Source organism: Oryctolagus cuniculus, chromosome Y (assembly GCF_051225735.1).
Source record: "Oryctolagus cuniculus isolate XC-2025 breed Fujian yellow rabbit chromosome Y, ASM5122573v1, whole genome shotgun sequence".
Classification (NCBI taxonomy): domain Eukaryota; kingdom Metazoa; phylum Chordata; class Mammalia; order Lagomorpha; family Leporidae; genus Oryctolagus; species Oryctolagus cuniculus.
The window spans coordinates 15332741-15404829 of record NC_142889.1 but is presented as its reverse complement, the minus strand read 5'-3'; the positions used below and the strand labels follow the sequence as shown (position 1 = coordinate 15404829).

Here is a 72089-nt window from a genome sequence, read left to right as displayed (position 1 = left end):
GCTTTGTTCCCCAGGTGAACTACCACCTACTCTCCAGCCTCAGCCTCTGTAGCATGCCTGCCCTACCCCACAGTGTCTAAGTACAGCTCCAGAGATCTTTGCCCACACTGCTGCCACAGGAAGGGTTGGGAGAATCGGGGGGGTCACTGGAAAAGGCCAGGTCTAGCTTGCCCTTGGGTTGATCCACTACCTATTTCTAGTCCAGCTCTGATTGACAGTCATCATCTTTAGTTTTAGCCATGGCCATGTCTCATGATGGGTCCAGGCTTGCACACTGTTACATGGCTGCTTCACTACCACCCACTCAGAATATATTCCACTCATTCTGGCATTAGCTGGAGGCTCCATTCATGCTCAGGCTCATGCTCTGGCTCCAACTGACTTGAGTAGGAAGCTGTGATACACACTTCTAACACCCCCATGGGACAGGCCCTAGAGTTAGTTTTATAAAAAAATGATTCTGAAACTTTGGACTTTAATTCCTTCATACTATTAAAACCAATTGCAAATACCAATGAGCTTCTTTAACTGAGTTGTTTCATGTATATTTTGTAAATATTATATCTGAATAAGTTAAATACAAGCATACACATTTTTTTTGCATTTCCATACCCATTACAGAAATCATGATTAACCAACTGAGTTAATGGTGTTGTGGTACCCACAAACCTTACCTAGGTTTCAAAATGATCAACCTAAATTGTGATCACACAATTCCTGGAGTTCATGTTACACTGGGGGGGGGGGGGTGAAATACTACCATTGTTAAATGTTCTTTGCATATTTATTATAATTCTCTTGAAAATGCCTGGCAGAGTTTTTTTTTTTTTCTTTTTCTTTTTTTTTTTTTAATTTTTTATTTTTTGACAGGCAGAGTGGACAGTGAGAGAGAGAGACAGAGAGAAAGGTCTTCCTTTTGCCGTTGGTTCACCCTCCAATGGCCGCCGCGGCCGGCGCGCTGCGGCCGGCGCACCGCGCTGATCCAATGGCAGGAGCCAGGAGCCAGGTGCTTTTCCTGGTCTCCCATGGGGTGCAGGGCCCAAGCACCTGGGCCATCCTCCACTGCACTCCCTGGCCACAGCAGAGGGCTGGCCTGGAAGAGGGGCAACCGGGACAGAATCCGGCGCCCCGACCGGGACTAGAACCCGGTGTGCCGGCGCCGCTAGGCGGAGGATTAGCCTAGTGAGCCACGGCACCGGCCTTTTTTTTCTTTTTCGACAGGCAGAGTGGACAGTGAGAGAGAGGAGAGACAGAGAGAAAGGTCTTCCTTTTGCCATTGGTTCACCCTCCAATGGCCGCCGTGGCCGGTGCACCATGCTGATCCGAAGCCAGGAGCCAGGTGCTCATCCTGGTCTCCCATGGGGTGCAGGGCCCAAGCACTTGGGCCATCCTCCACTGCACTCCCAGGCCACAGCAGAGAGCTGGCCTGGAAGAGGGGCAACCAGGACAGAATCTGGCACCCCGACTGGGACTAGAACCCAGTATGCCGGCACCGCAAGGCGGAGGGTTAACCTGAGCTGCAGCACCGGCCGCCTGGTAGAGTTTTAAACAGACATGACATTTCACAACACCATCAAAAGATGTTAAAGATTTCTATGATGAAAGTTATAAAACATTAAAGAAAGAAGTAGAAGACACAAGTAATGGAAAAATCTTCCATGTTCATGACTTGGAAGAATCAATATCATCAAAATGCACATTCTTCCAAAACCAATTTACAGAGTCAGTGAGATACCATTCAAAATACCTAAGGCATTCTCAGATCTAGAAAAAAATGATGCTGATATTCATATGGAGGCACTGGAGACTTAGAATAGTGAAGTGAATCATATACAACAAAAACAAAGCCAGAGGCATCACAATACCAGATTTCAAGACATACTACAGGGCAGTTATAATCAAAACAGCCTGAAACTGGTACAAAAACAAATGATAGACCAATAGAACACAACAGAAACACCAGAAATTAATACAAACATCTATAACCAACTTATATTTGATCAAGAAGCTAAGGCCAATCCCTGGAGCAGGGACAGTCTATTCAACAAATGGTGCTGGGAAAACTGGATTTCGACATGCAGAAGTATGAAATAAAACCCCTACATTACCTCTTACACAATAAGGCACTCAGCATGGATTAAATATCTAAATCTATATCCCTACACAATCGAATTATTAGAGAACATTGGAGAAACCCTGCAGGATATTGGCGGAAGCAAAGATTTCTTGGAAAAAAAACAGAAGCACAGGCAGTCAAAGCCAGAATTAATAATTGGGATTACATCAAATTGAGAAGTTTCTGTACTTTAAAAGAAACAGTCAAGAAAATGAAGAGGCAACCGACAGAATGGGAGAAAATATTTGTAAATTATGCAACTGATGAAGGATAAATAACCATAATCTATAAAGAGATCCAGAAACTCCACAGTAACAAAATAAACAACCCAGTTAAGAGATGGGCCAAGGACTTGAACAGATATTTTTCAAAAGAGGAAATCCAGGGTCCGGCGCTGTGGCTCACTTGGCTAATCCTCCACCTGTGGTTCCAACATTCCATATGGGCACTGGGTTCTAGTCCTGGTTGCTCCTCTCCCAGTCCAGCTCTCTGCTGTGGCCAGGGAAGGCAGTGGAGAATGGCGCACGTACTTGGGCCCCTTCACCTGCATGAGAGACCAGGAGAAAGCAGCTGGCTCCTGGCTTCAGATTGGCACAGCGCACCAGCTGTAGTGACCATTTTGGGGGGTGAACCAACGGAAGGAAGACCTTTCTCTCTGTCTCTCTCTCTCACTGTCAAAAAAAAAAAAAGAGAGAGATTTATTTGTTTATTTGAAAGGCAGAGTTACACAGAGAGAGGAGAGGCAGAAAGAGAGAGGGAGAGAGATCTCCCATCCACTGATTCACTCCCCAATTGGCTGCAATGGACAGAGCTGTGCCAGTCCAAAGCCAGGAGCTTCTTCAAGTTCTCCCACACAAATGCAGAGGCCAAAGGCTTTGGGCCATTTCTACTGCTTTCCCAGGCCATAGCAGCAGAGAGCTGGGTTGGAATAGGAGCAGCGGAGATTAGAATCGGCACACTTATGGGATGCCGATGCTTCAGGCCAGGGCATTAACCCGCTGTGCCACAGCTCTGGCTCCGAACAATTCTTATATAATATCTTCAAAGCTGTATCTACACAGTCTATCACTGTACTTAATTAATAATAGTTCATAAGAAATATTGAAAGTAAAATATTACTTCAAAATAAAAATATAATCCATTTTAGTTCTAGAACTCTCCATTTACCAATTGCACCTTATGTGTTCTGCTTAATGTAGCATCCTTAGTCAATCATATTGTCTTCATCAAAATAATAAACCATAGGATATTTTTCATCTTTCTTATCCCTTCTCTTACTACCTGTGGAATGAATAATTTTATAGGTGTTTTCAATTGCCTTCTAGAATAGTGACTATAAGCCATAAATCTGAAATTATTGAACTATCCAAAGACTGGTTTCTCTTATTTCTTCTTGAGTTTAGGAGATCCAAAAAGCAGGACATTTAAAACCAAAGACACAGAATACTTAAAATCAAGTACCTAAATGCATCTCCTTAACACAGGAGGATGTGAAAAGAAAAATAAAAGCAATCATAAGTAATTTACACAGCTCATGGAGATCATTTCAGTTTTGTTATTGGGAAGATTCATAAAATAATGATCAGATGTTAGTTTTCCAAGGACTCTCATATAGTATTTTTCTTTTCTTAGATTTTTTCTTTTCAAATTTATTTGAAAGACAGAATTACTGAGGGATGTGGAAGAGACACAGATCTTCCATCCACTGGTGCATTCCCCAAGTGGCTCTAATGGCCAGGGATGTACCAGGCCAAAGCCAGGAGACTAGGGCTTTTTCTGGATCTGCTACCTTGGGTCAGGGGTCCAAGCAATTAGTCCATCTTCTGCTGTTTTCTCAGGTGCATGAGCAGGGAGCTGTACTAGAAGTGGATCACTTAGGTCTTGAATTGGCACCCATAAGTGAGGATGGCATTAGCTTGGCTGTTTAATCCTTTTCACTACAACTCTGGCTCCTTCTGCATTTTTCTTTAATATAAATTCATTCTATAGTAGGTACTGACAATTTTTACTCTAAATATTTATGGATATATTTCCTCAATCCAGGTGTGTTTTATCCTTCTTTTCCACTCTAGTCTCTTTTACACATCTCACTCCATATACCATATGCCCTCATTCAGAATTTATACCAACATATTTTCAATGAAAATATGACAATTAGCCCTTATTTAAAACCTTAATTTTGAAGCATCTAGACATTATGTGTTATGCTTTAAAAATCCATCTTAGTCCTTCATCTTAGTCCTTTCCTGTCTGCCTATTGCTTTGACATTACTGATTTGTTTGCTGATGCCCTTCTCAGCAATATCCGTATTTTATTTTATTTCACCCACATGTAAACTTATGTTCCATTTAATATTATACAAACATTTAAACTTAAAGAAGGAAATGAAAATAGGCACCTTTTATAAATGTGAGGTAAAAGAATTCAAATTTAAGAATTTGCTTTTATTTTATTGAATCTAATTTATTTGACTTCTAATATTGAAAAAATGTTTTTCTCTTCTCCAGTTAGTAACCTTTAGAAAATGTGCCTGCTGCTGTGCGGATCAATAGGCTAATCCTCCGCCTGTGGCGCTGGCACACCGGGTTCTAGTCCCGGTCAGGGTGCCGGATTCTGTCCTGGTTGCACTTCTTCCAGTCCAGCTCTCTGCTGTGGCCCAGAAGTGCAGTGGAGGATGGCCCAAGAGCTTGGGCCCTGCACCTGCATGGGAGACCAATAGAAGCACCTGGCTCCTGGCTTTAGATCAGCGTGGTGCGCTGGCCACAGCATGCCAGCAGCAGTGACCATTGGAGGGTGAACCAATGGCAAAGGAAGACCTTTCTCTCTCTCTCTCTCTCTCACTGTCCACTCTACCTGTCAAAATAAAAAAAAAAAAGAAAGAAAATGTGCCCAAGTGAATTGTGAATATTCATTATTTGTGATATGGTGAAGTAAAGTATTTTAAAATGAAGAAACCATTATTTCTATCCTAAAACTTCTACTGATTTAAGCAATAATATTATGTGTGTATATTAGGGAAAAGGAAAATGCAAATAAGCAGAAGAAATAAGGCATTCATAGCCCTACCACTGAGAAACTTTCTATTTTAATCCTTCATGATTCTTACTTCTGTATCTTCTTCTGTGAATATAATTGCTGTGGTGCAGCTTCAGTTTCTTTTCTTTTCTAGATTCAAAACATGAAAATGAAGTTTGAATAAGAGATTAATGTAACAGTAGTAATAGCAACAGGTTAAAAGTACAAAGATGGCAAAGGTTGTCAGAAAAATGTTATTTCAAAAATAATCTAAGCTAAAGCTCAGCATTACAGCCAAAACAGAGCAAAACAATAAATGCCCTATGCAGTTAATATGCCAATACTTGTATCTTTAAACATGTCAGTGCTACAACTAAAGTTGGACATAGATCAAGAAGACATTGTAACTGCAGTTATTTGTTTGATTACATAAATCAAGGAAGAGCATACTGATAGTCCTGTTCCAGGCTCATACTCCCTTGTCCATGAATTCAAATCTAAAAGACCCTGAAAATGTGAGGCTCTGACACAATGGTTAAGATGTCACTTGGGAACCCACAGCCCATACGCAGAATTCCTGAGCTCAATCCTGCCTTCAGTTCCAGCTTCCTACTAACATGTGGCAGGTGATGGATTAAGTGCTTGGCTCCCTGCCATACACTTATGAGACTCAGTGAGTTCCAGTTCCTGGCTTCCTCTTAGCTCAGCCCATTCCCAGCTGTGATGGGTAGTCAGGACTGAAGCAGAACATGGAAGGTCTCTGTAAATCAATCTCTCTCTCTCTCTCTCTCTCTCTTCCTCTCTCAAATAAAATGAAAGTAAATTAATGGTTAAATCCCTGAAAAGCTAGTTTTTCAAATAACTTAGTGATGAAATTGCCCTCCAAATGATCTGATATGAGGATAGATGTAGTTCTATTGATCCCACTTCATATGAATATTATGCATTGATAAAAAAAGACCAGTGTGCTTGGCTGTAGACAAATACCTCTGTCTCCACTTGAGGTTAGACATAATTTATGTTATTCAATTTTTTGCTGCCTTTCCAAATAATAAATAATCATTTTATTATATTTTTAAAGATTTATTTATTTATTTGAAAGGTAGAGTTACAGATAGAGGGAGTTACACACACATACACACACACACACACACACACACATAATGATAGGGAAAAGGAGAGAGGAAGACAGGGAGAAAGGAATAGAAGGAAAGTGGGGAGAAAAAGAGAAAGGGATAGAATCTTCTATCCACTGATTCATTCCCCTAAATGACCATAGATGCCAGAGCTGGGCCAGGCCAAAGCCTGGAACACTATCTGAGTTTCCATGTGAGAGTAATATGGACCCAAATATTTGGTCTATCCTCCAATCTTTTTGCAGATGCCTTATGAAGGAGCTGAGTGGAAATGAAGCAACTGCTCTCAAAATAGATGTCATATATAACCCTGGCATTGTAGGACATGGTTTAACCTGGTGCAATACATCAGCTCAAATTAATAGATTTTAAAAGAACTGTTTGACAATTTTGATGGCTGAAAAAACAAAAAGAATAATATTATTTCATAATCAATGGAAATTATATGAAACAAACTTGAATGATCATAAGGTTTTATTGGTTGAGGCAAGTGCTATGGCACTTTAATCCCATATGGGCCAAAGTTCTAATCTTGGCTGCTCCTCTTCCAATCCAGCTCTCTGCTATGGCCTAGTAGAGCAGCAGAGGATGATCCAAGTACTTGGGCCCATGCACCCATATGGAAGACCCAGAAGAAGCTCCTAGCTCCTGGCTTCAGATTGGCACAGCTCTGGCCATTGCAGTCATTTGGGGAGTGAATCAGTGGAAGGAAGACCTTTCCCTCTATCTCTCCCTGTCTTTTTCTGTAACTCTGCCACTCAAATAAATAAATAAAATATTTAAAAATGTTTAATTGACATATGACCACCCATTCATTGTCTATCATCCCTGAGACCAGAGTTGAAAAGTTGTGATAGACACTAAATTGGCATACATGTCTCAAACATTTGCTTCACTATTTTCCTATCTCTCCAAAATATCATTACCTTTTTAGCATTCCACAGTACTGTTTTGTGTGAAATAAGTTTAATGAAGTACTCTGTGCCTTAATTCTATAACAGGACAAATGAACTCTCACCATTCTTTGGTTGCATCATGGATTTATTTCTCCGTACCCAAGCACTCACACCATCCACTTTCCCTGGAGCACCCCTCTCTTGTGCATTCGGAAACTCCTGGTCATCTTTCAGAATCTCATCCAAATCCCACCTTCCTAGAGTTTCTCTTGAGTCCTCTAGGCAGAATCAGCACCTACACCCTGCTTCCACAGTGCTGCAGATGGGCCTCTAGTGTTTCTGTGAGGAGCCAGGGTGAAGGAAAGGCATTCATATCTTCACATACTGTGTAGTAACCCCTGCCCCTCTGCTCTCTCCATGCATGCACCTTCCTCTCTGGTCTCATCAGCATGTGAAGTCATTGTTTGAGCAAAAAAATGAGTGAGATGGGATGGGAACATTCATTGCAGTGATCTGGTAAGCCTCAGTTTCACTCAGAAAATAAGATGCTCCAGATCCCCCAAAGCACTGGATATGTCCATTATAGAATTTTCACATTTCTTTTTTCATTTCATTGCCTTTGTTAGACCAAGCTCCTAAAACAAGGGAAGAAGTTTTTTCTCTCTTTACAGCTCTCATTTCAAAAGGCAGGCATATTCCATGGACTTTGGGAGAATTGCATTGAATGAGGTACTTTTACTGCCATGGTTCTGAAATCATGCTACTATCTTGGCAATAGGGAAAGACAACCTATGACTTCATATAGATCAATGTTGATAAATAATGAGACAGGGCACGAAAATCTTTAAGGATAGTGATTTTCAAACTTTAGTGCGCTTAGGATCCACACACAGAAATGGTCCAATAGGCAGATTTCAGAACCTCACCCCAAGCATTCTGAATTGTAAAAGCATGACATCCAGAAATACACTTGCTGGTCAGCTTGAATCTTATAACTCAAGTAGTCATAGACTGTACTGTTTGGGGACCCAGAGACATGTTGCCCATTTAGTTTAGGGATTCACATAGACACACTCCTTCCTAGGATATTCTTAGGTACATATAAGGATATCTTGCTTTGGGATAGCTTTAAGTTAAAGGAAACTCATTCAGGAGATGAATTAGATATCACTTATATTGCAAACAGATGTTCACTGTATGAAAAGATCTGCTACAGGTGGCCATTGAAAGATCCAGAAACCCCTGATAGCTTTCAAAATTGTATGTTATTTTAAATATGATTTACACTCAAGTTTTCTGGAACATTGCTGTTGTTATGTTTCTTAAAATTTATGCTCATATGCAAATTCCCCAAAAATGTAACATCACACCCCTGGTAACTTTTTAAAAATTTAAGATATCACAATGGTAGTTTATCACATTTCATTTGATTATTATATCAACAGGGTTTCTAGGTCATCACAATTGATTATGAGAAAACAATGGTAGCATAGGGCATCACAAAGTTTAGAGATTCACAATAGATTTTGATTTCACATTTTTTATAGCATAATTGGTTATAACACCATAATAGTTTTATGGCATCACAGTGGAAGTTTATAACATCACAATGATAGTTTATGATGTCACAATCATTACATCACAATGGCATATTCATGATGTCACAATGGCATTTATGGCTTCAAAGTTCAATTAACAACATTTGCATCTTTATGAAATCACAATTATATATGTATCATGGTATAAATCACAATATTGTCATGACAGTGGCTTTCATGACATCACAATTTAATGTGACATCACAATGGTGGTCTATGGAATCATGGTTATGACATCACAATGCTAGGTTTATGATTTCAATGATATTTTTAACTTCATAGTTGATTATGACATCACAATGGTTGGTTAGTGACATAACAATTGCCAGTTTATTGCATCATAATATTGATTTATAGCAAAACAGTGGTTTTTGTAACATTACAATTGATTATCATATCACAATGACAGTTTACCACATCATACTTGATTATAACTTTTAAAAAGTAGATTTCTGACTTCACAATGGTTTCTATGAGTACAGAATTGACTATGGCATCACAATGGTAGCTTTATAACATCATAATGTTTTATTGACATCAGAATTGATTATAATGTCAGAATGATAGGCTGATAACATCACAGTGGCTTTTAAGACTTCAATATAAATAATTACATCACAATGGTAGTTTATCATATTCTAGTTGAATTTTAGGCATTTTATGACATCACAATTGATTATGACATAACAATGGAACATTTATGACAACACAATGGTACGTTATGCCATTGCAATATTGGTTAACAGGATCACAATAGATTTTATGACATCACAGCTGGATATAACATGATAATGGTGGTTTATAACATCACAATTTATGCAACATCACAATGGTTTATACAGAATAAAATTATGATATCACAAACTGATTATGGCTTCATATTGGTAGATGTATGACATCACAATGGTTTTATGAGTTAACTGATTATGAAAGCAAATTGTAAGTGTATGATATAACAGTGTGGTTGATTAGGAAATTACAAGAATTTTTCTGAAAACAATTTGTTAAGACATAACAATGGTAGCTTTATGTCATTTACAACATGTTGTGATTATTACCTCACAATGGTTGTTTTATGACATCACAATTTTTATTGCTTCAATATTTCATCATGACTATACAATGTTTGACCTATGACATCACTATTACATATTTATTGCAGCACAACATCAGTATCTGACATCAAAATAGTTTTGATAATATCAGAATTGATTATAACATCAATATTGTAGCTTCTGACATCACAATTGTTTGTGTCTTCACAATACTTGCTAATGACATAGTAATTGACTGAGACATCATAATTATAGGTTTACGATATGCCAATGGTTTTTATGAATTCAAAATTGAATATGACATCATAATGGTTAGTTTATGGGATCACAATTATGATGTCATAATGATAAGTGTTTGATGTGCCAATTATTTTAGACTTCACAATTACTTATGCCACCACAGTGGTAGCTTTATGAGATCACATGGTCATCATGACATCACTAGGGTTGTTTATGACATCATAATTGATCATAATGCCACAATGGTAGTTTTATGACATCAGAATAGTTGGTTTGTATCATAAGTATTCTATGACATCACAATTTATTATGACACAACAAATGTAAGTTTGTTACAGCACAATATTTTATGCCATCACAATACTGATCTATGAAATCATAGGTGTTTTATGACATCACTACTGATTATGGTATCACAATGGTAGCTTATGACACCTTAATTGATTAGGATGGCACAACAGTGGATTTATAATTTCACAATGGCTTTTATGACTTGACAGTTGATTATAACATCACAGTGATTGCTTTATGATATCACAATGGTGGTTTATCAAATTCTGATTGATTATAATATCACAAGGGTTTTGATTATGTCACAATTGATTATGTTATAACATTTATAATTTTATAAAATTACAGATTTTACATATCACAATAGAGTTAAGCACAATAATTTTCATGATATCAGTTGACTACAACATGATGGTAGTGGTTAGTGACATGAAAATTTATTATGACATGAGGATATTCATGGCATCACAGTATTGATTTATGACATAATAATAGTTTTTTGGCCTCATAATTGATTGATTCCAATATTGCATGGAGGTTCATAATATAATTTATTATGATGTCACAATGGTCAGTTTATTATAACCCAAATGATTCAATGACTTCTCAGTTGATTATGAGATCACATTGGTAGTTTTATAACATCAAAATGATATTTATGATACAACTATAGTTTTCATGATATCAAAATTCATTATTACAACACAGTGGTAGCTTATGACACCACAATTGTTTTTACAATTCCCTGATCATTATGACATCACCATAGTAAACTTATAGTCATGTTTTTTGTCATCAGAATGGTGGATTATGACATAGTAAGTGATTATGACTCTATAATGGCATGTTTATAATGCCAGTGATTTTTTTTATGATTTCACAATTGATCATGACATTGAAATGATAATTTTATGATATGACAATTATGGTTTATGACATTTCAGTTGATTATGATATCACAAGAGTTTTTCAACCTCACATTTGATTAATAAATAGCAATGGTAGCTTTATTTTATGTCATCTTAACATTGGTCTATGAAATCACAATGGTGTTTTTGATATCAGAATGGAATATAATATAATAGTGGCTTATAACATCACAATTGATTATGACATCCAAATCTACCACAAAATGTAAGATTATGATACACCAAGGGTTTTTTACTAGGCAATTGATTTTGAAATCAACATGATTTCAAATCACAATAGATTTTGACATCACAATGGTGTTTATGACATCATAATTGATAATGACATTGCAATATTAGCCTTATGATATAACAATGGTTGTTTGTTACCTCCCAAAAATTATGACATCAAAGGGTCTTTACATCACAAACTTTTGTGATATAACAATGGTAGCTTTATCATATTACAATGGATTTTTTTAAGATTTATATTATTTATTTGAAAGACAGAGTTGGCCGGTGCCATGGCTCAATAGGCTAATCCTCCACCTGCGGCACCGGCACACCAGGTTCTAGTCCCAGTTGGGGTGCTGGATTCTGTCCCGGTTGCTCCTCTTCCTTTCCAGCTCTCTGCTGTGGCCCAGGAGTGCAGCGGAGGTTGGCCCAAGTCCTTGGGTCCTGCACCCACATAGGACACTAGGAGAAGCACCTGGCTCCTGGCTTTGGATCAGCATGGTGCGCCAGCTGCAGCAGCCATTGGGGGGTGAATCAACAGAAAAAGGAAGACCTTTCTCTCTGTCTCTCTCTCACTGTCCACTCTGCCTGTGGAAAAAAAAAAGAAAGAGTTACACAGAGAGAGACAGAGAGGTCTTCCATGTGCTAGTTCATTTCCCAGATGGCTGCAACAGCCAGAACTGCATCAATCTGAAGTCAGGAGCCAGGAGCTTCCTCCAGGTCTCCTATGTGGGTGTGGGGGCCCCACGACTTGGGCCGTCTTCCACTGCTATCCCAGGCCATAGCAGAGAGCTGTATCAGAAGTGGAGCAGCTGGGACTAGATCCGGTGTCCATATGGGACGCCAGCACTGCAGGTGGTGGCTTTAACCTGCTGTACCACAGTGCCAGCCCCATAAAAACGGATTTTTATGACATTGCAACAGACTTCAAGATAATAGTTATTTAAGGTGATGTCACAATTGATTTAAAAATCCTAATGGTGGTTTATGAGATGAAAACTGATTATCACATAGTTATGGCTGCTTTATGACAACAAAATAGTTTTATGACATCACAATTAACTATGAAATCACAATGGTGGTTGATTACATTATAGATTATGATGTAACAATTTTAATGCATCTGCAATTGATTGTGGCATATATTACATCACAAGTGTGAATTATGATATCACAGTATTGTTTTATGTCATGGCAATCATTATTGTGACATTAAAATTTTGACATCAATGGCATCACCATGGTTTTCATGTCATAACGTTGATTTTTGAAATTGAAAAGATTTTTGTGATAACATAATTGATTATAGCATCCTGTTGGTAGTTTATGACATCACCATTATGACATCATAATGATAGGTTTATGCTGTAACATTTGACTTATAATTTCACAATTGATTATGACAGAACAACTGTAGTTTTTGATAGCACAATTATGGTGTATCACATCTGAATTGATTGTGACATCACATAAATTTTTTAGTCTATCACAATTGATTGTGACATAGTAATGGTAGCTTATGATGTCACCATGTTTTTGTATAGTCACAATTGATTTTGACCTCTCAATGGTTTTTATGCCATCACAGTCCATAACACCATAATGGCAGCTTTATGACATCATAATGGAAGTCTATGACACCACAATTGGGTATGCCATCACAATTGAACTGATAACAGATTTGTAACTTTGGAATTCATTATGACAGCACAATGGTTAATGATGGTTATGACATCATTATAGTACTTCATGGAATCAGAATATTTGGCATCATAATTGTTTCCTGATATCACAATTGATTATTACATCACAGTGCTGGTTAATAAATTCACAATTAATTCTGCCATACAATGTTGATTTATGACATAACCATGTTAATATATGACACTATTTTTGACTATGATGTCTAATGATAACATCATTGCCTCACAGTGGTATAATGAATTCACAATATAGTTTATGACATCATGTCTATATGACAACACAATTTATTATAACATCATAATTATAATTTATGACATAAAAATGATTATGATGACTCAATAGTGTGATTATGATGCCACAATACTTTGGGTGACCTCACAGTGATTATGTATTCACAATGGTTGATTTATATCACAATCATGGTTTATTAAATCACAATTGAGTATAATACCAGAAGGGTATTTGTATAACAATTGATTCAGACTTAACAATGATAGCTTACGACATCACAATGTTTTATGATATCAAAATATTTTTTAAAATCAGTGATTTTTGACATCACAGTCATAATATCATGACAGTTTTATTACTACAGAATTATTGGTTAATGACATCACAATAGTATATTAATTGTACCACAATACTTGTATACGATGTCTCTATGGCTCTCATGGAATCACAACTGGCTATAAATTCATACTGGTGGTTTTATGACATGCCAACTGATTATGCCATCACAAGAGTGGGTTATGCATCACAATTGATTATGATATAACAATTGTGGGTTTATGATGCCGTAGTGCGTTTGTGATTTTAAACTTGATTGTGACATCATAGCAGTAGGTTTATGACATCACCATGTTGGTTAATGGTATCGAAATATCAGTTTATGGACTCAAAATGGATTTTATGCCATAACAGTTGAATATAATATCACAATGGTGTTTTACCTCTTTTTTTTTAAGATTCATTCATTTATTTGAAAGTCAGTTACACAGAGAGAGGAGAGGCAGAGAGCGTGAGAGAGGTCTTCCACCCACTGGTTCACTCCCCAATTGGTCTCAATGGCTGGAGCTGTGCCAATCTGAAGCCAGGAGCCAGGAGCTTCTTCTGGGTCTCCTACATGGGTGCAGGGGCCCAAGGACTTGGACCATCTTCTGCTTTCCCAGGCTATAGCAGAGAGCTGGATCAGAAGTGGAGCAGCCAAGACTCAAACCAGTGCCCATATGAATGCTGGCACTACAGGCAATGGCTTTACCTGCTATGCTACAGCGCTGGCCCCAGTAGTTTATGAAATCACAATTATGACTTCATAATGATAGATTTATGACACCACAAGACTTTTTATGTATTTTCAAGTGATCATGAGATCATAATGGCAGGTTTTCAATATAAAAATGGTGGTTTATCATATCTTTGTTGATTATGATGTCACAAGGATATTTACAACATCACAATTGATTATGAAATGATTATGTCTTAATTGATTATGAGATGGAAGTGATATACTAACAATGGTTTTTACAAGCATCGCAATATTGATTTATGACATCAAAATGGATTTATGATATCACAATCACATCATATTCATCATTTATATCACAATTGATTATGACATGTCACATGCCTTTATTTTATTGCTCTCTTGTACCTACTTTTAGCAGTGTCTGAACATGGCTCATTTGGGTTCTCCATAGTAGATTTGGAGTCACTGTTTGCAAATCTGTTCTTAGAGATCACATTCAGAGCTTGAAATCAGTCTAGGGTGGGAATATTTATAATAAAGAAATGGCCCACTGGTGTATCCCAGGATTCCCCTCCTCCTAAGGATCTGCTTTATCAAAATGACACTGCCCTGGTCCTTGTTCTTGTTTCATTCAAAGAGCAATATTTTTCTTCCCACAAAGAATATATTACATGCTACCTCTGGTTCTTAGTCAAAAGCTGGTTTAAACCTCAATTTCTAAGCGAGGAGTAAGTGCTCATTTTTGCATATCTCCCAGGTTCAGAGCTTGTGCAGATTAAACATTCCCAATAACTTTTCAACTCCTTTCTTCACCCTGCTGCTAGATGCTTTAGCATGATCTTTAGGGAAGAACCTCAGTTGAAAGCAATGAGTTCTCCAAACTCAATGCCCATGGGATGGAGGAAACACTGGTTTTATTTAAAGAAGTAAAGGACTTGTTATAGATGTGTTGGAGGTCCCACTGTACCTGAAACTATGCTGGCTGGGGACAAAGTGATCAGACAGACAGACCCAGCTCCTGCCTTCTAAAAATTTATTGCCCAGCTTGATCTGATATTTCTAAATTACCCCCGCAATTTGAAAAACACCCTCTCTATGTGTCTACATTCCTGAAGAAGTTCTGGGTTCTAAATCAAAAAACAGACTTAGCTCCCTACATTTTAAGTAATTGCCTTCCATCAGGCCCTCCATTTGCAACAGGATTGACCTTGGTTAAGTTGCTTTTCTAGATTTCAGTTTCTTCATCTGTAAAATAGAAATGACAATCATACTAACTACTTAGTAAAATTAGTGTAAGTTATAAATGGAAAGCACTTGCCTCAAGACAATGTCCATCAAATAGCATGTGCTAGAAAAATAGTATTATTATATTTATGTGTTACTCTAAGTGCAATGACATATCTAAAAGCTTTCAGACATATAGTCTCATAATAATAAGCATTAAAAAGTGCTATTTATAGACTTAGAAAAATGCATTGTATTCTTAAGAATGACATCCTACATGTATTTAAACATATACATATATATATATATATATATATATATATATATATATATATATATATATATATATACACACATACATATATGGCCAGCGCCATGGCTCACTAGGGTAATCCTCCACCTGCGGCACCTGTACCCCAGGTTCTAGTCCCAGTTGGGGTGCTGGAGTCTGTCCTGGCTGCTCCTCTTCCAGTCCAGCTCTCTGCTGTGTCCCAGCAAGGCAGTGGAGAATGTTCCGAGTCCTTGGGCCCTGCACCCACATGGGAGAGCAGGAGGAAGCACCTGGCTCCTGGCTTTGGATCAGCACAGCACACCTGCTATGGTGGCCATTTTGGGGGTGAACCAATGAAAGAAGACCTTTCTCTCTGTCTCTCTCTCTCACTATCTTTGCCTATATTATATATAGGCAAAGATATATATATATATCTTATATATATATATCATATATATATATATCATATATATCATATATATATATATGATAGTGTAAAATGAAGAGTTTATAATGTGCCATGGAGTCAGAAAAGCCTGAAGTTAAATCCCCATTCTACAATTACTGGCCATGTGACCTTAGAAAAAGTCTCCCATTTCTCCATCTAGAAAATAAAGGTAAAATTAGCACAATTGTTCCTTGATATGGGGAATTGACTCAAAATCCCCCCACTAGCACCAGACCTATGCATGCTCAAGTCCCTTGTTTGGAAGGGCCTGGAAATTTCACAAATCCTATACATATTCTCTGATATACTTTAAAGCAGTTCTAAGTTACTTATAATACTTCATATAATATAAATGTTTTATAAACAGTTATTATGCTCTACTACTTATGAAACAATGAAGAGAACCATGATGTTTTTATGTTTTTGATCTGTGGTTGGTTGACTCATAGATTGCAGTACTGACTGAACCTTCTTCAGATGTGGGTGATGGGATTCATTTCGAATATGATTTGGGGGGGCTGGTGCTGTGGCACAGTGGGTTAATGCCCTGGCCTGAAGCACCAACATCCCATCTGGGCATTGGTTCTAGACCCGGCTGCTCCTCTTCCAATCCAGCTCACTGCTATGGCCTGGGAAAGCAGTAGAAGATGGCCCAAATGCTTAGGCCCCTGCACCCACGTGGGAGACCCAGAAGAAGGTCCTGGCTCCTGGCTTTGGATCAGTGCAGTTGTAGCCATCTAGGGTGTGAGTCAGCAGATAGAAGACCTCTCTCGCTCTCTCTCTGCCTCTCTTCTCTCTGTGTAACTCTGACTTTCAAATAAATAAATAATTTTAAAAAATTAAAAATAATATGATTTGGGACATGCACCTGGCAAGTAGTCAATAAGAAAACCATTCAATTATACTGCTACTGACTCCACACACCCATCATCAACAATGACTTGTTTCATCCTTACATGTGCCTCTGACGACAGATGGGAAAACATGGCACAGAAGGGGCAGGGCTGATGAGTACTACTCCGTTATTCTTTCTTCAAGACAAGATTTCTGAGAGGGGAGTGGTTGGAGTAGCAGTTAACATGTCCACAGTAGAGAACTTCTGTTGAATTTTCATCTTTACACTAGTAAAAAACCTGGGGGCAGCAGGTGATGGTTTGAGCATTTGGGTTATTTCCATCCTCTTGGAAGACCTGGACTGAATCCCTGGATCTTGCTTCCAGCCAGACACAAGTCCAGCTTCAGCCATTGTGGAATTTGGGGATTGAACCAACTCTAATATGGGAGGTCATGATTGAAAGGGACACCTTAACCCATGGCATCACAACCTGGACCCCAATTTAGAGATTCTTATCTTATAAGTCTAGTCCAAAATTCTCTTTATAGGAAATGGTGAGTTTCCCCAGACTACAAAGCTGGTGTTTTGACTTATGGCCTGTTCATGGTAGCCTTCATTTGAAATGGACATTATGAGAAATGGTGACTTGATCAGCATAGCCCTGACTGCTAATGGTCAACTTAATACATTATCCCTCATAGTATTTTTTTTGTCTGTTCTACTTAATATGACTGGTTTAATTCTGTAATTATCACACAGTTATTCTTAAGTGTTGAAAATTAACTGAAATGTGATCCCTGTTAAACATAAGAGTGGGAATAAGAGAGGGAAGAGATGTATAATTTGGGGCATGCTCGGGCTGACTTGCCCCAATTGGTAGAGTTGGAAACATACCAGGGGATTCCAATTCAATCCCATCAAGGTGGCATGTGCCAATGCCATCTCACTAGTCCAAGTGATCAATTTCAGTTCACAATTGATCATAATGAAAGGACTAAGAGTCAAAGGGAGCACATAAACAAGTATAGTATCTGCTAACACTAACCGATAGAATAAATAAAGGGGAGAGTGATCCAACATGGGAAGTGAGATACTCAGCAGACTCATAGAATGGCGGATGTCCTAAATAGCACTCTGGCCTCAGAATCAGCCCTAAAGGCACTTGGATCTGGCTGAAAAGCCCATGAGAGTATTTCAGGCATGGAAAGCCAAGGCATTCTGGCAAAAAGATCTCTGTGAGTGAGATCCCAGTGGAAAGAACAGGTCTTCAAAGAAGGAGGTACCTTTCTCTGAAGGGAGGAGAGAACCTCCACTTTGACTATGACCTTGTCTAAACAAGATAAGAGTCGGAGAACTCAAGGGGCTTCCATAGCCTTGGAAACTCATGACTGGTGCATAGGGAGATTATTGATGCCATAAACAGGAGTGTCAATTTGTAAAGTCAACAACAGGAGTCACTGTGCACTTACTCCTCATGTAGGATCTCTGTCCTTAATGTGCTGTACACTGAGGTTTAATGCTATAACGAGTACTCAAACAGTATATTTCACTTTGTGTTTCTATGGGGGTGCAAACGATTGAAATCTTTACTTAATGTACACTAAACTGATCTTCTCTAAAAAAAAAAAAAAGAAATTATCAATTCCCAACTTGACTCTCACTGGGATTAAACATGACAATAGGTCTGATCTGATTTCATCATCATTTAAAAAAAAATCATCTATTATTTTTCACTTTATGTTTCTGTGTGGGAACAAACTGTTGAAATCCTTACTTAAGGTATACTAAGCTGATCTTCTGTATATTAAGATAATCGAAAATGAATCTTGATGTGAATGGAAGGGGAGAGGGAGTGGGAAAGGGGAGGGTTGTGGGTGGGAGGGACGGTATGTGGGGGAAAGCCATTGTAACCCATGAGTCGTACTTTGGAAATTTATATTCATTAAATAAAAGATAAAAAAAATAAAATAAAAATAAAAATACACAGCAAAAGATTCTAGGGAAGTGTATTTGGCTCCATCTGTTATTCTGAAGTGGTAACTGAAACCTTGTCCTAAATTAATAATGCAGTAATATCCTGCATTTCATCTTAGTATCTGAAGCATTTAACTTGACATGTGCCTAGTGCCCTACCAGTAATTTCATGTGCTGCATGAATCAATGGTGGCTGCATGTTAAAACAGGAGTAAGATGAACTTCACCAATGGGTATTGAGGTGCCTTAAAGAAAAATGTATATTATGCTCATGGGATTATACATAGATTTGCTTACTTAATCCTCAAAGTAAACCTACTGTATAAGAATTAGTAAGCTAATTCCAAATTAGAACTGCAAATCACAAAGTCCTGTACTCTAACAAAATTCTATAGCTAAAATATGGAATGGTAAGAATTGGAAATTAGGTTTCCCTCTTTCAAAAAGTCTGATTTCTAAACATGTTCACCTTGAGGGGTGCACAATAGATCTACATGTTATCTAGAATGTCACCTCCTAGCTTGTTCACACAGTTCTTGCCCTGACTCAATATTCTCATCACAGGGTTCTACTGAAATGGATCCACTCTCCTTCCATAAACCCAGCCTCTCCTCCTTTATACTTGCTATTTTGTTTCAATTATTCATTTTCCCATATGTTTATCAAGGCTGCATATTTTCATTCAGTGTATCTGCTAATTAAGCACCTGAGCCTCTTGATTTCAAATATATCTGCCCACCCCATGCATGCACCTGACAGAGTATCTATTAAAATGCCAACCCTGATCTAACTAGATTTATTATTCTCTACATGATATTAATGTATACCTATAAACATTATTATACCTAGCAGATGATACTATTTCTTTATGCTCCATAAATATTTCAACCTTTCTTCCACAAATTCGGTTTCATGATATTTCTCCAAGTTAACGAAACAGGTGAATAAATGGGATGAATAAAAAAAAAAAAACTCTGCTGCCATAGAAGTTACAAATATATCAGAATTCATTCTCATTTTTATTCATTTTATTGTTTTCAAAATTAAATTAACCATGAATATATTCTTTTTTCCTTTTACTATTTTGTATTCCTTTTACTTTCTTAACATTTCATGTCACTAATTGCAAATGAAATTTCCATCATCCTTAAGTTCCCCATTGTTTTCCAGCTTTCCCCTCACCATGTAAATGCAGTGTGTGACTTCTTTTTGGGAAGGAAACTACCTATGCACCTAATTTCCAACTCTTCAGTACCATCTCCTTCTTCCCTTCCTAATGATGCAGAAAGAACAGCTGCCCTTTCTTCATACACTCTTCATGCTTTGACTGAAAAGCATCACTAGTCACTCCCCCCACTGGAATGGCTGATCTCTATATTAATAAATCTTAAAAGACCGGCTGTTTCCAAATAAACAGACCTACTGAGCATTCCTATTGTATCTTAATTTTGAAAGATTTATTTGTTTCCAAACTCAGAGTTACAGAGAGAGGGATAGAGCGAGAGAGAGAGAGAGAGAGAGAGAATGAAAGGAGAGAGAGATCCTCAATCTGCTGATTCACTCCCTGGATGGCCATCACAGGATCAGGGCGAAGCCAGAGACCAGGAGATACTTCCAAATCTACAATGTGGGTGGCAAGCATCCAGGTACTTGGGACATCTGCTACTTTCCCAGGTTATTGGCAGGGTGCTGGATTGGCAATGGAGCAGCCAGGATATGAACCAATGTCCATATGGAATACCAGTGTCACATTCAATGGCTTAACCTGCTATGTCACAGCACTTGACTCTGTTTTCTATGAGCAACAGAAAAAACATGATTGTCTTTTTGGATCTTCAGTTTTAAAAAAGTTTTTTTTTTTTGAAACCTCATGCTTTCTGGCTCTTAAACTTAATCTAGCTATTCCTTCCCAGTGTCTTTGTCATGGTCTCCTCAAACAATATTATTGGAACAGAACTAAACTTGTCTCAGCCTTGATTCTCTTTGATTCCTTACCATCTTGTCATTCTCATTCATTGATTCAGTTGTTTCAGTTCCCTTTCTTGCTATGATGTTCTATGTCTAAAAACTCACTGGAAATTTTCATTATAAGGTCTAATCTCAACTTGTGGGTCTTAGAGCCCCCAAAAGTAAGGATAGTGGCACTTAAAATCTTCCTAGAAAATGGAATTAAAAGACAAATTTAGGAGCAGGCATTTGGCCTGGCAGTTAATCATGATTTTGGAAAGCTGCATTCATATTATGTCTAGCTCTGTTCCTAATTTTAGCTTTCTGATAATGTACACCCTAGCAGGCAATAGATGGTAGATTTAAATTCAGCACTGATCAGGCTCAACCCCAGTTATTATGGTGTTTAGAAAGTGAACAAGGAATTGGGAGATTTCTCTCTCTTTCAAAAATATTTCAGTAGTGTAAGTTTTTCTTGGGCTAATTTAAAACCCACTATTTCATAATATACATTTTCATGGAATTTTTGAAGACTCATATTTATAGATTTCAAAGTTATTTGCACAACAATGAAATATTCATTTTTTTGTTATTTGAAAGAATTAGACAGAGAGAGATAGGGGCAGGAAGGAATTCCTCATCCACTAGTTCCATTTCCAAATACCCAAATATAGGCAGGACTGGGTGAGAAAATGTAAGGAATATGAAACTACATCTAGGTCTCTTACTTAGGTAGCTGGACCCAAGCATTTGGTTAATCAACTTTCACCTCTCAGGATGCATTAGCAGGAAATGTTAGAAGCAAAGTAGCTGGAATTGATCTGGCACTCTGATATGGGATGCAGGCATCCAGAGATATAGCTTAATAGTCTGCATCATAATGCACAACTCCTTATTTTCAAAGGTCTTGGACATTTTATCAAAATATATGCAACACTTTATGCCACTGGAAAACGTACAAAAATATTTTTCTTGTATATCTCCAAGAAAACTTCTAAATCAAGTGCTCAATTTAAACAGTACACTCAAACACATCTGCATTGTGAAAATATACTTATTCCAAGTTCCATTAACAGCTAGTTCTCTAAACACACACTGTTTCTTCCTCAGATCCAACTTAAATCCAATCTTTTCTGACAACCCCTCTACATTCCCATGCCCAGCACTCATGCATTAATAATCCTGCTCCATGAATCCACAAAGGTCTTCTGCATACTGTAACTACAAAAATCTATGACAAAAATAGTTCCTAAATGTTTACTCTACTCCTGAGTACAATTACCAGTAACCAACAGCATCAGTGTACCTAAAATTTGTGTTACCTTCATGAGCTAATTTTATGCATGAGTGTGTGCATGTATGTGTTAAAATGGGCATGTGTGGCAATATTTGTACCAAGACTGTGTTAAATGTTTTATTCTTCTTGCTACCTCTGGCTCTCCACCCTCAGGAAGGAAGTCAGCCAATGATAACTGTCACCTAAAGTGGAATAGCCCCAGATGGATTGGTTACTGAGTTTTCTAATCACAATGATTGCTTCTTATTTCCCTTCCATATTTGAACATGTGAATCAGGATTGCAGTGGTTTTCATTCATCTAAGGGTGTTGCTTTACTTATTTTCTCATCCAGAAGCTCCAGTGAATTGGAGTCTTTCATATATAAGTCTCCTTGTACTCTCCTATGTGAATTTTTGCCCTGAGGTCTTATTTCCTTACATAGTGAAACCCTCAGAAACCCTCGCATACTTTCCAATTCTCATCAGGGTGTAAGTAGGGCATAGTCTTATTGGCTTGTGCAGAAGTGCCATACACTGCTACCTTGGCACCTACATTTTGTACCACTTATGGTTTTTAGCATTTGTAAATGCATGTGTAATTTTCAGTGTGCAAGTGAATCAAACATGGGCAAACACAGCAGAAAATGCATTTTCAAGTGACACATTACTCAGCTACAATGTGCATATTTGTATATCAAGATACTAAGGATACTACACATCTTTAGCAATACTGTCATCAAGGAATCAGGCTCATAGAAATGGAACAAGCAGATTTAGCTGTCACCTGCAACACCAGCATCCCATATGGGCTCAAATTCAAGTCATGGCTGATCCACTTCTGATCCAGCTCCCTGCTAACATGCCTGGGAAAGCAGCAGATGACCCACTTTCTTAGGTCCATATAGGAGATACAGATGGAGTTCTTGGCTTCCAGTTTCATTGTAGCCCAGTTCCACCCAATTTAGGGAGTAATCCAATGGATAGAAGATTCTCTTTCTCTCTCTCTCTCTTTCTCTCTCTCTCTCTCTCTCTCTCTCTCTCTCTCTCTCTCTCTCCTCTCTCTCTCTTTCTGCCTCTATGTAACTCTGTATCTCAAATAAATAAAAATAAATCTCTCAAAAACCAGAAATGCCCTCAATGTGTTGAGAGCACACCTCTTCTTTAATCAATGCTAGAATGACAGGAATTTCTACTCTCAACCTGATTTTCCTTAACCAAATTTTCAAAGCTTGGTCCACACTTCATATTGCCTTAGCATCCAGAGTTATGCCTCAAAATGTTACTATTGTCTGAAATTTTATTGCAATGGAAATACTTAATTTGTGATATTAGCAACCTACATATATGTGGCAGAATGGAGTGGTGTCTTTGGAGTGACTCTGTAACTCCTATTCCCAAGAAAACACACTGCCTGGTATACAAGTGAAATCTGTGCACATCTTCCTGCTGAGACTATGGAAGTATCTAGCCAGCAAAGGATGCAATGACACCACAATAATGAAAGGACCCAGCACACTGAGATCTGTTCCTGTGCCCAGCATGAAGAAGGCCTGTCAGCTTTGAGACTGGTCCTTGTGACTGTGAGTACTTGGCAAGGGATGTGCCCACAGTTGCATAACACAAAGGCAGTGTTCCTCATGTTCTGAAACACGGCCTTAGCCCCACAAAGTCTCTTCTCACTCAAATGCAGTTTCCTAGCTGGAACAAATGTTTCCACAGAGCCCATTCATCCTCCAGGTCACAATGGATGCTATGATGACAATTATTTGTCATCTAGAAAAGTGTTCAGCAGACTTCAGTACTGAATGCAGGCAAACCAGAAATTGTAAATTTTGGAAAGTCCTGGAAAAAGGAAACTTCCTCAGAGGAGAGAAGCAGCTACTATTCTTCTGGGAAATATCACAAGATTTGCTACTGCCACCTCAAGTTGCAGAAACATGTTCTCTCCCTTTGTGGTCTCCAAATGACAAGTTTGTGAGCTGTAGTCCCTGTATGCTTCCTATGGTTCTCAAGCCCTTGTGGTCAGGCTCAGGATTGACCAAATGATTTACACTTCACTGAGTTGGGGGTTTTAGTGCATGGTCATTTTCAGTATGCAGAGTCCAATACACACGTTCCAATAATTTCCATTTGTGGAGCACGTGAAGTGTGTTTACTCATTAGAATAAAGCACAAAAGCAGTGAGAGTGGCTCTGGGTTACAGTGTTGGGGAAAAACTGCTCTTGAGCCATTATCCCAAAAGGACAAGAATGAACCCAAGACTGTGTGCAGTTTGTCTGTTTAACTATTTATAAATATTTCCCAAATGCACACATATGAAACATGGTAACATTGTTAAGAGGTAAATTATTACACTTATTTAAAAATATTTCCTGGGGCTGACATTGTGGCACAGTGGGTTAAGTCACGACCTATGGTGATGGCATTTCATATGAGCCCCATTTGGAGTACTGACTGCTCCACTTCTCATCCATGGCCCTGCTAATGCACCTGGGAAAGAAACAGAGGATGGCTTGAGTATTTGGGCCCCAGCCACCTACAAGAGAGAGATGGATGGAAATTCAGGCTCCTGGTTTTGGCCTGACCTAGCCCTGGATATTACAACCTATTGAGTAGTGAACCAACAGATGGAAGATGTGGGGTGTGTGTGTGTGTGTGTCCATCTCTCTCTCTCTCTCTCTCTCTCTCTCTCTGTCTCTCTCTCTCTCTCCCCATCTGTCTCTCCCTCTCTCCCTGAAACACTCTCTTCCATGGGGCTGGTGCTGTGGTGCAGTGCATTAACGCCCTGGCCTGAGGTGCCCCATCCCATATGGGTGCTGGTTCGAAACTCAGATGCTCCACTTCAGATCCAGCTCTCTGCTATGGCCTGGGAAAGCAGTAGAAGATGGCCCAAGTCCTTGGGCCCCTGCACCCACATGGGAGACCCAGAAGCTCCTAGCTCCTGGCTTCGGATTGGCACAGCTTGGCTGTTGCAGCCAATTGGGGAGTGAACCATTGGATGAAAGACCTCTCTCTCTCTCTGCCTCTGTTTCTCTCTGAGACTTTCAAATAAATAAATAAATCTTTTAAAAAACAAAAAGAACACTGTCTTCCAATTAAGTAACTACATCTTTAAGAATAAATTAAACACATCTCCAATTTGGATACTTCCAGAAGATAAAAACTCAAAAACAGTTTTCCACATTTTCTCCTTGTCTTTTCTTATAAATTCTCTTGCAAATTGAATTTTCATGAAGGTAATTGATAGCACTTTACTTAGAAAGAAATGCAATGTAAAACAAATGATTTGATTTCTCATAATTGGAAAAACAGCTTTCCATAAAACAACCTTGTGGAAATTTCTCTATATGAGTACTACTATTTGTGTAATGGCAGAAAATAAAAACAGAGATGACTGTCATGTAGACTTTGTTCTACCATTCTTGATCTTCAATTTCATTCTTCAATAATATGGTTCTTAAGGCAATACTTAGTTTATTTTCATGTTCAAGTGTATGTACAAAACTTAACTACATAAATTCCATGTCTATCCATAGACTATTATATATAAATCAGACCTTAATGTGAATTTATGTCCAGCTCTAGTATGCTAATTTGTTGTATTATACATGCCTGTTTTTCACAATTGTGCCACACAATGTTGAAAGGTAAGACTTCCATATTTCATGGAATGCATTTTTCATTGCCATGCCATCTATGTACAGTTTAGGTTTTCCTTTTTCAAATCTGAAGGGATAATGCACATGCATTTAAATGAAAATTCTGTGGGTCAGTGTCTACCAACTAAATATCAAGCCAGGCAGTCAGTCTAAATGTATTTTTTGAAGACAGTTGTTATATAAACCACCTGCAATCTACACTCCACATTAGAAGAATTTAGCAGTAACTAGGAAAGGAGTGAATGTTCCAAACCAAATATATGCATTCAAGCTACATCACTCAGGAAAGCAGATTAGCACAGCCTCTGCCAGCCATGAGGCACAGAGCAGGACAATAAGACACTTTGTTTAAGGGGTAGTCCTGGGTTCTCATCCCATGTCCTCTCTAAGTCATTAATATACTGATAGTTCAATGTCATTTTAAGGTTTCAAGAAGACGTAGATCACATAATCCCAATCACAATGAGATTTGATGAAGATAATAGGAAATGAATTAACTGTTCATATACAAAATAAACTACTATTGTAAATACCAACAATGAACAACTGGAATTTGAAATGGAATCAATATTTTTTTAGATTTTATTTACAAAATAAACTACTATTGTAAATACCAAAAATGAACAACTGGAAATTGAAATGGAAGCAATATTTTTTTAAGATTTTATTTTTTTTTCTTTTTTTTAACTTTTATTTAATGAATATAAATTTCCAAAGTACAGCTTATGGATTACAATGGCTTCCCCCCCATAACGTCCCTCCCACCCGCTACCCTCCCCTTTCCCACTCCCTCTCCCCTTCCATTCACATCAAGATTCATTTTCAATTCTCTTTATATACAGAAGATCAGTTTAGCATACATTAAGATTTCAACAGTTTGCTCCCACACAGAAACATAAAGTGAAAAATACTGTTTGAGTACTAGTTATAGCATTAAATCTTAATGTACAGCACACTAAGGACAGGGTTCCTACATGAGGAGTAAGTGCACAGTGACTCCTGTTGTTGACTTAACAAATTGACACTCTTGTTTATGGCATCAGTAATCACCCTAGGCTCTTGCCATGAGCTGCCAAGGCTATGGAAGCCCCCTGAGTTCACCGACTCTGATCATATTTAGACAAGGCCATGGTCAAAGTGGAAGTTCTCTCCTCCCTTCAGAGAAAGGTACCTCCTTCTTTGATGACCCGTTCTTTCCACTGGGATCTCACTCACGGAGATCTTTCATTTAGTTTTTTTTTTTTTTCCAGAGTGTCTTGCTTTCCATGCCTGAAATACTCTCATGGGCTTTTCAGCCAGATCTGCATGCCTTAAGGGCTGATTCTGAGGCCAGAGTGCTGTTAGGACATCTGCCATTCTATGGGTCTTCTGTGTATCTCACTTCCCATGTTGGATCATTCTCTCCCTTTTTGATTCTATCAGCTAGTATTTGCAGACACTAGTCTTGTTTATGTGATCCCTTTGGTTCCTAGTCCTATCATTATGATCTATTGTGAACAGAAATTGATCACTGGGACTAGTGAGATGGCACTGATACATGCCATCTTGATGGGATTGAATTGGAATCCTCTGGTATGTTTCTAACTCTACCGTTTGAGGTAAGTCAGCTTGAGCATGTCCTGAATTGCACATCTCTTCCCTCTCTTATTCCCACTCTTATATTTAACAGTGATCACTTTTCAGTTAAGTTTCAGCACTTAAGAAGAATTGTGTATTGATTACAGTATTCAACCAAAAGTATTAAGTAGAACAAACAAGAAAAATACTAAGAGGGATAACATATCAAGTTGTTCATCAACAGTCAGGGTGAGGGCTGATCAAGTCACCGTTTCTCCTAGTGTTCATTTCACTTTAACAGGTTTCATTTTTGGTGCTCAGTTAGTTGTCACCTATCAAGGAGAACAAGGAAAGCATTTGATAAAATACAACACCCTTTCATGATGAAAACTCTAAGCAAACTGGGTATGGAAGGAACATTCCTCACTACAATCAAAGCAATCTATGAAAAACCCACAGCCAACATCCTTTTGAATGGGGAAAAGTTGGAAGAATTTCCACTGAGATCTGGTACCAGACAGGGATGCCCACTCTCACCACTGCTATTCAATATAATTCTGAATTTCTAGCCAGAGCTATTAGGCAAGAAAAAGAAATTAAAGGGATACAAATTGGGAAGGAAGAACTCAAACTATCCCTCTTTGCAGATGATATGATTCTTTATTTAAGGGACCCAAAGAACTTTACTAAGAGACTATTGGAACTCATAGAAGAGTTTGGCAAAGCAGCAGGGTATAAAATCAATGCACAAAAATCAACAGCCTTTGTATACACAGACAATGCCATGGCTGAGGAAGAACTTCTAAGATCAATCCCATTCACATTAGCTACAAAAACAATCAAATACCTTGGAATAAAATTAACCAAGGACTTTCAAGATCTCTATGATGTAAATTACAAAACCTTAAAGAAAGAAATAGAAGAGGATACCAAGAAATGGAAAAATCTTCCATGCTCATGGATTGGAAGAATCAATATCATCCAAATGTCCATTCTCCCAAAAGCAATTTATAGATTCAATGTAATACCAATCAAGATACCAAAGACCTTCTTCTCAGATCTAGAAAAAATGATGCTGAAATTTATATGGAGACACAGGAGACCTCGAATAGCTAAAGCAATCTTGTACAACAAAAACAATGCTGGAGGCATCACAATACCAGATTTCAGGACATACTACAGGGCAGTTGTTATCAAAACAGCATGGTACTGGTACAGAAACAGAAGGATAGACCAATAGAACAGAATTGAAACACCAGAAATCAACCCAAACATCTACAGCCAACTCATATTTGATCAAGGATCCAAAACCAATCCCTGGAGTAAGGACTGTCTATTCAATAAATGGTGCTGGGAAAATTGGATTTCCACATGCAGAATCATGAAGCAAGACCCCTACCTTTCACCTTACACAAAAATCCACTCAACATGGATTAAAGACTTAAATCTACGACCTGACACCATCAAATTATTAGAGAGCATTGGAGAAACCCTGCAAGATATAGGTACCGGCAATGACTTCTTGGAAAACACCCCAGAAGCACAGGCAGTCAAAGCCAAAATTAACATTTGGGATTGTATCACATTGAGAAGTTTCTGTACTGCAAAAGAAACAGTCAGGAAAGTGAAGAGACAACCGACAGAATGGGAAAATATATTTGCAAACTATGCAACTGATAAAGGGTTGATCACCAGAATCTACAAAGAAATCAATAAACTCCACAACATCAAAACAAACAACCCACTTAAGAGATGGGCCAAGGACCTCAACAGACATTTTACAAAAGAGGAAATCCAAATGGCCAACAGGCACATGAAAAAATGTTCAAGATAACTAGCAATCAGGGAAATGCAAATCGAAACCACAATGAGGTTTCATCTCACCCCAGTTGGAATGGCTCACATTCAGAAATCTACCAACAATAGATGCTGGAGAGGAGGTGGGGAAAAAGGGACACTAACCCACTGTTGGTGGGAATGCAAATTGGTTAAGCCGCTATGGAAGTCAGTCTGGAGATTCCTCAGAAACCTGAATATAACCTTACCATTCAACCCAGCCATCCCACTTCTTGGAATTTACCCATAGGAAATGAAATTGGCAAACAAACAAGCTGTCTGCACATTAATGTTTATTGCAGCTCAATTCACAATAGCTAAGACCTGGAACCAACCCAAATGCCCATCAACAGTAGACTGGATAAAGAAATTATGGGACATGTACTCTATAGAATACTATACAGCAGTTAAAAAAAATTTAAACCGGTCATTTGCAACAAGATGGAGGAATTTGGAAAACATCATGCTGAGTGAATTAAGCCAGTCCCAAAGGGACAAATATCATATGTTCTCCTGATCAGCGACAACTAACTGAGCACCAAAGGGGAAACTTGTTGAAATGAAATGGACACTATGAGAAACAGTGACTTGATCAGCTCTAGTCCTGATGGTTGATGTACAATGTAACACTTTATCCATTTTAGTATTTTTTTTTTGTTCTAGTACCGTTGGTTGAACTCTGTAATTAACACACAATTTTTCTTAGGTGTTTAAATTTTAACTGAAAAGCGATCCCTGTTAGGAATTTGGAAAACATTATGCTGAGTGAAATAAGCTAATCCAAGATTTTATTTGTTTTTATTTTAAAATTGGAGTTACTCAGAGAGAGCAAAGGCAGAGAGAGAGAGACGTCTTCCTTCTGATGGTTCACTCCCCACTTGGCCACAATGGCCAGAGCTGTGTCAATCTGAAGCTAGGAGCCAGGAGCTTCCTCTGGGTCTCCCATGGCAGTGCAGGGGCCCAAGGACTTGGGCCATCTTCTACTGCTTTCCAAGGCTATTACAGAGAGCCAGATCAGAAGTGGAGCAGACAGGTCTTGAACCAGCACCCATATGGGATGCCAGTGCTTTAGGCCAGGGTTTTAACCCTCTACACCACAGCACTGGCCCAGAAAGCAATATTATTAACAATACAGAAAAAAGAGTAACAAGGGAAAGGGAAGCTAGATATATAAATAGAAATACAGACATATGATGAGATAGAAAAGAGGAAGCAGAAAAAGCAGAGGCAGAAACTGAATGAGGAGGAAGAGGAGGAGGAAGATGAAAAGAGGAGGAGGAGGAGGAAGAAATGTTATGAAGTATAAATCCATGAAAATACATACAAAATGTATGGGGAAAATTATGAAAAAAACCTAAATCAATGGATTTTATGTCTTAATCTGAAAAACACAATAGTATTAAGGTATTCATTCTTCCCACATGAACCAAAAGATTCAGCATGGTCCAATAAAAATCCAGTAAGCTGTCTTGTAGACAATGATCAACATTTTTCTAAATTTGTAAACTGCAGACATTATTGAATAATAGTAAATCTGAGGAATAAACATTTATTGATTTCATGTTTTATTATAAACATACAGTAATCAAAAGATCATGATGTTGGGTAAAGAAGAAATGTGGCTAAAGGGGATGGCATAAATATATGGAGGTAAGATGGCGGAATAGTGAGGGCGCGCACCGATAGTCCGGGAAAATTTAGTTTAATAAAAGGGGAGTTACGGTAGCCTCAGAAAAAAGAACCAGGAAAATATTGCAGACAAAACTCTTCTGGATCCAGTGGGCGTGAATTGGAGGACCTACTGGGAGAACAAGGTCGCCCACCGCGCGCGAAAGCTGAACCGCAGGACCGAGCCGCGGGACTGAGCTGCGGAAGCCGAGCCACGGGACTGAGCTGCGCAAGCTGCAGGGTCTGCGCGCAAGTGCTCGAAGGGGAGTGCAACAGCGGGGAGACTTGGGAAGTCCAGGGCTCCGAGTCCACACATCAGCACTGGAAGGGGAGCAGACCTGCGTGGAGAGCGTGGGAGCCCACAGTTCGGGACATCAGCGGCAGACTCAACACACCAGTGCTGGAACGCGAGGTGAGCCGAACCTCAATAACCCGAGACACCGGCAGGCAAGCGGAGAGAGGAGACTAGAGGGAATGACCCCCGGGGCGGGGGGGACTTCACCAAGCTAACTGGAAGAGAGAGAGAGGGAAAAAAAAAAGGTGACTGGTATGGACACGGGTTTCTCTCTCTCCGCTCACCTCTCAAGGGCGAGCAAGACAAAGAGCAGGCGCCATCTTGGACATACGTCATAAGCAGAGCGACCTCAGGTCTGCACCGGCCCTGAGCCTAGCAGTAAAACCTGACTCTGGGTGGGGCGAATTAACAGGAGATTAGGACTTAGTAAATTTATGGTGCTACTGAACTGAGACTGTGAAAAAAGAGACGGTGGGGGAGAGAACTCACGGAATTCACGTGAGCACTCTCCAGAGACGCTACAATTCCGTAACTTTGGCAACCCAGTGGGAGACTGAAGGAGAATTTGAGCCCACTCTAAGGGCCGAACAGATTCCCTGTGTGGTCCTTGGGAAAGAGCTTCTGATCTCTGGCTCCTGTGGGTATATCATTTGCCTGCTAACTACCTCCAACTTTGTTCAGCTGTGCAGAATAACTTCCCTGTTGAATCAAAAAAAAAGAGAGAGAGAGAGAGAGAGAGGTTTACCACGCCTAACCTGGGAGTGTCACCTTTGGCACACCAAACAGAGCTCTCAGGCCACACCCATCTCAAGCCCTAAGGCTCCATCAAAAACAGATAGTCCACTTAATCTAGAGTCATAGTATAACAAGAAAAAGCACCACAGTGAAGAAACCAAATATCTCCAATATGCCAAATAACAAACGCAAAAACCAAGGTAATAAAAACAAGGAAGTCACCATGAAGCCCTCAAATGAAAAAGACACCCCAATTCAAGATTATGAGGATGATGACATAGAAGAAATGCAAGAAGCAGATCTCAAAAAATTGATAAGAACATTAAGAAGTTCTCAAAAACAAATTCTTGAACTACAGAAATCCTTAATGGACAAGATAGAAAATCTCTCTCGTGAAAATGAAATATTAAGGAGGAATCAAAATGAAACGAAACAACTAGTACAACAGGAAACTGGGATAGTGACTGAAGTGAAGAATTCAATAGATCAAATGAAAAACACAATAGAGAGCCTTACAAACAGAATGGGAGAAGCAGAAGAGAGAATTTCGGACTTAGAAGACAGAGAACAGGAAAGGATACAGTCAGACCAAAGAAAAGAAGAGGAAATTAGAAATCTGAAACATATTGTCGGGAACCTTCAGGATACTATTAAAAAACCCAACATTCGGGTTCTAGGAGTTCCTGAAGGCATGGAGAGGGAGAAAGGATTAGAAGGCCTTTTTAGTGAGATATTAGCAGAAAATTTCCCAGGTTTGGAGATGGACAGAGAAATCCTAGTACAGGAAGCTCACAGAACCCCTAATAAACACGACCAAAAGAGACCCTCACCACGGCACGTTGTAATTAAACTCTCCACAGTGAAACATAAAGAAAAGATCCTAAAATGTGCAAGAGAGAAATGTCAGATTACTCTCAGAGGATCTCCAATCAGACTCACAGCTGACTTCTCATCAGAAACTCTACAAGCTAGGAGGGAATGGCAAGATATAGCCCAGGTACTAAGAGAGAACAACTGCCAGCCCAGAATATTATATCCTGCAAAGCTATCATTTGTGAATGAAGGTGAAATAAAGACTTTTCATAACAAACAGAAATTGAAAGAATTTGTTGCCACTCGTCCAGCCCTACAAAAGATGCTTAAAGATGTGTTACACACAGAAACAAAGAAACACGGTCATCAATATGAAAGAAGGTAAAGGAAGGAAACCAAGGAAGGAAAGCTCACAGCAAAAGATCACAGGGAATTCAAAGCATATATTAGAACTTATCTTTGGCAAATGGCAGGGCAAAGTTACCACTTATCATTAGTCACATTGAACGTGAATGGCCTGAACTGTCCAGTTAAAAGACACCGTTTGGCTGATTGGGTTAAAAAACAAAACCCATCTATTTGCTGCTTACAAGAAACACATCTTTCCAACAAAGATCCATACAGACTGAAAGTGAAAGGCTGGAAAAAGATATACCATGCCAACAGAAATGAAAAAAGAGCAGGCGTAGCCATCTTAATATCAGACACCATAAACTTCACCACAAAAACCATTAAGAGAGACAAAGAGGGACACTACATAATGATTAAGGGATCAATTCAACAGGAAGATATAACAATTATCAATGTATATGCACCTAACTACAGGGCACCGGTTTATCTAAAAGATTTGTTAACGGACTTAAAGGGAGACTTAGACCCCAATACAATAGTACTGGGGGACTTCAATACTCCACTCTCAGAAATAGACAGATCAATAGGACAGAAGATCAACAAGGATACAGTAGATTTAAATGACACTATAGCCCAAATGGATCTAACAGATATATACAGAACTTTCAATCCTACAGCTAAAGATTATACATTCTTCTCAGCAGTACATGGAACCTTCTCTAGGATTGACCACATACTAGGCCATTAAGCAAGTCTCAGCAAATTCAAAAGAATTAGAATCATACCATGCAGCTTCTCAGACCATAAAGGAATGAAGTTGGAAATGAACAACTCAGGAATCCCTAGAGCATACGCAAACACATGGAGATTGAACAACATGCTCCTGAATGAACAATGGGTCATAGAAGAAATCAAAAGAGAAATCAAAAACTTTCTGGAAGTAAATGAGGATAACAGCACAACATACCAAAACTTATGGGACGCAGCAAAAGCAGTGTTAAGAGGAAAGTTTATATCAATAGGTGCCTACATCAAGAAATTGGAAAGGCACCAAATAGATGAGCTTTCTATTCACCTCAAGGATCTAGAAAACCTACAGCAAACCAGACCCAAATCTAGTAGGAGAAGAGAAATAATTAAAATCAGAGAAGAAATCAACAGGATTGAATCAAGAAAAGCATTACAAAAAATCAGCCAAACGAGGAGCTGTTTTTTTGAAAAAATAAACAAAATTGACACCCCATTGGCCCAACTAACTAAAAAAAGAAGAGAAAAGACCCAAATCAATAAAATCAGAGATGAAAAAGGAAATGTAACAACAGGCACCACAGAAATAAAAAGAATCATCAGAAATTACTACAAGGACTTGTATGCCAGCAAACAGGGAAACCTATCAGAAATGGATAGATTCCTGGACACATGCAACCTACCTAAATTGAACCAGGAAGACATCGAAAACCTAAACAGACCCATAACTGAGACAGAAATTGAAACAGTAATAAAGGCCCTCCCAACAAAGAAAAGCCCAGGACCAGATGGATTCACTGCTGAATTCTACCAGACATTTAAAGAAGAACTAAATCCAAATCTTCTCAAACTATTCAGAACAATTGAAGAAGAGGGAATCCTCCCAAATTCTTTCTATGAAGCCAGCATCACCTTAATTCCTAAGCCGGGAAAAGATGCAGCACTGAAAGAGAATTACAGACCAATATCCCTGATGAACATAGATGCAAAAATCCTCAATAAAATTCTCGCCAATAGAATGCAACAACACATCAGAAAGATCATCCACCCAGACCAAGTGGGATTTATCCCTGGTATGCAGGGATGGTTTAATGTGCGCAAGACAATCAATGTGATACACCACATTAACAGACTGCAGAAGAAAAACCATATGATTCTCTCAATAGATGCCGAGAAAGCATTTGATAAAATACAACACCCGTTCATGATGAAAACTCTAAGCAAACGGTTTGGAAGGAACATTCCTCAATACAATCAAAGCAATCTATGAAAAACCCACAGCCAACATCCTATTGAATGGGGAAAAGTTGGAAGCATTTCCACTGAGATCTGGGACCAGACAGGGATGTCCACTCTCACCACTGCTATTCAATATAGTTCTGGAGGTTCTAGCCAGAGCTATTAGGCAAGAAAAAGAAATTAAAGGGATACAAATTGGGAAGGAAGAACTCAAACTATCCCTCTTTGCAGATGACATGATTCTTTATTTAGGGGACCCAAAGAACTCTACCAAGAGACTATTGGAACTCATAGAAGAGTTTGGCAAAGTAGCAGGGTATAAAATCAATGCACAAAAATCAACAGCCTTTGTATACACAGACAATGCCATGGCTGAGGAAGAACTTCTAAGATCAATCCCATTCACAATAGCTACAAAAACAATCAAATACCTTGGAATAAACTTAACCAAGGACGTTAAAGATCTCTACGATGAAAATTACAAAACCTTAAAGAAAGAAATAGAAGAGGATACCAAGAAATGGAAAAATCTTCCATGCTCATGGATTGGAAGAATCAATATCATCCAAATGTCCATTCTCCCAAAAGCAATTTATAGATTCAATGCAATACCAATCAAGATACCAAAGACCTTCTTCTCAGATCTGGAAAAATTGGTGCTGAAATTTATATGGAGGCACAAGAGACCTCGAATAGCTAAAGCAATCTTGTACAACAAAAACAAAGCCGGAGGCATCACAATACCAGATTTCAGGACATACTACAGGGCAGTTGTAATCAAAACAGCATGGTACTGGTACAGAAACAGAAGGATAGACCAATGGAACAGAATTGAAATACCAGAAATCAACCCAAACATCTACAGCCAACTTATATTTGATCAAGGATCTAAAACTAATTCCTTGAGCAAGGACAGTCTATTCAATAAATGGTGCTGGGAAAATTGGATTTCCACGTGCAGAATCATGAAGCAAGACCCCTACCTTACACCTTACACAAAAATCCACTCAACATGGATTAAAGACCTAAATCTACGACCTGACACCATCAAGTTACTAGAGAACATTGGAGAAACCCTTCAAGATATTGGCACAGGCAAAGAGTTTCTGGAAAAGACCCGGGAGGCACAGGCAGTCAAAGCCAAAATTAACTATTGGGATTGCATCAAATTGAGAAGTTTCTGTACTGCAAAAGAAACAGTCAGGAGAGTGAAGAGACAACCGTCAGAATGGGAAAAAATATTTGCAAACTATGCAACAGATAAAGGGTTAATAACCAGAATCTACAAAGAGATCAAGAAACTCCACAAAAACAAAACCAACAACCCACTTAAGAGATGGGCCAAGGACCTCAATAGACATTTTACAAAAGAGGAAATCCAAATGGCCAACAGGCACATGAAAAAATGTTCAAGGTCATTAGCAATCAGAGAAATGCAAATCAAAACCACAATGAGGTTCCACCTCACCCCGGTTAGAATGGCTCACATTCAGAAATCTACCAACAACAGATGCTGGCGAGGATGTGGGGAAAAAGGGACACTAACCCACTGTTGGTGGGAATGCAAACTGGTCAAGCCACTATGGAAATCAGTCTGGAGATTCCTCAGAAACCTGAAGATAACCCTACCGTTCAACCCAGCCATCCCACTCCTTGGAATTTACCCAAAGGAATTTAAATTGGCAAACAAAAAAGCGGTCTGCAGCCTAATGTTTATTGCAGCACAATTCACAATAGCTAAGACCTGGAACCAACCTAAATGCCCATCAACGGTAGACTGGATAAAGAAATTATGGGATATGTACTCTTTAGAATACTATACTGCAGTAAGAAACAACGAAATCCAGTCATTTGCAACAAAATGGAGGAATCTGGAACACATCATGCTGAGTGAAATAAGCCAGTCCCAAAGGGACAAATACCATATGTTCTCCCTGATCGGTGACAACTGACTGAACACCAAAAAGGAAACTTGTTGAAGTGAAAGGGACACTATGGGAAACGGTGACTTGATCAGCATAGCCCTGACTGTTAATGAACAACTTAATACATTATCCCTCTTAGTAGTTTTTTTGTCTGTTCTACTTAATATGACTGATTTAATTCTGTAATTAATACACAGTTATTCTTAAGTGTTGAAATTTAACTGAAATGTGATCCCTGTTAAACATAAGAGTAGGAATAAGAGAGGGAAGAGATATATAATTTGGGACATGCTCAAGCTGACTTGCCCCAAATGGTAGAGTTAGAAACATACCAGGGGACTCCAATGTAATCCCATCAAGGTGGCATGTACCAATGCCATCTCACTAGTCCAAGTGATCAATTTCAGTTCGCAATTGATCATAATGAAAGGACTAAGAGTCAAAGGGAGCACATAAGCAAGTCTAGTACCTGCTAACACTAACCGATAGAATAAATAAAGGGGAGAGTGATCCAACATGGGAAGTGAGATACTCAGCAGACTCATAGAATGGCAGATGCCCTAAATAGCACTCTGGCCTCAGAATCAGCCCTAAAGGCATTCAGATCTGGCTGAAAAGCCCATGAGAGTATTTCAGGCATGGAAAGCCAAGACACTCTGGCAAAAGATCTCTGTGAGTGAGATCTCAGTGGAAAGAACAGGTCTTCAAAGAAGGAGGTACCTTTCTCTGAAGGGAGGAGAGAACCTCCACTTTGACTATGACCTTGTCTAAACAAGATAAGAGTCGGAGAACTCAAGGGGCTTCCATAGCCTTGGAAACTCATGACTGGAACATAGGGAGATTACTGATGCCATAGACAGGAGTGTCAATTGGTAAAGTCAACAACAGGAGTCACTGTGCACTTACTCCTCATGTAGGATCTCTGTCCTTAATGTGCTGTGCATTGAGATTTAATGCTATAACGAGTACTCAAATAATATATTTCACTTTGTGTTTCTATGGGGGTGCAAACTGTTGAAATCTTTACTTAATGCATACTAAACTGATCCTCTGTAAAAAAAAAAAAAAAGAAAAAGAAAAAGAAAAGAAAAGAAAAGAAAAGAAACTATCAACTCCCAACTTGACTCTCACTGGGATTAAACATAACAATAGGTCTGATCTGATTTCATCATCATTAAAAAAAATCATCTATTATTTTTCACTTTATGTTTCTGTGTGGGAGCAAACTGTTGAAATCCTTACTTAATGTATACTAAGCTGATCTTCTGTATATTAAGATAATCAAAAATGAATCTTGATGTGAATGGAAGGGGAGAGGGAGTGGGAAAGGGGAGGGTTGTGGGTGGGAGGGACGGTATGAGGGGGAAGCCATAGTAATCCATTATTCGTACTTTGGAAACGTATATTCATTAAATAAAAGTTAAAAAAAAAGAAATATCTTGTAACTTTTTAGAAAGATTTATGTATTCCTTTGACAGTCAAAGTGTCAGACAGAGAGAGAGAATAAGAGAGAGAAAGAGGGGTCTTCTATCCACTATTTCACTCTCCCAAATGGTCAAAACAGCCGGGGGCTGGGCCAGGCCAAAGCCAATAGCCTGGAACTCCATTTGGGTCTCCCATGCAGGTGGCAGGAGCCCCAGTACTTGGGCCATCTTCTGCTGCCTTCCCAGGAGCATTAACAGGGAACTAGATCAGAAGTGGAGCAGCTGGGACTCAAACCAGCACTCTGATGTGGGATATCAGCATCAAAGGTGATGGTTTGCTAATCCCTCTTGTAATTCTTTATATTGATCACATGCAGAAATAGCAACATTTGGTATCTTGGACTAAATAAAATATGTAATAAAATGAAAAAAAAATATATGGAGGTAAATATTTATACTTAACTGATCTTGGTGAAAGGTACAGAGAAGAACATGTATTCCTTTTAAGATTTTTTGAGCAATACAGTTACAAGCAGAGAAATGGAAAAACAGAGAGAAAGGTCTTCCATCCACTGGTTCACTCCCCAAATGTCCACAATGGACAGAGCTGTGTTGATCCAAAGCCAAGAACCAGGAGCTTCTTCCAGGTCTACTACATCAGTGCGCAGGTCCAAGCACTTGGGCCTTCCTCTACTGCTTTCCCAGGCCATAATAGAGAGCTGTATCGGAAGAGGAGAAACCAGGACATGCATCAGTGCCCATATGAGATGCCAGCATCCCAGGCAGTGGCTGTGCCACTATGCCACAGTGCTGGCCCTTGATGAATATGTAATTTTTGTAACAATTGGATATAGTGCTCTTGGATGACCAAGTGGAGAAGAAAACAGAGATACATATTTTGGACCTAACATATAAACTCATTCAATATAGTGAATAGACTTTTACATAGGTAAAATGAAAAAAGAAATTAATTGCATTAGTTTTATATGCAACACTGAATATATGATCAATAAAAATATAATGCAGACTTTAGTTTTATAAAGATTTATTTAATTTGAAAGAATTATACACACACACACAGAGGGAGATAGAGGGTGACAGAGAGAGAAAGAGTGAGAGAGAGATATTTCTTCCATATGCTGGTTCATTCCTCAAGTGGTTATAACAACCAGCATTTGGCCAGGCTGAAGCCAGCAGCCAGGAGCTTCATCAAGGTCTCTCATATGGGTAATGGGGCCCAAACACTTGTGTCATATTTGGTTGCTTTCCTGGGCCATTATCAATGAACTGAAATAGAAGTGAAGCAGCCAGGACTTGTGCTAGTGTCCATAGGGCATGCCAAAACCACAGGCAATGGCTTTACCTGTTCTGCTAAAATGCTGGTCATGTAACATGTATTCTATTAAATTAAAAATGTCTTATATTCAAAAAGAATTTTTTAAAATAATGAAAAATACATCTTATCCTGGGAGAGAATATTAGCAAAGTATATATGTGGGGCTGGTATTACAGGATGTTGGGTGAAGCCACAGATTGCTATGCCATTTGTGTCCTGAATGCTCCATTTCCAATCCAGCTCCCTGCTAATATATATGGAAAAGCAGTGGAGGATTGCTTAAGTATTTAGACCTCTGTATCCATGAACGAAATGGAGATAAAGCTCCTGAATTAACCCAATCCTGGTCAATGCAGCAATTTTGGAAGTGAAGCAGTGGGTCAAAGATATTTCTTTCTGTCTTTTCCTCTCAGTAACTCGACCTTTCAAATAAGTAAATAAATAAATATATATTTAACAATAGCAGCAGTCATTGAATGAAAAATTAATAAAGACTTTGTAAAACTCAGCAATGAGGTGACAAATTATCAAATTTAAAAACAGCAAATTAACTAAGAATTGTCTTTACATTGAATATATGCAGATTAGAAAAAAGCACATAAAATTATGAGATAAGAGAAAGGACTGTAAAGAAAGAACTCAAATTAAACCAGCATTAAGCACTAATATTTTTGAGATAGATATAATAAACAAATAAACACTGCAGTGTAAAAATTGACAAGAATATCGAAAAAACAAAAATCACATTCATTATTGGTCAGAATATATAAGGGTACTTTACAAGACATCTGGAGGTGTGATTGTGAAGTCTTCAATAGTGTCACCATACAATGCAGCAAAGATGTCCATATAATTTACCCAGTTTATGTGAAAATACATATTCCACACTATCCAGCTTGAACATAAATGCAATAGTTTTATTCATATTGGATTTCACAGGTATGAAACCAAGATGCCCTGCAGTAGATGAACAGATAAACAAATTGTCACACAATGTGGGGACATTTGAGGCACAACTGATGTGACAACATACAAAACCACTGGGATGCAGATAGTGGGCTGGATTGGATTCATAGAGGCCCAGAGCCAAAGGAAGACACAGGGTACAGGTCAATAGCATAGACACCTGACAGAAGCAGCAGCTTTGGAAAGACACAGGGTGGTACCCAAAACTGCCAAAAGTTACTCTGTAAAAAGAAGTGTTGGAGATGAAGGAGCCCGGATATAGGTTAAATGGAACAGGGAAGAACTTGGACAAGGATCTACCTCTCCTTCTGTCTCATCGACATTGTTCTGGAGGTATAGTCAGGGAAACTGACTGAGGAACAGGAAATATTAGGTAAAAGGGTCAATTTTTCACCAAGAAAACCTTGATATATATAATAGAACATAAACAAATATAAACTGATGAGAGGATTAAGCAAGATTCTTGGGTTCAAGAGCAATATATACAATGAAGGGTGTTACTAGGCACAAGAAAAAAAAATAGGCAACATTTTTGAAGGACAAAATACAGACTAGGAAACAAATCTCTAGACAGATCAATGAGACCAAGAAATAATACTCAACCGTTTTCAAATCAGTACTAAAAATCTCAAACTCACAGAAAAATAAAAACAAGAATATAAAGAAAAGACCTAGAGCCCAAACACTGCGTAAACCGTAACTCACGGAAAACGTTTAAGGAGCCCCGAATCACAGGATCACAGACAATGGAACAAGGAAGTATTTCAGGAGATGGTCTGGAAGGTGTCGGCCCCCTTTGCTGTGGGAGTGTCCTGTCCCAGGAAGAGGAGAGACAGCTTCAAACTTGAGCCCAAGGCACCCACCGTATTCCCCCAACACAGCACAGTCCCAAGGCCCGCAGGCTGCATCTGATTGGCTGCGTCTCCTCTGACGCCATAAGTGCGCGCCATTGTGTGACCTACCCAAGCAGGTTGGCCTGGGCAACGCTGTGTGAATCTTCTTTCTGGGCTCCGCCATTCTTTGCTTCCGGGCTCTGCTCCTGGTCGCGGCCTCCCGTGATCAGCCTTTCCGCTCCCTCTTACAGAGACCTCAGGACCGGGACTCCTCAGAAGCTGGAAAATGGTGAGTGAGGTCCAGTCCCGTCAGGCCGCAGGATGTGAGCTGGGCCACAGCCGGATCCCTGAGAGTCTTGTCCTGGCCCTGTTTGCAGTGACGGTGGCTCAGCTCTGGAGCCCCGAATCCGCAAACATTGTTGATGAGGACAGGAAGGAACTTAGAATTCAGACTTCAGATCTGGCTGTCACGTGAGTGAGAAGCTGATTTGCGGGTCCTCTGTCCCACCTTTCTCTTTAGGGATGACCGGAGTCTCCTGAATTGCAAACAAGGTTTAATGTCAGTAACCCGGTCCTGTCAGTGTAGCTCTTCCTAGGGCCCTGCGTAGCTTTATGTTAATAATAACACAAGATCTCAAACCGGGTAAATTATGAAAAAAGGGTGTTATTTGACTCAAGGTTCTGCTCAAGGTTGCGAGGTAGCATCTGGCGATGGCTTCTTGTTGGCAGAGGCTTGGGGTGCCGCAGAAACCATGTGGCCAAATAAAGGGAGTGCTGGTGTGGCCAGGGCAAAGTGACTTCTACAGCAGACCCTCTGGAGATAGTCCATTAATCATATGAATAGATTGAGCCTAATCATTACTTGGAATATTCCACTTGGTCCCATCGATTATGTTCTTATACTTGGAATTAAAGTTCCCCATGAGTTTCTTTTTCTTTTTTTTCTTAAAAAAAAGATTTATTTATTTATCTGAAAGTCAGAGTTATACAGAGAGAGGAGAGGCAGAGAGAGAGAGAGAGAGAGAGAGAGAGAGAGAGAGAGAGGTCTTCCATTGGATCGTTCACTTCTCAATTGACCACATAGCTGGAGCTGCATCGATCCAAAGCCAGGAGCCAGGAGCTTCCTTTGGGTTTCCCACATGGGTGCAGGGGCCCAAGCACTTGGGCCATCTTCTACTGCTTTCCCAGGCCATTGCAGAGATTGATCAGAGTGGAGTAGCCGGGTCTTGAACCTGCACCCATATGGGATGTTGGCACTTCAGGCCAGGGTGTTAACCCACTGTGTCACAGAGCCAGCCCCAAAGAGTTTCAGAGGGATAAACCATATTCAATAAAGAGTATGAAGCCTGCCCACCCCCCCCCCCAAAAAAAAAGATCTCAGGGCCATTTCCCTGGCATAGTGAGTAAAGCTGCTGCCTGCAGTGCTGGTATCCCAAATGGGTGCAGTTTCCAGTCCTGGCTGCTCCACTAATGCTCCAGCTCCCTGCTAATTCCTCTGGGAAAGCACTTGGCGATAGCCCAAATCCTTGGCCCTTGCACTCATGTGGGAGACCTGGAAGAGGCTCCTGGCTCCTGGCTCCTGGGTTTGGATTGGCCCAGCTCTGGCCATTTCAGCCACTTGGGGAGTAAAGCAGCAAATGGAAGACCCCTCTCTCTCTTTTTGTTTCTCTCTCTCTCTCTCTGCCTCTCTGTAACTCTGCCTTTCATATAAATAAATAAATCTTTAAAAACAAACAAAAAATCAGTAAAAATGTCCAAATCTCCTCCCATGTTGCCAAATGCTAACTGCTCCTTGAAGTTCACAACACCATCAATGATTTTCTTTATGGCATATTTCATTCAGCTTCAGTTAAAACACTATTGCTAAAATAATATTGTCTTTTTTTCCCCACAAGAAAATTCCTTAACCTTTTAAAACACTTATTTTCTGTCTATGAACCTATCCTATTAGAGGAAAGCTAAGAATGCTTACCTGACACACAAGTGTAAAGAGATCTTTGTTTAAAATGGGTATTTGTAGTAGTGGTTAAGATGTTCCTAGGACTCCCACAGTCCCTCTCAGAGAGCCCGGGTTTGCATTCCAGCTCTGCTTCCAGCCTAATGTTCACCTGAGGAAGAGGCAGTGATGGTTCAAGTACTTGGGTCCCAATCACCCACATAGGAGGATCTGATTTAATTCCAGCCTCCTGGCTTCAACATGGGCCAGCCTTGACTTTTGCATGCATGTGAGGAGTGAACCATTTAGTGGAAGATCTCTCCATGACTGTCTCTGCAGCTCTACTTGTGAAATAAAATACATTTTTAAAAAACTGTCCATTTCTTCTTATCTCCCTTAAATGCAGACATCTTATTAAAATGTCATCAGTTTGAGAATCCCCTCGGAAGCTTTACAGGGCAATGTCTCCCTAACACACTCCTCTCTTTCCCTTGTCCTGAGTTGTGGGTGATGACAGATTTTCCAGGGGCCAGATCCCTAGGAGTATCAGGTGAGTGCCAGCCCCTGGCTGTTTCTTCCTAAAGAACAGTAGTAAGAAGGGGGACATTTGATGTCTCTAAGGCAAAGGGTCTCTACTGTATACCCTCCATCAATGTTGGTAACCCATTGGGACACTAAAATTTCTTCTCCCAAGTTCAGTTCCCACTATGGGAGACATATTAGTGACAGCTAATTTGATGCTGATATTGAAGGGGCAGGGCAGAAATGAGTTATGCCCTCTAGGTTCTATCTGCCTTATGCAGGAGGGAAATCTTTTGTAAAGGTAAAGAAAGACCTGACCTAGCTAAGTGGTGCCAGATTTGAAAAGCAAATGCACATGCATTTTGCATCCACAGATTTGGTTTAATCAGAGTATAATTTGTCAATTTTCAATGTCTAGGAAGATCAGCTTCTGTTGGCTGAGAAAGTTTAAATTTGAGATTATTTTCATGACTGGTATAATAAAAATTTTATTTGAATTTGTCATTTTTGGCTCAGAGATCCTAAGACATCTGGAATTTCCTGAATGGTAGGCCTGGCTCTGTTCCTGCCTAACACACACATTTCAGATGGTAGCTACGTCTATGTTAATGAGATGACTCTGGGTAGGATCCCTAAATAACATCAGAATGGGGACAGGGCATCAGAAAGAGCCAATACTTGCTTTCCACTGGCATCTTCATGGGGCTGCATGGTGCTTATTTTTATATTTAGTCTATGTCTTTATGTTTGCCTTTAAAATATATTTATGCATCTTCAGTTGATATATAAAATATCATATGTCTTTTATGTGATGAGAACACTTAAAATCTAATTTCTTCATTATTTTCCTTAGTAGAACACATTGTTATTAACTATTGTTATCATGTTGTACAATGTACATTTTCAAGTTATTCTTCCTATGGAGTTGAAATTTATTCTCCTTTGAGCAACATGGCCTCGAATCCCCTCCATGTCTCTTTAAATTTAAATAATTTTCCTGTGGATCCAAAGTTGGGTCTTGGTCTTAATTGAACTGTGTCAGTCTCTTAATTGGAGTAATTAGTTAATACACATTTAAGATGATGATTGCTGTATTTGGATTAATATGCAGCATATTTGAAATTGGTTCCCCTTTATTATAATTCTTTCTAAAAGTCTTACTGATTTGTATTTGTTTGAAAAAGATCTAGAAACAGAGGAAGAGAAAGATCTTTTTTTAATTTTTTTTTTGACAGGCAGGAGTGGACAGTGAGAGAGACAGACAGAGAGAAAGGTCTTCCTTTTTCTGTTGATTCACCCCCCAATGGCTGCTGCAGCCTGTGTGCTGTGGCCAGTGCACCGCATTGATCCATAGCCAGGAGCCAGATGCTTCTCCTGGTCTCCCATGTGGTTGCAAGGCCCAAGGATGGGCCATCCTCCACTGCACTCCCAGGCCATAGCAGAGAGCTGGACTGGAAGAGGAGCAACTGGGACAGAATCTGGTGCCCTGCCTGGGACTAGAACCCGGTGTGCCGGCACCACAGGTGGAAGATTAGCCTATTGAGGAATGGTGCCAGCCCGAGAAAGATGTTATCTAATGTTTTAGTCTCTGAATGCCTGCAACAATTGCAGTTAATTCAAGCTAAGCACAGGAGCCAAGAAGTCCTTCCAGGTTTCCCACATGTGTGGCAGAGATCCAAACACTAGAAGCATGAACTGCTGCCTGCCACAGTATGCATTAGAGGGAAATTGTATCAGAACTGGAAAAGCTGTACTCAGACCTGACATTCTGATATGGGATGCGGTCATCTGAAGTGGTGTGTAAAATGCTCCACCCAACACCCAGCACTGTCTTTGTTCATAAAGTTTCCCTAGTTTTCTCACTTATCACTTTATTTTTTTAAGATTTATTTTATTTATTTGAAGGGCAGAATTACAGAGAGGTAGAGATAGAGAGATAGGTCTTCCATCCACTGGTTCACTCCCTAGATGGCCGCAATGGCCGGAACTGCACCGATTCAAAACCAGGAGCTAGGAGCTCCTTTTGGGTCTCCTGCATGGGTACAGGGGCCCAAGGACGTGGGCCATCTTCCACTGCTTTCCAAGGCTATAGCAGAGAGCTGGATCGGAAGAGGAGCAACCGGGACTTGAACCGGCGCCCATATGGGATGCCAGTGCTGCAGGCCAGGGTGTTAACCCGCTGTGCCACAGTGGCGGCCCCTTATCTCTTTATTTTTCAAAAGATTTATGCATCTATTTTATTTATGAGCAGAGAGACACACAATGTGAAACAAGAGGGAATTGCCATCTGCAAGTTCATTCTCCAAGTTCCTGTGTGATAATTGTGATTTTCCTGGACAAAGATATAAACCAAGAAATTAATCTATGTCAAAGATTGAGATGGCAGAGATGCAAAAATCACGTCATTACCTACTTCCTTCCAGGGTATGCATTAGCACAAAGTGGGAATTGGGAATGTAGCCAAGACTAAAACACTGGACTCCAGTGTGGGATGGTGGCATTCAGAACTCTCTCTTAACCACTATACAAAAGGCCCACATCTTCTCACTAAAGTTGAGCATTCTATTAAGATGTCAAGGATATATGCTTTCTAATATTTTAAAATAATTTCTCTAGAGTTTGCAGTGTACATTATCAAATAACCCAAACCCACTTTCAAGTAACATGCTATTTTTTAGGTAGTGCAGATAACTTTTAATAGAATTTTCCCAATCCCTTCCTCCTACCTTCTGTATAATTTGTCATTCCTTTTATCTATCAGAAGTTGTAACGACTGAGTTGATATCATTTTGGATAAACCTTTTTTTCTGGTAAATTATGTAGAAACAAACAAAGTGAATTCCTTTTTGTACCTTCACTTAATTTTTTAAAGATTTATTTATTTATTTGAAGGGCAGTTGCAGAGAAGCAGAGGTATAGTGAGAGAGAGAGAAAGAGGGAGAGAAGTCTTCCATCTGCTGGTTCACTCCCCAGATAGCCTCAATGGCCGGAGCTGTGCCGATCTGAAGCCAGGAACCAGGAGCTTCCTTCTGGTCTTCCCATGTGGGTGCAGGAGCCTAAGGACTTGGGCCATCTCCCATTGCTTTCCCAGGTCATAGCAGAGAGCTGGATTGGAAGTGAAACAGCCAGGACTCAAACCGGTGCCCATATGGGAAGTGGGCACTGCAGGAGGCAGCTTTACCTGCTACACCACAGTGCCTGTCCCTACTCAGGTCCTTTTACTGGTTAACTATATTGTTTCTTGTTGCTACTGTGCAGTTTTTCCAGTTCTGTATGTATTCTGTGTATCAGTCCTTTGTCAGATGCATAGTTTGCAAATGTTTTAGCTCATTCAATTGGTTATATCTTCATTTTGGTGGCTGTTTTGTTTATATTTTTGTTTTTGGTTTTAGGAATCTTCTTAGTTGATATCAAAATTATATATTTGTGTTTTTATTGCCCACACTTTTGGGATCTTATTCAAAGCTATTGCTTATGCCAGTGTTGTAGAGTTCCCTGTCTTCTTTATGAGATTTATGTCTTACATTAAGTTCATTGAGTAAATTTGTTTTTTGTGTAGGGTAACATTGGGGCAGTCTCCTTTCAGTCTTCTGCATACGAATACCCATTTTCCTCTGGACAATTACTGAAAAGATTTCTTTCTTTAGTATATTTTTGGAGTATCTGTCAAATGTAAATTATCTGTGGATGTATGGGTTTCTTTCTGGGACCTCTATTCTGTCCCATTGGTCTATGTGTCTGTTTTAATGCCAGTGGTTATAATATCTGTTATAAAGTAATACATATAATATATGTATTATATGTATATATATATGTATTATATATAATATATATTATATGTATTATAATATATTATATTATATTATATTATATATAATATATATATATATATTATATGTATTATATATACATATATATGTATATATGTATACATATATATATTATAAGATAAGAGTCGGAGAACTCAAGGGCTTCCATAGCCTTGGAAACTCATGACTGGAGCATAGGGAGATTACTGATGCCATAAACAGGAGTGTCAATTTGTAAAGTCAACAACAGGAGTCACTGTGCACTTACTCCTCATGTAGGATCTCTGTCCTTAATGTGCTGTACATTGAGCGTTAATGCTATAGTGAGTACTCAAACAGTATATTTCACTTTGTGTTTCTATGGGGGTGCAAACTGTTGAAATCTTTACTTAATGTATACTAAACTGATCTTCTGTTAAAAAAAAAAAAAAGAAGAAATTGTCAATTCCCAACTTGACTCTCACTGGGATTAAACATGACAATAGGTCTGATCTGATTTCATCATCATTTAAAAAATCATCTATTATTTTTCACTTTATGTTTCTGTGTGGGAGCAAACTGTTGAAATCTTTACTTAATATATGCTAAACTGATCTTCTGTATATAAAGAGAATCAAAAATGAATCTTGATGTGAATGGAAGGGGAGAGGGACTGGGAGAGGGTAGGGTTGCGGGTGGGAGGGACGTTATGGGGGGGAAGGCATTGTAATCCATAAGCCGTACTTTGGAAATTTATATTCATTAAATAAAAGTTAAAAAATATGATTTTGTATGCATTAATATAACCATATTTACCTTATCTCAGTCTATTTGTTTAACATTTTTATTTATTTATGGGCATGCAGGGATGGAGATGAGAGTAAGTTCCAGAGTGAGAGCAAGAGAATGAGGAAGAATGTGTGTGTGAGGGAGAGAGAGGGAGAGAGAGAGACATCTCCCATCAGCAGGCTTCTCTCTCAAATACCAAAAATGCTCATGGTAGGGCTAATTCCTAAGTGGTAACTCGACTAAAATCCAGATCTCCCACATTGGTGGCAAGGACCCATCAATTTGAGTCATCACCTGTTGCTGCCCAAGGGTGTACACCAGCTGGAAACCAGAATCAGAACTCAAAGTAGGATTCAAACCATTATGTTAAAGGGAGGGAGGGAGGGAGGGGGGATGGGAGGGGATGGGAGAGAAGGGAAGGGAAGGGAAGGGAAGGGAAGGGAAGGGAAGGGAAGGGAAGGGAAGAGAAGGGAAGGGAAGGGAAGGGAAGGGAAGGGAAGGGAAGGGAAGGGAAGGGAAGGGAAGGGATACAAGGAGACAGACATGCTAGCTCACTCCACAGATGCTGGATGATGACAATACCCAGAGCTGGTCCAGGCCAGAAGATGGCAAATCAATCCAAGCCACCTCTGTGGGTGACAGAGAATCAACTATTTGAGCCATCACCTGCTGCCTCCCAGAGTTTGCACCAGCAGGAAACTGCAATCAGGAGTGGAGTTGGGACTCCAATCCAGGCCCTCCAATAAGGGATGCAGCTGTATCAAGTGGCATCTTAATTGCTATGACAAAGGCCTGCCCTGTATGTATTTTATTAATTCCAAAACACATTGTTACTATTGTTACATTAAATGGATAAATGTGTATTGAAAGAATTTTAAAAATAAGAGAAACACATTTTATATTTACCTATGTATTTACCATTTCTGGGCGCTTTATTTCTTTTTTGTGGATCTGGATTTCCATTTGCACAAATTTCCTTCAATTTACAATAAATATTTGTACAATAAAAATTTGTTCAAATTATTGTGTAATTTGTAGCAGATGATTTTTTATTTGTATACCTGAAAAAGCATTTCATCATATGTATGAAAGAAACTTATATATGTGTGTGTGTACACAAATATATATATATATATATATATATATATATATATATATATATATATATATATGTTTCATATATATGTTTCTACTTTTAAACTAAATATAGATGTTATGGTGAGTCTTTCACTCTCATTGTTGGAACTTGGAAATCTCCCAGTTTGGGGAATGGTTTTATCTTGGGCTTCCTAGTTTCACCTGACTTACACACACCTTAATATCCACCAATGCAGAGACCCTTATGCAGATTTATGTAGATCTTTCTCTGGATAGCTTCCTTCTTCCTGATCCACATCTCCCAAATCACACCTGCTTCAGCCTCTGACAACACAAGTTCTACTCAGCCCAGAAGAACCACCTTAGTTTCCATCCTCCTGAGCTACCTTCTTCTAACAGAAATGGGTCCTCTTTTATAGGGGACTCTTGTTTTCTTGCTCAAGGATTATGGACCAAGACTCCTGTTGCCCAATATCTGTATGCATTGGTCTCATTTTTCTGTATTCTTACTGTTTATGGTGGGAAGACAAATCTGGTACCAATGACTTCAACAAGGCTCAAAATGAATAAAGCAGGCCAGCACCATGGCTCACTTGGCTAATCCTCCACCTGTGGTGCTGACACCCCGGGTTCTAGTCCCGGTTGGGGCTCCAGGTATCAGTCCCAATTGCTCCTCTTTCAGTCCAGCTCTCTGATGTGGCCCGGGAGAGCAGTGGAGCATGGCCCAAGTGCTTGGGTCCCTGCACCCACATGGGAGACTGGAAGTATCCAGCTCCTGGCTTTGAACCGTCACAGCACCAGCCTTAGCAACCATTAGGGGAGTGATGCATCTTAGAGGCAGCGATTATGGTCTCAGTGCTTGGGTCCATTTCACCCACCAGGAAGATCTTAAAGGAGTTCCTCACTCCTGGCTTATATTTGATCCAGATTTGGTTGTTGTGAGCATTTGGGGAGGGAACCAGCAGGTGGGGGTTCATCTCTCTCTCTCTTGCTCTATCTCTCTCTCTTTTTAATACTAAATAATAATAAAAGACTCAAAAGATTTTAAAAATTCCTACTTTTAGAATTCATTGTTGAAAATGACCAATATGAGAAGGTAAGTGTTCTTTTAATTCCATTGAAGGTAATGATTATTTGATGTTCTGCCAGTATACATATAGAATTTCTCCCCATTCTTAAATTTGACTGTGTTTCTACTATATGTCTTCAGATGTTCTACTCACTAAATTGACTTATAATATAGCCAACTCTTCCACATTACAATATCACTTTATAGAGTATATACATATGTACCATAACACATTTCAATATTTGGGGATAATTCCTGCATTAACTCATGATGCTAAGTGGATTTTTTTTTTTGGACAGGCAGAGTGGACAGTGAGAGAGAGAGAGACAGAGAGAAAGGTCTTCCTTTTCCATTGGTTCACTCCCCAATGGCCGCAGTGGCCAGCGCACTGTGGCCAGCGCACTTAACTGATGTGAAGCCAGGAGCCTGGTGCTTCTCTTGGTCTTCCATGTGGGTGCAGGTCTCAAGCACTTGTGCCATCCTCCACTGCACTCCTGGGCCACAGCAGAGAGCTAGACTGGAAGAGGAGCAATTGGGAAAGAATCTGGCACCCCGACTGGGACTAGAACCTGGTGTGCGGGCGCCTCATGAGGAGGATTAGGCTATGTAGCCGCAGCACCGTCCATCAGGCTTCCATAGCCTTGGCAACTCATGACAAGAACCTAGGGAGATTACTGATGCCATAAACAAGAGTGTCAATTTGTTAAGTCAACAACAGGAGTCACTGTGCACTTATCCCTCATGTAGGATCTCTGTCCTTAAAATTCTGTACATCGTGATTTAATGCTATAACTAGTACTCAAACAGTATTTTTCACTTTGTGTTTCTGTGTGGGTGCAAACTGTTGAAATCTTTGCTTAATATATACTAAATTGATCTTCTGTATATAAAGATAATTGAAAATGAATTTGATGTGAATGGGATGGGAGAGGGAGCGGGAGATGGGATGGTTGCAGGTGGGAGGGAAGTTATGGGGGGGGGAAAGCCACTGTAATCCATAAGCTATGCTGTGGAAATTTATACTTGTTAAATAAAAGTTAAAAAAAAAAAAACTAGTGATGTAACCACAAAAACAATGGTTAAGTTTGTACAAATATTCATCTTAATGCAAGCTATGCATGTGTGTTCATGTAAAACTAAGAACAGAGACATCATGGGAGCAGGTGCTATCCAAATTATCCAACTGACAAACTTGTCAAAACATAATAATTAAGCAATGGTACTGTGGCATATTTTTTAATGCTATATTTTGGATAGGGTTGGTGCTTCATTTAATTTGTGATTCGGTCTTTTCTGACAAATTGAATGAGTTCCATTTGGCAACAGATGAACAAAACTGCTGTGAACAGAATTACCAAAATCATATGAACTATAAAATTGCTTTTAGTTTAGCAGTTTGATACCAAGATATCAGACATTTAAAATGAAATTTTTAATATTTGATAATATTAATTTACATTTAAAGCATTTTAGATAAAAATAGATTGAATTTATTTGAAAGCAGAGTAAGAGAGAGAGAGAGAGAAAGAGATAGGGAGAGAAAAAGATGTCCTCTATCCATTGGTGTACTGCCCAAATGGATTCAGTGGCCTGGTCTAAGCCAGGCCAACACAAAATGCATGGAGCTTCATCCAGGTATCCAACATGATTGGCAGGGATCCAAGCACATAGGTCATATCCCATTGTTTCCACAGCCACATTTTCAGGAAGCTGGATCAGAAGTGGAGCCACTGGCCTCAAACTGGTACTCATGGGATGTCAACATCAGGTGCCTTGGCTTTATCTGCTGAGCCACAGCATTGGCCCCAAACCACAAGTAATGTATTTCAAAATTAAACTCTGGAAATTATTAAGAATCTATTCCTACTGCCAATTCTTCTCTGTCACTCTGCCTTTCAAATAAATAAATCTAAAATTTATTTATCACAGTGGGATGGGCTATCACTTGCAAATTCCAGCTGCTCCACTTTCATTCCAGCTTCTTTTTTAAGGTACCTTGAAAAGCAGTGGAAGATGATTTAAGTACCTGGGCAACTGCCACCCTGTGGGTGACTGATATTATCCAGTTCCTGACTCCTGAATTCCACCTAAAAAACACCAATGTTCCAACCATTTGGGAGTGAACCAATGGTTGGAAGATCAATTCCCCCCTCACTCTCTCCATCTTTGCCATACTACTTTTCAATAAATAAAGTGATTCATGTTAAAAAGAATGTTATTTGGGATGGCATTGTGGTCCAGCTAGTTAATCTACTACTTGCCATGCAAGCACCCCATATCAGAGTGCCAGTTTGAGTGCTGGTTGCTCCACTTCTGATCAGGTTTCTTGCTAATTCATCTGGGAATGCAAAGATGACCCAAGTATTTGAGCCCATGCCACCTGCGTATGTGAAACCAAGCTTGAGTTTTTGCCTCCTGGCTTCAGCCAGGCCAAACCCTGGCTATTGCATCCATTTCAATTGTGAATCAATGATTGGAAGATATCTCTCCTCTCTCTCTCTCCTCTCCCTATTTATAACTTTTAAATTATGTTAAAATGAATATCAATTTTTGTAAAAATCATGGCTCTATTGAAAACCATCTAAGATCTAATTATGGGTGCTGGTGTTGTGGTGTAGTGGGTAAAGCTGCAGCCTACAATGCCAGCATCCCATATGGGAACCAGTTCAAGTCCTGACTGCTTCACTTCCAATACAGCTCTCTGCTATGGCCTGGGAAAACAATAGAAGATATCGCAAGTCTTTGGACCCCTGGACCTGTGCAGGAGACCTGGAAGAAGATCTTGGCTCCTGATCTTGGCTCCTGGCTTTCGATTGGCAGAGCTCCAGCTGTTGTGGCCAATTGGGGAGTGAACCAATGGATGGAAGGCCTCTTTCTCTCTGCCTCTCCTTCTCTCTTTGTGTAACTCTGACTTTCAAATAAACAGATTTTTTTTTAAATATCTAATTTTGAATATCTATGACTACTAAATTAATTGTATTTATTCTTTACTTCTAAGTAAACATAATGCACTCTTAATGACTAACATGGAGCCGGTCCTGTGGCTTAATAGGTAAAGCTGCTGCCTGCAGTGCTAGCATCCCATATGGGCACTGGTTCAAATCCTGGCTGATCCACCTCTGATCCAGCTCTCTGCTATGTCCTGGAAATCAGCAGAAGATGGCCCAAATCCTTGGGCCCCTACATACAAGTTGAAACATGGAAGTGGCTCATGGATCCTAGCTTGAATTTGTGCAGCTCTGGCCATTATGGCCATCTGGAGAGTGAACCAACAGATGGAAAACCTCTTTCTCTCTCTCTCTCTCTCTCTCCCTCTCTGTCTCTCTCTCTCTCTCTCCCCCCTGTAACTCTACCTTTCAAATAAGTAAATATCTTTTTTAAAAAGACTAACATATCTGTTATTGTACATAATATATGCTCCAATAATTACATAATATATGCATACTACCTACAAGTAAAGCTGCCATACTAATAAATAAGTTTTAATTGTTCAGCATTATGCACAGCTGTAAATTCCAGTAGCATAGCAGTAACTTTAATAAAGCTTTAACAAGCTGACGCTGCAGCTCACTAGGCTGCAGCACCAGCACACCGTGTTCTAGTCCTGGTTGGGGTGCCAGATTCTATCCCAGTTGCTCCTCTTCCAGTCCAGCTCTCTGCTGTGGCCGGAAAGGCACTGGAGAATGGCCCATGTACTTGGGCCCTGCACCCGCATGGGAGACACGTGGCTCCTGACTTCAAATTGGCACCGCATGCTGGCTGTAGTGGCCATTTAGGGTGTGAACCAATGGAAGGACGACCTTTCTCTCTGTCTCTCTCCCTCACTGTCTAACTCTACTTGTCAACAAAAAAGAAGCTTTAACAAAGGAAGATAAAATTTACAAAATGGTGGGAAAAACAAATACACTTATTTCTAAAGTTGTAGATTTTGAATATTCAGAACAGGAAAGCTAAGTATCCCATTGCCAGAATAACCCATATTGTGGACAGAATTGAGCTCATTTTCCATCCCAATACAACAAAGGATTTGGGGTTATAAGGAAAAAGAAGTTCACACATGCAGAAATTTTAAGAAAAACAATGATAAAAGGTGAATTAGTGTCATCTAAAATACATAAGAAATGACAGTATTCCACCAATCTCTGAATATTTTAACTATAATTGATTAATAATTTTGTTCACTTATATAGCAGAATAGTTATTCCATTTTCCATAAAAGTGAAAAGGAAATATCTAAAAACTAAAGAAACTGATGAAGTAACTTTATAAAATATAATGATGTTATTTGTACACACAGAGACACAGAAAATAAGTACATTTAAATCTTACAAAGGTCATGATAGTACAGAATCTAGTGTACTGCACACAAGATCCTGGATTTACTTACAATCCCAATTCAATTTACATATGAAATAATTTTACACAGTAAGAATATTTTACCTGTTTAAAATGTAACTTTAACTTCCTGAACTACTCTAATATTTTTCTTACTTACCCTGATTCTCAGCAAATACAGGAACATGTCTGTGGAATTAGTCAAGAAAATTGAGTAAATTATTCATCAGAGTTCACACAAAATCCCAGAAAATGCAAATTAGAAATATTTTATATGGACTCCATTCATACTTCCTGATGTAGCAATGAAGTAGAACAAATATAAAATTAAAAAAAAAAAGAAAACTCAATCAGAGTAAGAGAATTTTACTAATGTTCTAGTACAGTTGATTAAAAAAGATCCAAACTGATGGAATACATAATTACCTTTTTTAGAAATCAGAAAGGAGAAAGGATATCTAAAAGCTACTGTGATACCACACAGAAGGAATGGACAATCATAACTTCAACTAGCACAGTAATAGAATAAAAATTGGAGAAAATATTACCTACAAAGTTGAGATGAATCAGTATTGAAAAATTTGAAAGAATTTGAGTGTAAGGAACAAACATGCAATTAACTGGAATAGTGGATAGAGAAAAGTCTGAGGAAAGAATAAAACATGATTTGTTAAGATATATTAATGAAATAATTACATATAAACTTAAGGAAACAATAGAAAACAGGTAGTTAAAACCAAAGTTATAGCTAAGATCAGTGAAAAGATGACCACATTGTACCTTTATATTCTGACCGTTGAAATTCCCATAAATTTGGCATTCTTATTATTCAAGGTTTCATGACCTTTCAATACAAACTAATATATTTCCATTCTAAGTTTTATATATTTTTACATATTTCTGAAATTAGAATGTGCTTAAAAATGATGACATGGTGTAATAGAAATGTTTACACTCTTTGAAGAAATTTTGCCATAATGCCATAATAAAGTTGATATGATCATCTTGGATCATCCTGAAAACACTAAAATTTCAGTTCAAAATCCATCTTTTCAGTTAATATCAATTCATATATTTCAAAAATGTATAAGGAGAGTGTGAACTAACACAAGAACATGACAAAAAAATCAGTTTTTTTTGATTCTAGAAAGAATGAAAATAAGCATTACCATCCATATTACTTTATAACATTATGCCTAGGAAAATGCTGAAATTAATGATATTTAAGAGACAATCATGGTTATTTTCCAAATGTTGGGATGGCATTGGCTTTGATAAATAGGAAATGCATCAAAATATTTCTACCTCTAAGGTAAAAAAAAAAAACCTGAAAAGTAATCTGTTAAAATGCTTTGGCTGGGTCTGGTGTTGTGGCATAGCAAGTAAAGTAGCCACCGGCAGTGCCAGCATCCCGTACAGGTGCTAGTTCAATTCCCAGCTGCCCCACTTCTGATCCAGCTCTCCGCTATGGCCTGGGAAAGCTGTAGAAGATGGCTCAAGTCCTTGGGCTCCTGCACCCATGTGGGAGACCTGGAGGAATCTCCTGGCACCTGGCTTTGAATTGGCATAGCTCTGACCGTTGAGGCCAACTGGGATCTAAACCAGCAGATGGAAAAGCTCACTCTCTCTTTCTGCCGTTCCTCCTCTCTGTGTGTAATTCTGACTTTCAAATAAATAAATCAGTCTTTAAAAAACAGAGTAAATAAAATGTCTTCTCTAACTGAAATTATCAAATGGCCAACATGAGATCATTTAAGTCTAGAAGTCTAGCAGAATGTCTTATTTGCTCACAGTTTCCCATTATTAGAGAAATACATTTCAAACTAATAAGTAGAAGGAAAAGTCAAATCTCCACAAGGACACAAAGCCACACACACACACACAAACACACATTCAGGCATTTTTCAACATAAAACAAAATTTATTATCTGAGAATACTTTTAAAAATGCCTTAAAAATTTTTTTTAGTTTAAAAGTAAACATTGATTCTAAATGTTATTAATGTCCATAAAAAATGCCCCTGAGTAAAGGACAAAAATGGTAACTAGAAAGAAAAGAAAAAAAAAATAAAAATGATAGAAGGAATGGGAGTAATGGATTCAAGTGAAACCAAAAAATTAACTGCAAAATACAGTTTTAAAAATGAGCAAGAGATGGAATCACTGGAAATGACAATCTAAATTTTCTTTGAAAAATCATTTCCAAAGGTCTGCGGCTTGAGACTAATTGAGTCTGCACACGATAATGGCCTCAGAATGACTGCACGGCTGAGGGACTTCGAAGTGAAAGATCTTCTTAGTCTCACTCAGTTTTTTGGCTTTGACACGGAGACATTTTCTCTAGCTGTGAATTTACTGGACAGATTCCTGTCTAAAATGAAGGTACAGCCCAAGCACCTTGGATGTGTTGGTCTGAGCTGTTTTTATTTGGCTGTAAAATCAATAGAAGAGGAAAGGAATGTGCCACTGGCAACTGACTTGATCCGGATAAGTCAGTATAGGTTTACGGTTTCAGACTTGATGAGAATGGAAAAGATTGTATTGGAGAAGGTGTGTTGGAAAGTCAAAGCTACTACTGCCTTTCAGTTTCTGCAACTCTATTATTCACTCATTCAAGAGAACTTGCCATTTGAAAGGAGAAATAACCTTAATTTTGAAAGACTGGAAGCTCAACTTAAGGCATGTCACTGCAGGATCATATTTTCTAAAGCAAAGCCTTCTGTGTTGGCTTTGTCTATCATTGCATTGGAGATCCAAGCACAGCAGTGTGTGGAGTTAACAGAAGGAATAGAATGTCTTCAGAAACATTCCAAGATAAATGGCAGAGATTTGACCTTCTGGCAAGAGCTTGTATCAAAGTGCTTAACTGAGTATTCATCAAACAAGTGTTCAAAACCGAATGTTCAGAAGTTGAAATGTATTGTGTCTGGGCGTACCGCACGGCAATTGAAGCATAGTTACTACAGAATAGCTCACCTTCCAACAATTCCTGAAATGGTTCCTTAATTCATCAATTTGGATCATTGTTATTCTCCATAAAGGAAATTATCAGTGCTATAATTTTCTTTTACAATGGAAGAATTAAAATATCATTTCTCTTCAAAGTAAACAAAATGGAGTTGCAATAGCAAAGGGGAAGTTTCTACACTGATTTGGTCAGCTAATATTTGAAGACATTTAGTATATACAGAACCCTAAGGGTAAGGAATTATCTAACCTCTGATATGTATGTTAGTCATTTCATTAATCAGCATAAAAAAGTATGTCCTCAACAACCCAAGTTTTAAAAGTAGCATTAAAATCATATTTTCTTATTGAACATCATCTTGCTCTCTGAAGACCTAAACTCTGGCTCATTTAAAGATACACTAGCTGAGTAGGACAATAGGACCAAACTTTTGGATATTTGGACTAATTTGAGAATGTTAGCTTATAAGCAAAATCAGTATGAACTTTGATAGTGTATTTAAAGAAAAAGAAGATACAGCCAATCAGTCTTGATGTTGGGTGTCTGGAAACTGCAAGGGCGTCTCAACACTGTAGTTACTATAATATTTGGAATTCTGGGAAAGTAGTTACATGCATAAAAGATAAACTTGGGGTCACTGGATATATATTCTTGCCATTTAAATTTCTTAACTAGTAATAATGATTTACCTTTTTCCATTCAAAATTAAATTAACATTTAACATATCTATGATTATGAAATTTAACCTGAACAGTTAGTTCACTTTTAATAGTAATATTTCACAGATGTCTGATAAGTTGGTTTTTTTTTTGTTGTTGTTGATTTAAGGAGGATTATTGCAGCAACAACAATGAAAACTCTGAACCCTACAGCCCTGAGCTATGGATTCCATGATGTTTTCATGAGTTTAAATTTCAAGCCTTAAAACTTTACAACTAGATGAATATGATGTTCTTATGCTTGGGGAAACTGCCTAATTAGTATTATGCTATAGTGGAATTATGTTTAGATATAAATTCATCTATGAAGCAGTCAAATCAAAGTTAAAAGCATAAATATGAAGCACTAATCACAAGCTTTGGAAAGTAAACTGTGAATCTTCATTTCTTAACATTGATTTAACTTTCTATATTTGATTGATATACTTAGGTAGTATTGAAAATGCTAACCTACATAATTTAAATGTTTTAAATTATGAGGTTTTCATCAAAATAACATTTCACAAATGCACTTTTAAGATACAACAAAGGTTAGTGTTTTAGGCGGTTTAAATGGTTTTCTGTTGCCCAAAATGCGAATAATGTAATCCTGAGAAGGGGACACAAATTTGAAGGCATTTTGTAGCAAGCAAAAAAAAAAAAAAAAAAAAAAAAAAACTTAGTAAGTTTGGCAAGTTCATAATCTTTAATATTTTTTCAAGAAAACAGATGATGTTTGTATGTGTGATAAGATCTTTTATATAGAATCTACTGCCCCAGTCTAGTCCAATCAAGAAAATTGTTTTCTATTAGTTGCTCAAATTATCACTCTGAGGACTTACTTTACTCCACTAAAGTAAGTTCAGACTAGATTTAACACTCCAGAAGTCTTTACTGAGTATTGTTTTCAGAAAATTGTCATTGCTTCTAATTTAGATTAGAATAATATTCTAAAGAATATGCTTTCACTAATGCCCTTACTGCATCTTAAGAAAAGTCAGTCGACACCTTCATAAGTAGATCACTGAGGCAGTGTTCAAGAAACAGTCTTTAGTCAGTCAGTGAATGTGAGGAGGTGTACAGTGTGACGGTGTCATGGATGATTAATGGAGCAGTGCATAGCCTGCGTTCATTCAGAGTGGCTGTGATCATTTCTGACATGATGTTGTGGACAAATACGCAATAAAAAATAAAAACCAAAGAATCACAGCATGTATTATCCTTAATTTTATAACCTGTGTTTTTTGGGTAACTTCAGTTTTCCCAAAAGGCTGGTAATATTTCAGTTATTTGATACATCAGTGTTAACTTTGAGTTGGCAGAGGTAACCTAACTAAATACCATTATCTTTGGTACTAAGTGATATACCTTTCAATAAAGTTATTGAAATGCAAAAAAAAAAAAAAAAAGAAAAAAAAGAAAAATCATTTCCTCTATCAAATCAATAAGAATACTCTCAAAAGTTGTCAATGTATATCTTTCCAAAAATCTGGAAATTACTTAAAGGCTTGCAATAACTAAGGGAATGCTTACTCAAGAAGAGTGGGAGAATTTTGCTGAAAGTAGTGAGATTTGGGGCAATGGATACTTTACTATTCAGATCTTCCTCTCCTCTCCTGCTTGGTAGTATAAAATTTGCTTCATTTATCCACCAAAACTCCTAAGTTCCAAAGTCTGAAACTTGCTGTGTGCTCATCACAAGAGGAAAATCTCACACATGACCTCTTGTGAAGAGTTATGGCCAAAATGCAGGCACATTAAAAATATTGTATAAACTTAGATTCAGGCTATGAGTTTCATGTTTGGACTTGAGCCCCATCTCCATGATTTCTAATTATGAAATCTATAACTATTTCAAAATCTAAAAAATTGCAAAGTCCAAAATAATTTATTTTGAATACTGAACTTCTATTAAAAACCAGCAAGTTCATATTCACAGTCAAACTGAGCAGTTGTGCAGACACCAGAGGAAAAAGGACAGTTGGGCAGCAACATTAACAAAGAGCTTCCATTATTTAACCAGCCTTCCTCTTTCCTGGAAATCACAGGAGGAGGGCCTGTCATTATTTGGCCTAAATCAATCAATTTATTGAGAATTAGAAGCAGCAATACTTTCAACACTGAGGCTACCAGAAATGATAACATTTGGAGAAAATGTGCAGTGGACAAAAAAATAAATTTAAAAAGAAAAGCTGAGGAATGTGAAGTTGGTAGGGAGTGCATTTTTGTAGCCACACCAAACTCATATTTTGAAGCTCTAATATCAAGGGTGAATGAGACATAAGAGTGATTCCACAATCCAATAGTCAAAGGCTAGTCAATTCACTGGTTCCAAATATGTAAGGGACTTAGTTGACCCCTAAGCTAACCAAACATAAACTTCAATGGTCATACATAAAAACAGGCTGTAGAATTAGTTCTGAAAAGTCATTAGTCACTAACCAAAGAATAAACCCCTAATATACACACAAAAACTAGCATGAGAGAGAATCTGAATCCTCATTTTCATTATATCAATGTCCAGTTTTGAACAGAAATACTATACAAGATGCAGAGATGACAGAAAATAATGAAAGATGCAAGTATGACATCCATACAGAAAAACGTATGGAAGCTATCCCTGAGGAAGTCAAGATAGACTTCCTAGACAAAGAGGTTAAATCAGTTATTTAAACCATTCACAAAGAACTGTGGGGAGCAAGCCGGACTGGACTGAGTTACTGGAATTGAGACTTATTCTATGCATCTGCTCTCCCACAATATGGCGCTGGGAGAGAAGTAAACAGCTTCCGCACAGCTGCCTCCAGTTCAACCAATAAACTGTAGGACTTGCTCCTGATTGGAGAGCAGCGTACTCGGCGTGTGGGCAGCCGAGTTGGGATTGGCGGAGGAGGACTATAAAGGAGGAGAGAGACGGCATGCACCAGGAACATCTAAGGGGAACATCTAGCTGAAGGAACACCTGTGCAGCCCCCGAGAAAGCCAGCCGGCGGTGTGCCGCTCCCCTGCGGAAGTGGGGAATGTGGCCAGGGGGAACTGCCCTTCCACGGAGGTGGAAGGGATAGTAGCCAACCCGGGAAGAACCAGCAGCAAACCCGGGGAGGGCCGAGCAGACGAAAGAACAGCGCAGGGTCCTGTGTCGTTCCTCCACGAAGACGGGGAGCGACATAATGGTGCCGTGACTCGGATATGAAGCCTAGGCAGGGCTTAGTGTCGTTCCTCCATGAAGAGGGGGAGCGACATAATGGTGCCGTGACTCGGATATGAAGCCTAGGCAGGGTTTAGTGTCGTTCCTCCACGAAGAGGGGGAGCGACATAATGGTGCCGAAACCCGGGAACAAACCAGAGACCTTTAGATAAATTTAGAGAAGGGCATCTAATGAGGGAATGTAGGGCCTCCCCTCAATACGGCAATGAGAAGGCTTGGAAATCGAGCATCCAGCCGGCAGCCACCGCCTCAGCCTCGGCCACCAGGCCCGCGTCCTCCTCCTCCTCCGGGGTCTCCTCCTGCACTTGGCATTCGAGCAGTTCCTGACACACGAACTGCTCCTGGTCGTCTCTCGGAGTTTCTGTCATCCGCTTCTCCAGGGAGTCGGCATCCTTCCCATCAGCACGGCCCCGCGGGCTCGGAGCCCCTCTCTCGGGAGCCACCCTCAAGGCAAAGTGGGGTCCTCCTTCTCTCTCCCTGGGGAGGAGTCCTGCCCTAGACCCCCTGAGTTGGGCAGGATCCGTAATGGTCCTGGCCAGTGCACTGGTCAGGACTGTGGGCCTATGGCATGGCCTGGGATTTCCTCCCGGAAATGACCCCCGGGGCCCACCTTCTCTCCCAAGAGAATGCCCGCCTGGCCTGGGTCACGGAGGAGCGGCTGTGGCTTTCTGTGGAGCTTGGTGACGTGCGTGGGAAAGGTGTCAGAGGCCACCTGTCCTGTTGAACTCTCCGCCTGATGCACACACTGCACTTGGGACCAGGAACGGACCCTCAGGGGCAGGTGCGGCCGCCAGTTTGGGGACAGTGGGTCGGATGGGAGTGCAGGCTGACCCGGAGACCACACCCGGGAGCAGCCAGCTCTCAGAGGTGCCGATGGCCCGGACTCTGGGTCCCCAGCCTTTGCGTGCACTGCACCCCGTTCCCAGGGCCGGGGAACGAAGGCCACCCCCTCCTAAAGCCGGACCCGTGTCCCCAGGCACCCAGCTACACAGCCTCAGTTCCCTGCCCTGCAAAATGGGGATTTCACAGTGCCTCCCGGGCGGCAAATACAGCATGAGACGCAGCAAGCCCTGGCCAAGGACAGTACGGGGCTCATCAATGATGTCTATTTTGTATCACTGTTAATTTAGCAGACAAGGCCGGCGCTGAGGCTCACTAGGCTAATCCTCCGCCTAGCGGCGCCGGCACACCGGGTTCTAGTCCCGGTCGGGGCGCCGGATTCTGTCCCGGTTGCCCCTCTTCCAGGCCAGCTCTCTGCTGTGGCCAGGGAGTGCAGTGGAGGATGGCCCAAGTGCTTGGTGTCGCTCCCCCTCTTCGTGGAGGAACGACACAGGACCCTGCGCTGTTCTTTCGTCTGCTCGGCCCTCCCCGGGTTTGCTGCTGGTTCTTCCCGGGTTGGCTACTATCCCTTCCACCTCCGTGGAAGGGCAGTTCCCCCTGGCCACATTCCCCACTTCCGCAGGGGAGCGGCACACCGCCGGCTGGCTTTCTCGGGGGCTGCACAGGTGTTCCTTCAGCTAGATGTTCCCCTTAGATGTTCCTGGTGCATGCCGTCTCTCTCCTCCTTTATAGTCCTCCTCCGCCAATCCCAACTCGGCTGCCCACACGCCGAGTACGCTGCTCTCCAATCAGGAGCAAGTCCTACAGTTTATTGGTTGAACTGGAGGCAGCTGTGCGGAAGCTGTTTACTTCTCTCCCAGCGCCATATTGTGGGAGAGCAGATGCATAGAATAAGTCTCAATTCCAGTAACTCAGTCCAGTCCGGCTTGCTCCCCACAAGAACAAAAGAAATATTATCTAAAGATAATAATAAAGTATGAGGTTAATGTCTCCATGCTGTTCAGAATATCAATGAAAAGACAGAAACTAAAGGGCATTTCAGGTTACACAATCTCTGGAAAAATTAAAAATGAATAAATGAAAATATACAAAGCTAAGGGGATCTTTGCAAACTAATCAAGTATACCAAGATACGCATGCATGCCCTAGAAAGGAAAAGTGACAGAAATAGAATGTTTGAGGAGCCAGCATTGTGGCATAGTTGGTAAAGATGCTGCCTGCAATTCTGGCATCCCATATGGTTGCCAGTTCGAGTCCTGGCTGCTCCATTTCCTATCTAGCTTTCTTATAGGACCTGGGAAAGCAGTAGAAGATGGCCCAAGTCCTTGGGGCCCTGCACTCACAAGGGAAACCCAGAAGAAGCTGCTGGCTCCTGGTTAGGATCAGCCCAGCTTCAGCCATTGCAGCCATTTGGGGAATAAACCAGGAGATGGAAGATCTAGCTCTCTCTCTCTCTCTCTCTCTCTCTCTCTCTCTCCCCCTCTCCCTCTCCCTCTGTCTCTGCCTCTCTGTAACTCTGCCCTTCAAAGAAATAAATAAATCTTTAAGAAATTAATGCATACATTAAGACATTTATAGATTTAATAAAATTGAGAGAATTTGTCATCAGTAAATCTATCTTACAAGAATTGCTACAAGTACTTCAGGGTAATATGAAGGGGTACTTGATGATAGCAAATATTAACACAAAAACATAAAATGCACCAGTAATAGCACAATGTAAGAAAACAAACTGTAATAATATATATTTCATTGTAACTGTTTTTTCCACCTTCCTAAAGGATAACATGTCTGTGTTGAAAACATTAACTCCAATTATTTGCAAACTTTTCAAAAAATAGATGGGAAACACTCCACTCATTCAGTGAGGCCAGCATTATCCTCATACTAAAATGAAAAAATACATTCAGGAAAACCAATACAATATTCCCTATTTTTATAGGTGAGTAAACCTCAGCAAAAATGTGAACAAACAATTCAGTAAAACCTAAAAAGATACTTTATATATAACAAAGTGGAATAACTTTTGAATGAAAAGATAATTAAACCAATGAAAATCATTCAATGTAATACAAAAAAAATAGAAAAATAACAATAAGGATATAATCATCTCAGTAAACACAAAAATTTGACAAAACCCCACACTTCTTCATGATGAGAGCACCCAAAACTAGGAAAAGGCTTTTCTTAGCCTATTACATCATAGTAAAAGTGTCTCTACTTTTTAGAGGATTACTATGTTGAATTACATATGTTTATATGTTTGTTTCTCCACTACATTGTAAAGTTCTTAAAAACATATTTATTTATTTCTATATTTTGATCCCTGATATATGGTTTTGGCTAAAATAAAAATAATGGTTAAATGAATATGACCAAATATGCAATAACACATCAACAAATAAAGATATCCAAAAATTAAAACATGGCATTTTGCCTGTCAAAGTGTATAAATATATCTGCCATAAATCTTGGTACAATTTTTACTATATTTCTTTTACTTCTGCTATTTTGTATTGAGGGAAAATAGGCAAGAAAGAACTTATGACAAGTAGTTGCCAAAACTTCCTTGTCAATTCACTCACTTCAATTATAAAAGTAGTGAGAAATGGACCTGCTAAATCTAATCTGAATAGTTAAATGTAATTCTTAAAAGAGCTAACTTTTACATGAGTGATAAGAACATTTTTCTGCACCTTCACTGTTAGTAATCATCTGTATTATCTATTTTAAATCAAGCCTCTGTTTAAACCTTATTTTCAGTAGTGCCATTGTTAATACTCATGGCAATTTTATGATTTGTCCATTGCATATTAAATAGCAAAATATACATTAATTTACTATGTAGTAAATGTTATTAATATATTAGATAATCTTCATCAGTACAGAATTAATCTAAAATGTCAGAATGTACTTTTCAGTGGAAATCTAAATAAATGGAAGCCTTAATGGGATAAAATGGTTAAACAATAAAATGCTATTGTACTCTAATTTACATTATTGATTTGAAAAATATTGCAAAGGAAATTGCATAAAATATAGAGGAATAAAATTTACAAAACACAATGTGTTCAGGTATACTTACTTTTAAAATATTACATGAAAGAGCAACAAAGAAAAATACTACCATCCCATTTTAGCAACGATTTTAACTCCTAAATATTGGTATTTTCCAGTATCCTTTTTTTTTTTAATTTTTTTTTGTTTGTTTTTTTTTTGTTTTTTTTTAAATCTTTTATTTAATGAATATAAATTTCCAAAGTACGACTCATGTGTTACAATGGCTTCCCCCACATACCGTCCCTCCCACCCACAACCCTCCCCTTTCCCACTCCCTCTCCCCTTCCATTCACATCAAGATTCATTTTCGATTGTCTTAATATACAGAAGATCAGCTTAGTATACCTTAAGTAAGTATTTCAACAGTTTGCTCCCACACAAAAACATAAAGTGAAAAATAATAGATGATTTTTTTAAATGATGATGAAATCAGATCAGACCTATTGTCATGTTTAATCCCAGTGAGAGTCAAGTTGGGAATTGATAATTTCTTTCTTTTCTTTTTTTTTTTTTTTTTACAGAAGATCAGTTTAGTGTACATTAAGTAAAGATTTCAGTCGTTTGCACCCCCATAGAAACACAAAGTGAAATATAATGTTTGAGTACTCGTTATAGCATTAAGCCTCAGTGTACAGCACATTAAGGACAGAGATCCTACATGAGGAGTAAGTGCACAGTGACTCCTGTTGTTGACTTTACCAATTGACACTCCTGTTTATGGCATCAGTAATCTCCCTATGCACCAGTTATGAGTTTCCAAGGCTATGGAAGCCCCTTGAGTTCTCCGACTCTTATCTTGTTTAGACAAGGTCATAGTCAAAGTGGAGGTTCTCTCCTCCCTTCAGAGAAAGGTACCTCCTTCTTTGAAGACCTGTTCTTTCCACTGGGATCTCACTCACAGAGATCTTTTTGCCAGAATGCCTTGGCTTTCCATGCCTGAAATACTCTCATGGGCTTTTCAGCCAGATCCAAGTGCCTTTAGGGCTGATTCTGAGGCCAGAGTGCTATTTAGGACATCCGTCATTCTATGAGTCTGCTGAGTATCTCACTTCCCATGTTGGATCACTCTCCCCTTTATTTATTCTATCGGTTGGTGTTAGCAGATACTAGACTTGTTTATGTGCTCCCTTTGACTCTTAGTCCTTTCATTATGATCAATTGTGAACTGAAATTGATCACTTGGACTAGTGAGATGGCATTGGCACATGCCACCTTGATGGGATTGAATTGGAATCCCCTGGTATGTTTCCAACTCTACCAATTGGGGCAAGTCAGCCCGAGCATGCCCCAAATTATACATCTCTTCCCTCTCTTATTCCCACTCTTGTATTTAACAGGGATCACATTTCAGTTAATTTTCAACACTTAAGAATAACTGTGTGATAATTACAGAATTAATCCAGTCATATTAAGTAGAACAGACAAAAAAAAATACTATGAGGGATAATGTATTAAGTTGTCCATTAGCAGTCAGGGCTATGCTGATCAAGTCACCATTTCTCATAGTGTCCATTTCACTTCAGGAGGTTTCCTTTTTGGTGTTGAGTCAGTTGTCAGGAGGGTGAAGAGACAACCGACAGAATGGGAAAAAATATTTGCATAGATGTGTTAAGGGACTTAAAGGGGGACTTAGACTCCAATACAATAGTACTGGCAAACTTCAATACTCCACTCTCAGAAATAGATCAACCAGACAGAAGATCAACAAGGAAACAGCAAATTTAATTGACACTATTGCCCAAATGGATCTAACAGATATCTACAGAACTTTCAACCCTACATCTACAGACTTCACATTCTTCTCAGCAGCGCATGGAACCTTCTCTAGGATTGACCACATACTAGGCCATAAAGCAAGTCTCAGCAAATTTAAAAGAATTAGAATCATACCATGCAGCTTCTCAGACCACAGCGGGATGAAGTTGGAAATTAGCAACTCAGGAAACCCCAGAAAGTATGCAAACACATGGAGACTGAACAACATGCTCCTGAATGAACACTGGGTCATTCAAGAAATCAAAAGAGAAATCAAAAACTTTCTGGAAGTAAATGAAGACAACAACACAACATATCAAAACTTATGGGATACAGCAAAAGCAGTATTGAGAGGCAAATTTATAGCAATACGTGCCTGTACCAAGAAATTGGAAAGGTACCAAATAAATGAGCTTTCAGCGCACCTCAAGGACCTAGAAAAACTGCAGCAAACCAAACCCAAATCTAGTAGGAGAAGAGAAATAATTAAAACCAGAGAAGAAATCAACAGGATTGAATCCAAAAAAACATTACAAAAAATCAGCCAAGCGAGAAGCTGGTTTTTTGAAAAAATAAACAAAATTGACACCCCATTGGCCCAACTAACTAAAAAAAGAAGAGAAAAGACCCAAATCAATAAAATCAGAGCTGAAAAAGGAAACGTAACAACAGACACCACAGAAATAAAAAGAATCATCAGAAATTACTACAAGGACCTGTATGCCAGCAAATAGGAAAACCTATCAGAAATGGATAGATTCCTGGACACATGCAATCTACCTAAATTGAACCATGAAGACATCGAAAACCTAAATAGACCCATAACTGACACAGAAATTGAAACAGTAATAAAGGCCCTCCCAACAAAGAAAAGCCCAGGACCAGATGGATTCACTGCTGAATTCTACCAGACATTTAAAGAAGAACTAATCCCATTTCTTCTCAAACTATTCAGAACAATCGAAAAAGAGGGAATCCTCCCAAATTCTTTCTATGAAGCCAGCATCACCTTAATCCCTAAGCCAGAGAAAGATGCAGCACTGAAAGAAAATTACAGACCAATATCCCTGATGAACATAGACGCAAAAAATCCTCAATAAAATTCTGGCCAATAGAATACAACAACACATCAGGAAAATCATCCACCCAGACCAAGTGGGATTCATCCCTGGTATGCAGGGATGGTTCAACATTCGCAAATCAATCAATGTGATTCACCACATTAACAGACTGCAGAAGAAAAACCATATGATTATCTCAATTGATGCAGAGAAAGCATTTGATAAAATTCAACACCCTTTTAGCCGGCGCCGTGGCTCAATAGGCTAATCCTCCACCTTGCGGCGCCGGCACACCGGGTTCTAGTCCCGGTTGGGGCGTCGGATTCTGTCCCGGTTGCCCCTCTTCCAGGCCAGCTCTCTGCTATGGCCAGGGAGTGCAGTGGAGGATGGCCCAGGTGCTTGGGCCCTGCACCCCATGGGAGACCAGGAAAAGCACCTGGCTCCTGGCTCCTGCCAGGATCAGCGCGGTGCGCCGGCTGCAGCGGCGGCCATTGGAGGGTGAACCAACGGCAAAGGAAGACCTTTCTCTCTCTGTCTCTCTCTCTCACTGTCCACTCTGCCTGTCAAAAAAAAAAAAAAAAAAAAAAAAAAAAAAAAAAAATTAAATAAAAAAAAAAAAAAAAAAAAAAAAATTAAAAAATCAACACCCTTTCATGATGAAAACTCTAAGCAAATTGGGTATAGAAGGAACATTCCTCAATATAATCAAAGCAATTTATAAAAAACCCACAGCCAGCATCCTATTGAATGGGGAAAAGTTGGAAGCATTTCCACTGAAATCTGGCACCAGGCAGGGATGCCCACTCTCACCACTGCTATTTAACATAGTTCTGGAAGTTTTAGCCAGAGCCATCAGACAAGAAAAAGAAATCAAAGGAATACAAATCAAGAAGGAAGAAGTCAAACTATCCCTCTTTGCAGACGATATGATTCTGTACTTAGAGGATCCAAAAAACTCTACTAAGAGACTATTGGAACTCATAGAGGAGTTTGGCAAAGTGGCAGGATATAAAATCAATGCACAAAAATCAACAGCCTTTGTATACACAAGCAATGCCATGACTGAGAAAGAGCTGCTAAGATCAATCCCATTCACAATAGCTACAAAAACAATCAGATACCTTGGAATAAACTTAACCAAGGACGTTAAAGATCTCTACGATGAAAACTACAAAACCTTAAAGAAAGAAATAGAAGAGGATACCAAAAAATGGAAAAATCTTCCATGCTCATGGATTGGAAGAATCAACATCATCAAAATGTCCATTCTCCCAAAAGCAATTTATAGATTCAATGCAATCCCAATCAAGATACCAAAGACATTCTTCGCAGATCTAGAAAAAATGATGCTGAAATTCATATGGAGGCACAAGAGACCTCGAATAGCTAAAGCAATCTTGTACAACAAAAACAAAGCCGGAGGCATCACAATACCAGACTTCAGGACATACTACAGGGCAGTTGTAATCAAAACAGCATGGTACTGGTACAGAAACAGATGGATAGACCAATGGAACAGAATTGAAACACCAGAAATCAACCCAAACATCTACAGCCAACTTATATTTGATCAAGGATCTAAAACTAATTCCTGGAGCAAGGACAGTCTATTCAATAAATGGTGCTGGGAAAACTGGATTTCCACGTGCAGAAGCATGAAGCAAGACCCCTACCTTACACCTTACACAAAAATCCACTCAACGTGGATTAAAGACCTAAATCTACGTCCTGACACCATTAAGTTATTAGAGAACATTGGAGAAACCCTTCAAGATATTGGCACAGGCAAAGAATTTCTGGAAAAGACCCAGGAGGCACAGACAGTCAAAGCCAAAATCAACTATTGAGATTGCATCAAATTGAGAAGTTTCTGTACTGCAAAAGAAACAGTCAGGAGAGTGAAGAGACAACCGACAGAATGGGAAAAAATATTTCCAGTATCCTTAATCATAAACTTCAACCCATGAAAAACTGAGTGTAGCATCAAGTTCTAATTTCTCAAAATCATAAAATATACTCAACAGCCCAAGTATTTTCTATTAACTGTAACTCTATCCATGCGGTTCTCAGCCTACTATGAAAATATTCTGAAAGAAAAAAAAAAGTTCAATGAAATAAAATAGTAGAACTATTATCAGATAACACAATGTCCTTACAAATTTCTAACAAAAAAGAACACATTTATTAAAGAAAATTTCTTTCCATCCACTGATTTCATGTCACATCACACAGAAATGAGCTGCAAGAAAAATGTTCAGGTGAACCAAGAGCAATTTCTTTAAGTAACTAACAAGTAGAAAAATTTGTTCTACTGTTTAGTTTAACTTGACTTTTTGTCAGTTTCTTGAATTTCTTAAGTTTGTATACATAAAATAAAGAGCTTCATCTCCTTCCACCACATGGGAACTTTTAAGAGTCTAGCAACAACTAAGTAACCATATTTCTTTTCATTTTCAGTTATTATCCCAGGTGAGGTGTTAATAATGTAACAGTGTGTAGCATCACAAATAAAGGTCCTTAGATGTAAAATTATTCTGTGCCACGTAGTCTACAAACTTCCCCAATTTCTTTTTCCCATCACTGTTCATCTACAAGGTAAAAATATCTAAATACAAGATTTTAATACCAATATATTTAGAACAATATGTTTAATTTACAATTGAAATGATAATAATGTTAAATACATAATTGTTAAATGAGATTAATGTTATTTTCCACTCATAAGAATTCAAGGAAGAAAAATTTAAAATTATTCTCTTCATTAAAAACTAATTGGGAAGAATTAAAACCTTCTAATGGCTTATGAGCGGTTAACATTTTTTGAGTAATTCAACAACTTAGCTGTGAAACATTTTCAGAATTAATAAGAAAAAGTGAGAGCAATTACCTACACATTTTGCTTTGTGGGGAAAAAGAGTACATTTTGATACATATGGGCCCAGATCTGGAGATGAGAAGTTGTTCTGATTTATCTTAAGTTTATTAGCAGTTTTCTTGGCAATAATTTTAACTTTTTTCATTTTCAAATATAACTCCATCTATCCTATCATGAACAAACAAAAATCAATAATTTGAGAATACATTCTCCTATAAAAATAAACCAATAACAAAAATTCAACAAATAAGTGTATCTTATCATAAATTATCTCCTATACTAGTTCCT

The 72089-nt window shown here is 39.0% G+C and overlaps 1 long non-coding RNA gene and 1 pseudogene across 3 annotated transcripts; both read left to right on the top strand.

Annotated features, from left to right (window-relative positions):
- The first annotated feature begins 41678 nt into the window (after positions 1 to 41678).
- LOC149119279 (uncharacterized) lies at positions 41679 to 49688 on the top strand. 2 transcript variants are annotated; one of them, XR_016228776.1, is made up of 3 exons: positions 41679 to 42089; positions 48913 to 49181; positions 49398 to 49688. It is a non-coding gene; the product is annotated as an uncharacterized LOC149119279 (long non-coding RNA). The 2 variants fall into 2 exon arrangements; XR_016228777.1 differs by lacking the exons at positions 48913 to 49181; positions 49398 to 49688 and adding exons at positions 42178 to 42271; positions 43885 to 44080.
- Positions 49689 to 57544: 7856 nt separating this feature from the next.
- LOC149119278 (cyclin-G1 pseudogene) lies at positions 57545 to 60426 on the top strand (annotated as a pseudogene). Its single transcript, XR_016228649.1, has one exon. The product of XR_016228649.1 is annotated as a cyclin-G1 pseudogene (transcript).
- The last annotated feature ends 11663 nt before the right edge of the window (positions 60427 to 72089 follow it).